The 72,089-nt window shown below is 40.9% G+C and overlaps 2 protein-coding genes across 2 annotated transcripts; both read right to left on the bottom strand.

The window, feature by feature from the left end:
- Nucleotides 1-12,934: 12,934 nt before the first annotated feature.
- LOC131226164 (peptide methionine sulfoxide reductase B5-like) lies at nt 12,935-30,112 on the bottom strand. The gene is made up of 3 exons (XM_058221886.1): nt 29,902-30,112; nt 14,749-14,905; nt 12,935-13,208 (listed from the first exon to the last, which is right to left on the bottom strand). Exons 1-3 carry the CDS (start codon nt 29,994-29,996, stop codon nt 13,062-13,064), a joined length of 399 nt encoding a protein of 132 aa, XP_058077869.1. The 5' UTR covers nt 29,997-30,112; the 3' UTR covers nt 12,935-13,061.
- Nucleotides 30,113-59,744: 29,632 nt separating this feature from the next.
- On the bottom strand, nt 59,745-61,728 carry LOC131226163 (S-adenosylmethionine decarboxylase proenzyme 4). Its single transcript, XM_058221884.1, has one exon. It carries the CDS (start codon nt 61,443-61,445, stop codon nt 60,432-60,434), a length of 1,014 nt encoding a protein of 337 aa, XP_058077867.1. The 5' UTR covers nt 61,446-61,728; the 3' UTR covers nt 59,745-60,431.
- Nucleotides 61,729-72,089: the final 10,361 nt, after the last annotated feature.

Here is a 72,089-nt window from a genome sequence, read left to right as displayed (position 1 = left end):
CGAAATCCAGTACAAATTCTACCATGTCCCACTCTCTCACCATGAGCGGGGCTGCGAATTCAAGCACCCTTTTGCGGCTTTGCGGCTTAGGGCGTCTGCCACCAAATTTGCCTTGCCAGGGTAATACGAGATGTGGAACTTAAAGTCCTTCAACGTCTCCATCCAGTGACGCTGTCTCATATTCTGATCATTCTGAGTGAAGATTATTTGAGGCTCTTATGATCGCAAAAGAGCTCAAACTTTTCACCATAGAGGTAATGTCTCCATATTTTTCAATACGAAAACTACTGCCGCAAGCTCGAGGTCATGTGTAAGGTAGTTCTCCTCATGTTTTCTTAACTACCGAGACGCATAAGCAATTGCCCTATCCTTTTGCATGAGCACGCAACCCAAGCCCACTCGAGAGGCGTCTGTATAGACAGTGTACTTGACCCCTTGCTCAAGCAGCACAAGCACAGGTGCCGACGTTAGTTTATCTTTCAACTCTTGAAAGGCTGCCTCCACCTTCTCATTCAAGGGAAATTTGAGATCCTTCCGTGTCAACTAGGATAGCGGCCGAGATATTTTTGAAAAGTCTTTAATGAATCTTCGATAGTAGCCGGCGAGACCGAGGAAACTTCTCACTTCCGTAATCGACTGTGGTTGCTTCCAATCTTGCACAGCTGGCACCTTGACGAGATCCATGGATATTCCTTCTTTGGACACTACATGTCCCAGAAATTTGACCTCCTCCTTTCAGAAGTCACATTTTCTGATTTGCGCAAATAGTTGATTTTTCTTAAGTGTTTCCAGGACTGCTGTTAAATGTTCTTCATACTCTTCACGGCTCTTTGAATAAATCAATATGTCGTCGATGAATACAATGACGTATCTGTATAAGAACGGCCTGAAGACTCTGTTCATGAGATCCATGAATACCGCTGGAGCATTGGTGAGCCCAAACGACATAACTTGGAACTCATAATGCCCAAAGCAAGTTCTGAAGGTCGTTTTCTGTATATCCTCGTCCCTGACTCGCAGCTGATGGTACCCTGATTGTAGATCAATTTTTTAGAAGTATTGAGCACCCCTCAGCTGGTCGAACAAGTCATCAATTCTGGGCAACGGATACTTGTTCCGAACCATCACTTAGTTCAATCTCCTATAATCTACACACAATCGTAATGAGCCATCCTTCTTCTTCACAAATAAGACCGGGACTCCCCAAGGTGAGACGCTGGATCGGATGAAGCCTGACTTTAGCAATTTGTTAATTTGAGACCTTAGCTCTTCCATCTCACATGAGGGCATGTGGTAAGTAGGCAAGGAAATGGGTGTGGCACCCGGAGTCAGATCGATCGTGAAGTCTATCTCACGTCGAGGGGGAAGTCCGGGTATGGCTTTGAATACATCGATGAAATCTTGGACTACGGGAGTGTATGTTGGTGAGGGTCCAACATAACCGTCCTCCAATGAAGCATAACACAAAATCCTACGATCGTGGCTAACCTGGATTGAGAATGTGAGGGAAGTGTCGTCGTCCTCGTATATTCTCACTATCAGAGTATCACAGTCAATCTCTGCCTTCATCATAGTCAACCAGTCCATGCCCAGGATGACGTCATAATGGAAGATCTTTGTCACCATTAACTCCATAAGCACCACCTTGCATCCCAAGTCAATGGGGTAGTCACAATACATCTTCGTTACTTCTGAGAAAGTACCGACGGTGACAATGATCTTTACTCCAACGAAGGGGGTAGGGTGCAGTCCTACATGCTTGACGGTTGTATGCGATATGAGAGAAGTAGTAGACCCGGTGTCCACCAAAAGAAATATGGGAGTACTTTGAATGTGGGTCGTCACCTCGAAGGCCGAAGGAGTGGGGATGACTGCATCCTGGCCCTCGGCCGCTAATGCATGTACTCGAGCCTGCTGTAGAAGGTTTGGGAGTTGTATGGGCTGTTGTGGCAGCCTAACTTGAGGTAGCGGTGGACGACGGAACTGCTGGCTAGGCCCCATCGTCCGTAGGGGTGGAATCTGCAATGATTGCTTTGGGGTCCGTTGTTGCGCTGGGGTGGCGTGAAGCCGAGGTCCCTCATCCTCGTGAAGCAATACGGCTCCGAGTGGCCAGTCCTCCTACAATAGCTGCACACCTGAGTAGATCGTGTAGAAGGGGCCGGTGTGGCAGCTAGTCGGGGCGGAGAGTTTGGACGCGGCCTTTTACCGGCAAAGGAAGAGGATGGTCCCTCCATTTTGTTTCGTGGCCCCAGCTGTGAACGGGTCCTTAAGACTCGCTCCTCATCCTGTTCCGCTCGTATGGACATCTCGATGAGCTCGGCATAGGTCCATGCCGCTCCTTAACCCTGCAGTGAATCGCCTCATCTTAATCACCTCGTTGGCGATCATTTCAGAAGTGTAGTACGACAACTCTATAAAAAGATTCTCGTATTGTGCTACGGTCATCCCCCCTTGTTGGAGGCAAAGGAATTCATTTTTCCTCTCATGTTAGTACATCTGAGGGAGGTACTTCTCAGTAAAGCAGCTCTCAATCGCCTCTCACGTCCACATGTGGTTCTTGGGAACGGATCAGAGGACACTCTCCCACCATAGGTCCGCCTATTTCTCGAAGAGGTATGAGAGGAACTCGACATTCTCCGCTTCAGAACAATGGAGAGGTCAAAGTAGCTTGATGACTCGGTTGAGCCAATATTCTACTTCCTCAGGGCAGTGGGTGCCGGCAAAAGTGGGCGGCCTATACCGTTGAAACCGCTCAAATAGATTGCTTATGTTGTTTGCGGGCACGGCTAAGCCCGGTTGCGGCATACCCATGTTATGGGTCATAGCTCCCATCATACTAGCCATCATTTGCTGCTGTTGTTGCATAAGAAACAACATCTAGCCCATTTGATCCATGGCTTGTAGCGGGGGAGGTGTGGGTGTCGTGGCTTACGATGGTGGCTCATTCGGGGCTGCCTCTTGGGTAGTACTACCCGTGTTCTGGGAGTCGATCGCCCCTTGGGGGCCTTGTTGATCATCGGGGATTTGGTCCCTCTCGACCAAGCCGCCATGAGGGAGGCGGACATAACGAGCTTCACTCCTAGGGGCATCTTTCCTGGAAAGAAGTTCCTTAGAGTGTTAATCATTAAAGCATCGTTTAAACACAAGCCACATACATACATACAAGACCTATGAGTTCCATCCAGAATTGATAAGTAACCATTCACACGATGCAATTTACAACAAGAAGATATTTCACGGTAATCCATACATCCATATTGATTTCAAAATGCCATTAGTATGGCCAGTTATATGTTACAGCATGAGTTACAAGCATTACTAGATAGGCTAAACGTAAAGGAAATATAATCTAATTAAGCAAGAGTCCTAAGCATCCGTCAGTATATGCAATTACTAGTCGTCAGTATGGTTGTGGTACTACTCATCTGAGTCGGGCGAAAGTGGAGGTGCTTCCTCCCCCTTGTTGCAGCAGATCAGGGTCTTTATGGCTCGGTATATCTTCTTGTTCCACTTGTCCTGCTTCACTTGGTTCTCCACGATCCTCGCTTGGTTCTCCTTGATCTTTACTACCTCGGCCTGGAGTGCATCCAAGCGCTCGCACATATCTGGGATTGTAATGGGCTTCCTACTGACTGCTCTGATTTCCTCAGCTCGTTCACCTCCCCCAGCTTCATCCTCATCTTCATTCTCATTCCCGTCCTCGTCACTCTCATCGCTTTCCTCTTCTTCTTCGCCAGCATCCCCGTATCGGTCGATGTAGGCCTGTTTTTGTTTGGGTCCCAATCCCATGAAGTTTAACATCTTATCCCCCAGGATTTCCATTGGCACGGGGTCCCTGTCTGATCCGCCTATCCCATACTGTCCGGCTATATAGCAGGCTAGACGACCAAATGGGAGAGCTACGTCCTTCCGTACCGCCCTTGCGGCCTTCACAATTTGGTAGAGCACGGTGCTAGGGGCGCACACATTTGCTCCTTGGCTCACCTGATACATGAACTCCACCATGTAGCGGGTGCACTCGGTGCTATTCAACCTCAGGTATATATTGTAGGTCGCAATGCGGTGAAGTACCCGATATTCGAGGGCCAAGGCTGTTGCGTACAGGCCGACATCCCGCATCCAGTGGGCAGCTCGGCCACACAAGAAACGAGTTCGTTCATCGCGGGCTTCTCTCGATTCGAGATTCGTTTCATCAATTTGTACCTCCCCCTGTGGCACTCCTAGTATTTCAGCAAAGTCCGCAACTCCGAGGTGGATCTCCTTGCCACGTACTATAATATCAAATCCAAGTGGCTTGAATTGAGGGTTTCTAATTCAAGTGTAAAACATCCTAGCCTGCCCCACATCGACCTGCTCGGTTACATAAAACATGGGGCCTCAATCCTTCTCTATAAGTTGGTTAAGTAGAGAGTTATTACCTAGCAGATGTTCCTCCATGGAGGCCTCGAAGGTGACTTGGCGTACGTGAAAATTTCTCAAATCTTCAACGAGCGTCTCATCTTTTTTAGGAATCGTTCCGCCTCTTGGATCGAGCTTCCGAACTTGTTTTCTCCTTTGGATCGGCTTTCTGCTTACTACGTCTTTCTCGGCTCAATCCCAGCTCGGTGGGAGTTGGTCTCTTCTTCCCCATGAGGGAAAGAATCACCGGAGTGGAAGAGATGGAGGAGAGTCCCTAGGGATGGTTTTGAGAATGGCTTGAGAATGGGTCTAGGATTGGATTTGGGGAGTCTATTCTTGGAAATGGTTTGAGAATGTATTGGAGAAGGAGTGGTTAAGAATGGGCTTGGGAAAAAAATGGATTAGAAGCGATTGTTGGATTTTTTTCATTTTTTTTTTGAAGTAATTTTGTGGGTTGGAAATGAATTTGAAAGGGGGTTAAAGTTGAAATGGATATGAGAGAGGTTTTTGGAATGAGTTTGGAAAGAGTTGAAGGTGGGTTGTGGAGTATGAGGGTAAGAAAGGGTTTAGGAAGATGGTTTAGAGAATGAATGTTTGAAATGGGTTTGGGGATGGATCTTAGAAATGGTGGGTTTTGAGATGGGTGTTAGAAATGTACTTTGAAATGGGTTTGGAGTTTGTTTTATGGATGGGTTTTGAAAGTGATGGAGTCGGATTTGAAAAATGGATTTGGGAAAGATGGGTTGGAGATGAGGAAGAGGAGATGGGTTAGGGGTTGAGTTGAGGGAGAAGGATTAAGGGAAGAAGAGACTTCTTGAAGAGAAGGGGAAATGGGATGGGGGTTGGGGGATTTGAGAGATGGAGGAGGTGTGTTTTGAGGTTTGGAGGGGAGGAGGTTTTCTCTCTAAGTTTGCTAGTAGGGTAATGAGAGAGAGGAGAAGGAGGGAGGCCTTAAGTGCACAAAGCAAGTGGGGCCCACCCCAATTTTGAACTAGCAAAGGGGACAAAGAAGGGTGGTCCGGCGGGGGCAACACGCTCCCCTGGACCCTTGGCGGAGGGCCACGCAGACAGCGGCGGGGGGTCACATGGCAACCGGGGGAGCCACGGCGGAGGGCCATGCAGGTTTTGGGGGGGGGGGACACCGATTCGGTGGGGGGCCACGTGGTCCACTGGAAGGCCACATGCCCTTCAGCGTTACCGGGCGTGGGTAAAGCTCCCCGGGAAGTGCCATGTATGATTTTGGGGTAGAAGAAGTCGATCTACGCAATAGGCCTAGTTGCATCGCGAGATTACTCCCGGTTAGCAGTCAAAATTTCAATTTATTCTCATTTTCACTTTCTTCTTTAAATTTTCATTTACCCTTGGATCGCTATCCTCGAATGGGTCGGAACTACCGAGTTTGGCCCGATACTTGCTCATTTGGTCTAGGTCAGTGGTTTTGACAGGCTAAAACTCATTTTCTGGCTCATTTCTATCAATGAGCCAATGTACTGTAAGACACTCGGACCCGATTCCTAGCGACTCTTCACTTTCTCTCTCCCCGATTCTAACTCCCTGGAAGTCTTACCTTCCATCTAAGAATTGTCGATCCAGGTGTTGGAATGGTTCCTATCATTTTAAGTTTCTGTTGCGTCTCCTATCGTTCTAGTATCGCTATTGTGTTTCCTCTCCTAAATCAGCGGACGCGTTAGTGAGTTCATGACCCATGGTCCAATTGATTCCAAACTATTGCTCTAATACCAACTTGTAACGCCCTGAAAATCGGAGGTCGTGCATACACTCGACTCCCGAGTTCCCGAAGGTCACTTATAACCGATTTTCATTAATATGCGTTTAATTAGGTTAAAATGCGCAGCCTTGAATTTCCTAGAACATGAGGCACAACCATACGTGTCTACTGAAATGAGAGAGATGAAGCATATATATACAGGTCCAAAATATACATGGGTCACATCAGGCGTTGCCCAACAAAATCATAAAAGAATAATGTCCAAAAGAATAAATCTGAGTCTACTACTCAGCGATCCAACGTCCCATCTACTAAGCCAACGAAGACCTGTTCATCAACTGGAAGTAAGAGAACTCGTCCTCCTCCGCGAGGCTCGCGTTGTCGGGCTTCTCATACTCTGCATCACCTGCATCTATAGGTGAGTCTGGTTGGTGTTTTAAAACACCGTCCCAGAGTAGGAGTGAGTGATTAACTCAGTGCGTGCTATTAATCTTAAGTTGTAACAGGCATCAATTACCTTATGAACTTAATGAAAAGCAATCATTCATAAATACCTAACTAATCTTATTAATGCATATGCATAATGGATGATATGATGCATGCCCTCACCACAACACTCCTCGAGTGAATCCATTTAACGATCGCGTATGACCAACACTCCCTCAGAGCGACCTCGACTGCCGAGTCGCCAACCTAACTAGTGCGATGTGATGATAATATTAGCTAAGTTCTTAGTTAATTCCATTCATCCAGCAGGTTGGGGAAACCGATACACCCCACGTATCAATACCCTGAACTGGTTGCGAGGCCAAGATCCCCCAATGTGTGAGGCGAAGACCTCGCAATCCTTAATCCCATCGGGTTCCCTATCCCCGACTTCAAGCACATGGGGAGTGCCAAAAAGAAGGGATCGCTCGCGGTCACTACGGGGAGGCGCATCAGCTCGGATACAATGTCCCATTACACCATGCCCAGCTCACGAGGCGGTGGATCGGTTTCAATTTAGTTATCGATGGGCTACAATGGTTGTAGGGTGTTCCAGGTTCTATACATATGTGAACAAATAGGGTTAACAAATAAGGTTAGTCAGTAAATAGGCTAGACCACATGAGTCAGGCAAGCACGTGACAGACGACATTGGGTACAAGCGACCCATTTAGTCTAACTACTGTCGCCCACACGCACTCGCCCAAATCCATGGGTTTAGCCTCAAGATAGTCCTACTAGCGGGACCACCTTCACTTTTCTCATTTTCCTGACCAACCCTAAGGTTGATGGTAATTTATAACATGCCACAAACATAGTTATTCTCTAATATAAGTGAAAACATGCGTCCATAACTTCCGACATAGAATCTCAATTTCTCTACCAAGCAAAGCAAATCATGAAGTGAACTAAAGGTGCAAGTGTATTGTCTGGGTTAGTGAAGAAGATAAGCATTTCATACATCATAGGAACACAAGTACAATGTTAATGAGTCATACATGCTATACAATACATCATATATGGATCAATAAGTCATGGGCATGCAACCATTAAATTCTTACCCCATCATACGAGAGGGAACAAACATGCTATAAGGAACATCACACACGAATCACAAGACATGAGCATACAACGTTAAATTCCTACCCAAACATAAGAGGAAACAAACATGCCACAACTACTCCATGTTAAATTTATAGAATCAAGGGTAAGGTGCTTCCTAAGTTTCTCTCTAGATCCTCCAAACACATTATCCAAGCATTCAAAATCATTAAACTCATAATGAAATTGGTGCTAGGCCACCTAAGTTTAATAGTCCACACCTTCGGATTGTTGAAGGCTTGGAAGACGACCTAGAAATGTGGATTTTTGGGGTCGAACGGCCGGAATCCCTAAAGCAAACATTTGTATATTAAAATCCCATGCAAATCCCTTATCAACATAAGGGTTTCAAGAAAAGGGATGAGGGATCTTACTTAGATGATCAACGGAACGATTCTTGTGGTTGTGGTGTAGGGTTTTCCTTTGGAGAAGGGATAGAGAGTTGCAAGATTGGGTTTCCTTGGCCCCACCTCGATCTAAGGCCCACCTTGCTCTTCTTCACTCTCTCTTTCTTCTCTCTTTACTCTCTTGCTCTCACTTCACTCCTTGATGGTTGTGGTAAAGGAGGGAGTTCTGAGAGGGCTAGGGTTTATTTCCTAAACTTGGGTCCTTTGGCCTTAAGTTTCAACAACTCCCCAAAATAGCCCTCTAGGACTCCCTATTAGTGTTGGGGCAGCCCTAACACCCCTTTGGCCACCAAATTTGGTGTGTAGGTGCCTTATGGCCCGATGAGGGATCATGCAGAGTGTGAGAACAAACGAATGAACAGATATGGGATTTGATCATACAGTTCCGACCTTTAAATGGCCCTGTGGGGTCCATTCCGGTTGTTGGGGCAGTTCTGGCGGCCCTCTAGCCATGAAATTTATAGGATAGGTGTCTCATGGCCCGATGAAGAGCCATGCAAAATTTGAGAACGATCAGATATGGGGTTTGATCGTACGGGTCCAATTTGCGATCAACGGTCACCGTTCCACGATCGGGTTCCAGAGTTTGTGGACAAGCGTACAAAAATACATTAGAACTTCACCGTAAATGTAGAAGAGATCCGACGGCTGGAAAGCCTGGAATCTTAGTTTTATTTACAAGTGTCAGATTCCAATTCTAGCCTTGGGTGGGTTGCATTTGGTAAGTGCCGCTAGAACGGCGCAGATGATAAAGTTCTGGGTGTCCACTGAGTCCGTGGTCCGCGAAGGACCCCAAGCCCAATGAGATCTACGGTTCCCTAAATTTTTAGATTTTTCTGACCTTCCTTGGTCACTGTATGGCCCGCACGGGCTGCTGTTAAGTGTAGACGACTATTTGGCTTAACGGCCCGTACTCGGTCCTGTCATAACTAGACTGGTCTACTTTAATGGGCTAATTCTAGGTTAATTTACTTGTGGTACCCCACCACGAGTAGTTTAAGTGAATGGTCCTTCTGCAAATCTTACGTGGACGCCCCATGACACTGTTCTGGTTGGACGGGACGTTACAGAAATATTCAAAAGCAAAAATATAAAGCAAGTACTAAATTATAATGATGGATGAAGAATGCAATTCAATCAACAAGTGAATAAATAAAGTGGATAAATCATCGGTGGCAGTTCGTGTGGGCGAAGCGGTTGTAGATGGTTGACGGTTATCTAAATCTAGACAGTCGAGGTTCACTTAAACCTAGATGGTTGAGAGATGGTCATAGTTTGGTCAATTGATTATGATCTGTTAAAATCACTAAAGACTTAGGAATTTGAAATCTAACGATGACGTCATGGATGAAGAGCTAAATTAATTCCAACTTATTGTAATAATTAGGGCTGAAAGTTGGAGGGGTTCAACCTGACCAACACATGACTGACCCGAAATTGGGTTGGGCTTGGGCAGAATGTATCGGGTTTGGTCTCGGGCTTGGGCCATACAAACACCAACCCGATAAAACTTGGTTTGAGCTTGGGTCAAAGTCTTGAGTTGCCCGACCCAACTCGAACCCGATCAATATATAAGTTCCTTATAAATTAATTATAATTGAGTGCAGATCATCTTTGTTGAAGGCCCAGAAAATTCCAATGCCGTCAGGTTTCATTGGTCCACATCAATTCCGATGACTCAAGGTAACAAGAAACACCAGATTTCTCTCTGCCAAATAGATTGCTTGATGCACAATACAACTTTTAAAGGAGTAGTTGACCTATATTTTAGCTTATTTGTTTTTTTTTTTTAAATGTTCTTTATGATAAATAACTTCATATATAATTAATAAAATTATAGGTATAAAAAATAAAACTTGTATGAAAATATAATAGACTAATGTAATAATGAAAATATTAGCATATATCTACCCGATCAAACCCGCTTGGATTGAGAATTCCCAACCCGAGGTTGGGTTGGGTTAGGGTTGAGATATGGGAACCTTGGGTTGGGCTAGGGTTGAGCGCCAACCTAACCCAACTCGCCCGACTTTTAGCCCTAGTAATAATGCATTGGATAAAAGTTGATGAAATTAAACTAAAGCTTCACTAATCAATCCAGACTTGTTGATGGTCAAAAGGCTAAACTGCATTAAACTAAGATAAACATCCGTGCAAGATGAAAAGCAAAGATAAGCATCCACATGGGACGAAAAGCTAAGATAACGATCATTGTGCGAGATAAAAGATTTGTTTGTTTGGATCAATGAAAGCTTGGAGTTATTCATTCTTTGTTGCTTTTATAAACTTAGATAGGAGATAGGCTTGTACTTGCTCTTCTTGACTTATGCGCTTAGTCATCTGATTAATAAGTTTTAACCGACTAATATTCTAATTTAGGACGAGGCTAGTGAACCCATAGGTTGCCATATATGTTTATGTTTTTAATTTCCGACGACTTTCCTTTATCACCACACTAGATGGGTTTTCGAATGCATATAGCCAATCATATCTAGCCGTGTGTCAGCATGCAACATCGCTTTAGTGTTGCATTGGTTTATACATGAAACTCCACACCTAAACTGTATTCGTCAACCAAGCCATGTTTTTATTATAAGAATGACTACCTCTATAGTTTTGATCGTATGGTAGAATTCCTTTATCTTTACAATCTCTCCGCCGCTATCATTTCTCATATTTTGTATGCGGGTACTGACACATGGTGGCATCCCATTCGTTAAATCTGTCTGTGGCTGGTTGAGTATAAACAAATACTATGTTGAACCACCATGAATGGTCCATGTAGTAAAACCCTCCCAGATGTAACAATCTTAGGCCTTTCAATAGGTGGCCAACAAAGAAACGGTTCAAAAGACGTCAAGCATGGATTGGATTTTTGTGCACCTACGGCGTATCATTGGGTAATTTTTTAGTATAGACCCGACCTACCACCTACCTTTTTTTATTCAATCCGAACAAAACCTACCTTACCAAAATTAGACGTCTACCTCTACGGATAAACCAATAAAGATGAAAATATCCCTACTTTTTCCAGCTGCTTTACCCCTTAATTTGAAAGACGAGTGTTGACTTCGGTTCGAAAGGCATGGTTTTCTACGATCGGGCCCCCCCTCCCACTAGTCCGGCTAGCTAGTGAGAGGTTCTTTCGGGCGAGAAGCAGGCCAGGCCCTACAGGCGGACATCTCCTGCAACGCAAGCTGCATTGTTCGCCACCACCCGAGAAGCAAAAGATTCGAGAGTCAAGGCGGAAAAAAAAAAAAAAAAGGCATAAGATAGAAGAGCCTACGGTGCTAACTTTTTCATCATTAAACCAGAGTGCGACCCTTGTGAATGCTGAAGATCTCCTTGACAGAGCAATCGTAACCTTTCAATTTGTGGGCCTCAAACAGATATGATCAAGAAGTGATAGATTGGGATAGGGGGGGGGGAACCCTGGACAATCTAAACCTTTCAACTTGTGGCCTTCAAATGTACAGTCAAGCAGTGAAATAGTACAGAGGTTGAAATTCAATGGAGATAAAACTAAGATTGGTATGGGATTATCTGCTTTGGGAGATTTCACAGGAGTGGCCCACGAAGAGTGGGGCCCAACAGACCAACGGCTTGGATCAATAATCCACCGCCCGATTATGCGCAAATGATATTATTCTTGTATGTAGTTCTTGCATCTTCCTTTTGAAGGTCATCTTCTCATATCACTGATGGAGGATTCAGATTGATGATTGGATCTCCTTGTAATTGATTTAGATTTCACATGTGTGGGCCATTGATCTGACGGTCACAATCTTTGAATCAAAATGAATGTCGATAGCGAGCGCATGATGGACGATCAAGATTAATTTCAATTTTCATTGAAATTAAAATGGATCCTTACCGTCGAAATCAACATCATTCCACACATGATTATCATCCAATCAAGAGATTTTGGAGTCACAGCCAATCAGAGGCGGGGTTCACTAATGCATGACCCAGACTGATGATTGGACTTTCTCTATACACAATATCCATAGTCGGTACGCTCGCAATTGATTAAATGATTTAAATGTGAGATAAACAAGATTCACGGTCTAAATCTACGGTTGTAATTTCTTAAAAATCAATTTGGACCATTCAAATGAATTCTTAGAATGTCCAACTGATGTTGAACTTTGGATCTGGCTCATCACCAGCTTGCCTAAAGAGAGAAAAGACTCATTTTACTTCAGCCACCAAGTTAGGCTGCGTTTGGGCGCTATTCAGTTGAATTGCAATAATTTATTTCCAAATTGCAATCACCTCTCTAGTAATCATATTCAAGTGGTGGGGTCCAAATCACAATCAAGTTACCAAATTGCATTCCCCTTAGTTGTTATGAATGCTAAAGAAGATTGCCATTTCAACATTTCCTCACCACCAAGCCGGGTTATCACAATTCATCTCAATAGTGCATCCAAACACAGACTTAAATAGTCATCTTGGTTATAGGAGCTTCGCTAGGCCGATGCATGTCCATGAGGGAGCCATCTACACTCCACCCATGTGACAAAGTGGGACACAGAGAAATCTAATCCATCCATCAGCCGGGTCCCACCAAGCAGACACCCTTGATCAAAACTCAGTCCTGTCAGTTGGGCTAGTTTAAGAAATAAACAGATGGCCAATAAACAGCGAAGTTTACTAAGCTATCCCTTTGTTTATAACATAGTGGACTGGCCTGATTTTGGGTACGAACAGACCCACACGATGGACGGCTTGGATCTCACCATGGGTACCGTGATGGTGCATGAGGTGGTGTTTAGATGGTTTTCCATCTACCAGTGTTTGTCTCAGCAGCTAGTAAACCAAGTTCTACAAGGATTTTCATGTCATACAAACAAGTTGTATCCAGAAATATATACTGGTATTGCTTACACAGGAAATGGAAACTGCGATGAACTCCATGGAGACGCAGGATGGATAGCTTAAGCAGGAGCGAATTTGATCGAAACGCTATTGACACAATGGCGTTCGTCGGTAGGTGTCTGAAATCCCTCACCTTTAAATACATGACCCAAGTGCCCACCGCAAGCCGTGCACGTGATTTCCGTCCTCCGTCCATCTGGATCCGGCTGGGAAAAAAATAAAAATAAAAAAAGACGAATCTTGTTAACAAGCAATAAACACTGATACCATGGTGGAGCACGACGATCCATACCCAAGTACATGTATCAATGTATTCTATAACGGTAACACTGGCCATAATGATCACCACCATTACCTTTACGATATGGGCTGTAACAGCTGTTATGGCTCCTATAACGGCCATTACAGTCTCTTTTTTTAATTGGAAAAAAAAAATAAAAATCCCCGAAAAACCTATATCGCCCCGTAATGGACCGGGCATAACGGCCGTTACAGGCATAAGGGGCTGTTACAACTTACGGGGGCTGTAATGGCTGCTACGGGTCATTTTTCCCATATCGTGCCATTACAGAATACTACGACAGTGTCAATAAGGATATGTGTACCTCAATACAAACCATCCAAATGGTAGGCCCCACATTAGATAGGGAGGCCTAAAATCACATTCATTAGACAATCCTAACCTTCGAGTATGCACACCAAACTATTTCTCATTTCAACCATCCATGTGATGTTAGCCAGACAGGTAGTTGGGATCATCAGTTTCTAGTATGATTTCCTTAAAGTTCCATCCACAATGGCTACAACAGAAACATATGGCTTTAAATGAGGCTCGAGTATGCGACATGCACAATGCTGGTGCGCGATGAGTACGGGATTATTATTAGGGATGCCATCGGGCTGGGCCCATGACAGTTCATGGTCATCTTGAGCACGAACCAAAAATAAAATGCCTGAGCCCAAGCCCCACTGGGCCCTAAAATGGGTCAAAGCTCGATACAATTAAATGTTTGTCAAGCCCAGCCAGACCAAACCAAAAAGGTTAATGACCTTGACCCAAGCCCAACTTGATAACTAATCAGACCTGAAATTTCAAATCCTTATCGACCCATTGTGCTTAGGAGTCTGCAAGACCCAACATGTTTGGGTCTGTCTTGAGTTTCATGACCCTTCTGACACCCTTACAAATATTAAATGGCCCCTAAATAAATGTAATGTGTGCACATAATCAAGAAACTAAGTTCCTGTTTGGTTGCCATGTAAACATTATTTCATCTCATTTTAGTTAACGGTAATCATGTATTACGAATCATAGTCTAGGATGCGTTTGCTTTCACCAAATATCATGAAATTTTATGATAACTCAGTTGAATTCAGTGCAAAATATTATGAAATTACAGGATATTTGGTGCAAGCAAATGCACCCTTAAATATGTTCAAGCTCATGGCTTAATGGTAGACTGTGTGTTTCAACATAGATCTCGTATTCAGTTCCAGCTTACCAATCAAAAGAAAAGAAAAGAAAAAAAAAAAAAACACCTGATCAAGGGTTCGACTACTCATAGGTGGTGAAATCCCACTATGGAGTAAGTGTGTGGGGAGTGTGTGCGTGTGTTAAAATAAATAAATAAATTATATATATATATATATATATATATAGTGAGTTGTCAAGATTATTTTAAGTGGCAACCAAACAGGGCCTAAGTGATAATAGAGAGAACTAAATCAAGCAATAAAGAAGCATACAGTGCGAGTTATGGTTCCAGGGAGACCCTCGAAGAAAGCAGGCCAGCCACAGCCTGAGTTGAATTTGGTACTGGATTTATAGAGTGGAGATCCACAGCCTGCGCAATTGTATATACCATCATCAAAGAACTTGTCATATTCCCCGGTGCCCCGTATCCTGCACGATAAGAGTGTTAGCTTCCCAAACAAGGTCTATTTCTGTAAAAAGAATTGCTTATAAGTCTCATATTTAATGATCAAGACAGTTGATCCGACAGTACCCACATTGATGGGAGATGTTGCAAAACCCAGATTGTAAGATCCTAACCCTTGGATCTCAGCCTATTTCAATTGAATGTGGACTATTGCAGGTTTTTTTTTTTAATCATCTATTTGTAAGCCAATTATAAGGATTGTGATGTTTTGAGCTGAGATTTTAGGGACACACCAGTCCACAGTGGGCCTCATCATATCAACAATCTGGATCACTGAACCATGTGCTCCACATGTATGGAACGCCATGCCTCGAATGTGCACGGACACTACATAGTATTGGTTTGGAAATCATAGATGAACCTATTTGTGATGATAGGTAGGACAAACCCCACAAACCATTGAGGGGTTTATCCAATGTTTTAAATAACTGTATTGGTCGGCATCTTGGCCAGGCCTAAAAACAATACAATATGGGGCATCTCGGACCGCATCAGACCCATATCGACCGAAATTTTGTTTGCCCAAAATATTTTGAAACATTAACAGGAACTTGGGAAAATAATGTGATATATATATATATATATATATATATATCACGTTTTTAACATGTATTCAATGGTGTAGCAGGCCAGCCTTTGATTTTTTATTTTTTTAAGGTAACAGAAATTATATTAAAAAGACGGGGAGGGATTACAAAAAGGGAAGACCTTCCCGCTGAGTTAGCGAGAAAAGGAACCTCCTAAAGAAAACAGATTACAATCTTTGATAAAGAGAAAATTATGGGCCCAATCTGCTAAATACTGCTGCACTTTCTGAAGAGAGAAATCCACAGAGTTTGAAATATTGTTGAAGCATCTCCCGTTTCTTTCTTCCCATACCAACCACCAAACCGCCATCAAGCAGATTTTCCAGATCTTGTTCCTTTGGATACCCAGATTGGGACCTAGCACAGCTTTGAAGAAATCTTCCGTAGAATAGGGAACGCACTAGGATAAATTAAAAAAGTTGAGGACTGAATTCCAGATATGAGAGAAGAAAAATCAGTCATGGTATCATAAACTAGGGCCCGTTATATTGAAATACAAGAAAAATGAAACACCAATAGCTTTCCCTTCTAAATTTTACCAAAATTGTCCATTCAGCTTCAAGAATATCACTCAAATATTGTGTTTTGATCCCCAAAATAAGCCTATATCTAGTAGGAAGTGACTCTTTAAGCTTCATTCATGGTTGAAATGTAGTAACAAGTGAAAAACGTAGAGAAAGGTATTAAAAAAAGAAAAAAAAAAAAAAAACAAAAAAAGAAATAAAGAAAAAGAAAAAGAAAAAGAAAAAAAAAAGAGAGAGAGAGAGAGAAGAAAGAAGAAGAAATGGGCACTTTATGGCCGTATCAGCCATATCAATGCCGGAGAGAGGGAGAGAGAGAGAGAGAGAGAGAGAGAGAGAGAGAGAGAGAGAGAGATATTAGGATTGACTTGTTGCCTTGTGGCATGTGAAGAAATTAATACTCCATATTTATGTCTACTATGCATAATGCGAGCCACTAGGGGCAAAAATTTTCATGCAAGTAGTTTTTCCAATGGCTATAACTTTGTATTAATACCCTCTCTCTCTCTAGTCCACAACTACAAGTGTAAGCGTGTTAAGTAACTCTCTCCCTCTCTCTCTTTCATTCTCTAATCTTTACAACTTACAAATGTACAAATAACAAGAAGAAAGCATCATGTCTTCTTCTTCCCAATCTTCTTCTTTGAAACCCAAGTCGAATGACCCAGGTTGGAAGTACAAGCACAATCATAATGCTACCGAAAAGACTCACATAGCATGTGACGTATGCAGCTTTGTAAGTGTCGGTGACATTGCACGGCACAAGCAACACCTTGTACATACGCCGGGATCAAATGCAAGAGCATGTCCCAATATTACTCCAGAAATCCGAAGGGAAATCATGGAGTATATGGATAAACAATTTAGAAAAAAAAAAACAGCCATACTTCGAGAGGAATTTATGAAACAAGAAACATATGAGAACATAAATGTGGTTGATGTACTTCATTCGTTGTTTATTTCATTTTATTTCTTTTAAACAAACTTGAAATATATAAAATTAGCTATCTAATCACTTAGGGAAGTTTCCCTTAATATCTTATATTTTTTATTTTATTTTTTCCTTTATTTTCATTTATATATATATATATATATAAAGAAGTATATATGGTCGCATGTGTATCGCATATGCGATTTGACAACATTGCATGTAGCCTACGCTACAATGTTAATTAGCAAATGCTACATCCTATGTAGCCTACATTAGACACTATGTAGCTTACACTACAAGTTGTTTTTCACTAAATATTAAAAATAATTAATGTTTTCAATGATTTGTTATATTTTTCCATTTCCAATAAAAATTAGTTAATGTTTTCAATGATTTTAGTAATCTTGTAAATTAGATCCATTGTTACTTCTCTATCTTTATACCTTAATCTTTGCTCTATTTTTCATATTATTCTAGTGATGCAGGACAATTAACCACTTGCTTTAAAAGCTCGAACCGTTAGAGTATGGTAAATTAATCCCTTTATCTCATAGCCCAGGCCCCACATCGCATGGGTTAGGACCTCGGCCGAACCCCCTTCGTGGTTCCCAAATCACATGGGCCGCCCACCCCGAATGTGTCCCCGCATCCCACGAGCTACCCCACTCGAGCCCGGTGTGAAATGCACATTAATCACCCCCGGTGAGGAGTCTCAAACATGAGACCTCCCCCGTGGGCCCCAAATCACATGAATCACCCACCCCGTGTGTCCCCGCATCCCACGGGCTACCCTACTCGAGCCCGGTATGAAAATGCCCCTGCATTATCTAGGATGTGTTTGGTTGATGAAATTTTATGATATTTGGTGCAACCTTAATTCAAAATCTAGATGTAGCATGTAACTTACTCGACAAGCTATGGAGCTTACGCCTCATGCGTCGGAGGGGTAAACACTACAAAACACTCTATTAGCTATTTAAAACACCGATCCTATTAAATCATATGTCTTCAAATATTGTCTTACTACCTCCATCCACATCCAATGAGCCTTCCTCTTGCCCTTTCAGAGCCTTTAACTCGAACCAAATCACTCTGAACCGGCGTAGTTCATGGTCTCCATTGCACATGGCCAAACCATCTAAGTCTACTTTCCCTCATCTTAAAATTATCGGTGCTACTCATAAGTTCCATCTAAATTAGGGCATGGTCCAAAAAATGAAGCAGATATAATTTTCATGTAGACCACACCATAGGAAACAATGATTATTGGCTATTAAAAATATTATGTGGGCCACGAAAGTTTTAGATCAAATAGATATTTGTTTTTCTTTCATCCAGGTTTGTTTGGCCTTATCAATAGGTTGGATAATCAACAAACTGTTTGCTGTGGTATGGTCCACCTGAAATTGCTTCTTCATTTATTGGACCACACTCTTAGTTAGGCTGGAAAAACAGATGAACGGCATGGATATACAATGCATGCATTAAGGTGGGCCCTATGGTCTGCGTCCCACTCACATTGATGTTCTAGGGTCGCTCCCAAGCCGGGCGCAGCTTTAATGGGTATGTATCCATTGAGGTGGGTGGAATCCCTAACCATGGGGCCCATTGTGATGCATGTGCCTTATATCAACTCCGTCTATTTGTTTTGAAAACTCATTTTAGGGCATGCTCCAAAAAAATAAGCAGATCTTAATAGTAGGTGGACCATAATATGGGAAACAGTGGTAATCGACCAATAAAATTTCTCATGGGCCATGAAAGTTTAGGATTTTGCTGATATTTGTGTGGTCTCTTCATCCACGTCTTTGTGACCATATCAATAGATTGGATGGAAAATAAACATTCCGGTGGACCCCATGAAGTTTTCAGTGGTGGTGATCTAATCACAATGGTTTGTTTCATGTGGTATGGTCCACTTAAGATTTGGTTCTTGTTCATTTTTCTGATCATGTCTTAAAAGGAGTTATCATATTTGATGGACGGTGTGGATATAAGGCACATACATCACAGTGGGCCCTACAGTTATGTAATGCAAATTTTTTGGTTTTTTTTTTTTTTTTTTTTTAAATTTCTAAATATGCAAATGTGTGTATTCAAGCTTGTCATGAAGTTTCACTGAAAAATTCCACCTTTTTCCTCATGTTATTCCTTATTTTTCTGAATTTCCTGTTATCAGCGATATTATCGGCGATAACGATATTATATTTTTATCTCTGGCCAGCGAAACTTGTAGCGACACCAACAACTCGAACACTGCTCCCTTGTAGACATTACCTGAATTCGTGCGTCTAATGGGTATGCATGGAAAGCCCATGCAAAATCATACCACCAAACAAAATCCCACGTGTGATAACTCTCAAAGTCCCATCATGGAGGTACTTCACAAGGGAGATCAACCCCATCCAAGGTGTTCCATAACGGTAACGATGGCCGTAACGGCCACCACCATTACCTTTACGATATAGGGCATAACGGCTGTTATGGCCCCGTAACAGTCGTTACAGTCTCACTTTTTAAAATTTTTTATTTATTGAAAAAAAAAAACCCCCCGAAAAACCTGTATCTGCCCCGTAATGTTGATTAAAAAGTATGAAAAACCTATATGTCCCATAATAGACTATTACGAGGCTATTATGGCCTTTATAGGGGATGTAACGTGCCGTTAACGGCAATTACAGGTCTTTTTTTTCCACAATGGCTGTTACAGCCATTACAACCCCGTAACGTGTAACAGTTGCCACCGTTACCTTTATGTAATGGCCATTACGGCCCCGTAACGGCACACCATGGCCCCATCATAATACATCGGCATGAAAGAATCTTACTCCAACAACTTTAAAATAAATTTATTTAAAAAAAAAAAAAAAAAGAGATGCCTTTGATGCTAAGCAGCTAAAGAGATGTCTTTGATGCCCCACAACACGAGGATACCATTCAACGCTAAATTACTAGAAGAAGATCAACTTCATCAACAGTTCTCAATGCATTAAATCAAGGAAAAACCCTATGTTGTTCCATGGGAACTCATCTAATATTGCCTTTGATGCCTGAAAGCTTTAAGAAGCAAAAGGGACAGTCCTTGATGTGCAATTATTGATGACTTACATCTGGATCCTCTTTCGTAAAGGTAGAAGGAAAAAAATAATAATAATAATAAAGAAAGAAAGAAGAAGAAGCTAATCTTCGCCGTTGCTTGTGTTAGTCTACACAGATTCGTGTGCCGCCTATAGTGTATACAGATTCATGTGCACCTGCAATGTACCATATATATGATAAGGTAATGTAGGGGCATTTTTACACCAGGCTCAAATGGGGTAGCCTGTGGGATGCAAGGACACACTCGGGGTGGGCGGCCCATGTGAGGTGGGTGGCTCGTGTGAGGCAGTACCCATGTGATTTAGGGCCCACGAGGGGGGTTCGGTCGAGTTCCTAACCCATGATATGTGGGGCCTAGGCTATGAGATAATGGGATTAATTCGTCATGCTCTAACAGTTCGAGCTTTTAGAACAAGTGGTTAATTGTTCTGCATCAAATTGGTATCAAAGCAGGAGGTCTCGTGTTCGAGACTTCTCACAGGGGGTGATTAATACAGGGGCATTTTCACACCGGGCTCGAGTGGGGTAGCCTGTGGGATGCGGGGACACACTCGAGGCGGGTGTCTCATGTGAGGCGGGCCCCACCCGTGTGAGGTGGGTGGCTTGTGTGAGGAGGTACCCATATGATTTGGGGCCCACAAGGGGGGTTCGGCCGAGTTCCTAACCCATGAAATGTGAGGCCCAGGCTATGAGATAAATGGATTGATTCGCCATGCTCTAACAGTTCGAGCTTTTAGAGCAAGTGGTTAATTGTCCTGCATCATTAGGTTTAGATTTCCCAATCAACTCTTATCTTCTCATCTCTTTTAGTTTTTTATGGTAAATAGTCTTACCTCCTTGCTAATCTCCTCTTCTACAAATAAAGAATTAAGGAGAAAGCAATGTTTGAAATATCGGTATCACTACAAGTTTCACTAGCCAAGTATATGAAAACAATATCAATATCACCAATAATATCGCCGATAACTATAAACGCAGGGAAATATCGGGGAAACATGGGGAAAACAATGGAATCAATGTTTTAAATATCGTTATCGCATAACGTATCCCACCATTGGGAAACGGATGCATATCGGTTATCGCATGGGATATATCAATTGTATTGTGTAATGTACCAATGTTGTTGGGAAACATAGGAACATTGGGAAATTTGTCGAATTTTTCAAGGAAACTTCGAAGATTGTTGAAAAAAACATCAATACACACTTAGAAATCAAAATATTACCAAAAAAAGTGCACATGATAGGGGTTTCCTTTCTATGGGGTCCTAATACATGCACTATCTAACTGAACTGATGCAAGTATATTTAAAGTCTATTCATATAATTTATAAACGTAAGAAGACATGTATGGAAACATAAGCAATACATTCAAAAGCAAAAGAAAAATCACTAGATCAGGTTACATGTTTGATTTTGTGTTTGAATACATAGATTGCAACTGATTGGCGAGAAATTGAGAAATTTCCATTTTTTCCAATTTTCCGTAACTTGCCCCATCTCCCCCAGATCTCGAAATCGAAGCTCCAAATCCATGATTTTCATGGAAAACATAAAGAATCATAGATTTGTAACCATTTGACACTGATTTAACGTGATTTACAGTTTTTTTAAAAGGATCAAAAATTGAAAATGTTCACCGGATCGAATAGGTGGGATATATCGGCACTACCTATGCATTTCATATCACACAAGTGGAATACAAGATATATTGTGGGATATATCGGCAGATATCGTCAATATTTAAAACACTAAGTGGAATTTTTCAATAAAGCTTCAGCATATGCTAAAAATACACATATTTGCATATTTAGAAATCAAAAAATTGCAAAAAGAATGCATACATTGTAAGTTTCCATTTAATGTGAGCCTCAAACCACGCGATGTCGTAAGAAGTCAATCCAACCATCCCATCGATCTCATCTATTCATCCAACTACCCATTTATCTATCCAACCTTCCATCCGAACATTCATCGATATTTTAGACTATCGAGAACACACGATATTTCGCTGAGAAATCATCGACAATTGGAAATGAAATGGAAGATTGTGGTCTTGATATCGCCCAAGTTGCAATAACAATAATATCAGGATATCACCATCATCGACAATTTGAACGCTGCATACAACCATGCACTGATAACAAAATTTTGAAATGGAAATTGTTTAGATAAGCAAATTTTTGGCAATATCAATATATTGGCGATATTATTAAAATATCACTGATGTAATGGCGATACAAGCGACACCTAGAATTTACACAATCGAAATAAACACATTATCGATTTGGCAATACAAGCGATGCCTGGAATTTACATAGTTGGAAATATTGGCAATATCGATTTGGCAATACAAGCCACACCTGGAATTTACATAGTAAAAAATATTGGCAATAATGATCCATTTGCAATACTTAGCAATATATCATTGATACTTGGAATTTGTGATATTATCAATGTTATTAGTATCACTACCGTTGTTATGGATATCACCGAGCCAGAGATACGGACAATATCAGAGATATTTCGATAATGTCGAGGATGCTCTGAATAATGGGAGAGAGGGAGGATATGAAATATCTCTCTCGTGTTCTCTTCCCTCTTTCTCATCTCATTCTTCTCTCTTTTCCATCTGGTTTACATATGATATTGATCCAATCATTTTCCTCTTCCAAGCATTTTTCTTCTTTCCCCTTTCCATCCTCTATAGAGAACCTTAATTTTGAAAGCCAATAAATTTTTTTTTCTTTTCTTTTCCATCTATAATAAGGTGAAAGCGAGATAATTCTTCCATCACCATCCTACATATGCAACTATAATGCATTGTTGATCCGTCCGAAAGATATTTTCCATCGGTCATTCTATCTGGATTATGGAAGGAGGAATTGTAGCTTCTTTAACTACAAATCTCACCAGAAAAGCCTCTTGATTTCACCAAAATCATCTTTCGGCTGGTTTGTAGGATCCAAAACAGTCGCACATCACCAGAAACCTCGTTGGAACTTGATTCCATTAATGGAGCTTCAACAAGAACTACCCAACATCGTCAAATATTCCTAGAAATCCTCTTCACAAAGTCGGAACCCCATTATGGCAATAGATCTAGCCCACAACCTTCTTGACACTATCGGATATGTAAATAGTCACATCCGCGATCAATGAAAACCTCAACAAGCCCCTCCACACAAGAAAGATCCATAGAACCCTTAATAGTTGCCAGAAACCACCAAGAGCACCTCCACAATCGCCGGAAACATCCAGGGGCACCTCCACAGTCACCAGAAACATCCAGGGGCCCCTCCACAATTGTTAGCTTCTCGTCTGGAGCCTCATATGTCGTTGGAAATTCCTTGTGGACCATTTATTGGTGTTTGACTTATGGCACGTGTCTATGTCCACCGTTGGATATGCTACTTGGGCCATTTGGACCATTAACTAGTGCTAGATAAACCCCCATGGACCATTAACTAGTGCTAGATCTAACACGTAGACTATTGTCAGGCCTCAGAAAGGTTCTATCCTCTTTTTTTAATACCTATTATCATCTCTAAAATTTCTATCTAAATGAAAGATAATAAACAAACTCATATTCTATCCAGACAAATGGATAACCCTAGTCCTAAGATAACTACAATCAACCAGATGGCACAAATTATTTGGAGTGGTCCCAAGCAGCTCAAGTGTATATTAAAGCACAAAAAAGACTAGGATAAATTATAGGAAATAAGAAACAACACAACCATGATGATCCCACTTATGATGAATGGGAAAGTGAAAACTGGCTTATGATGTCTTGGTTATTAAATTCTATGTAACCTAACATTAGTCATGGTCTCTATCTCTTGAAAACCACAAAAGATGTATGAGCTGAAGTAGCAAATTTGTACTCACACAGAGATTAAAAATCTCAACCATAGAAGAGTACTTTGCCAACTTGAACAAAAAAGGGGAGGAATTGGATAATTGTCAAATAGCTATTCTAGAATTGGATGAAAAATCAAATCAAACAACTTAAAATCTTTAAGTTTCTCGATGGTCTTCATTCAAACTTCGAACCTCAATGTATACAAATCCTTGGAAGGGAATCTCTTCCCACCCTCAAATTTGTATATAACTACGTACGAAGAAAGGCTAGATGACGGAATCTCCCAAGCCAGCCTTCCAAAATGATCAGCCTTGACTACAAACTCTAAAAGTACTGAGAGGCAAGGAACTGGATAAAGAAACATCGACAAAGATAAGCTCTGGCGCGCACACTGTGGAAAAAGACATCTAAAAAATATTGTTGGGTACTTCATCTTAAGCTTTAGCCAAAGGACATCAAAACAAAGTCTTCTGCTAATGTGAACATTATTGACGAACCTTCAGGCCATAATAACCAAGAACCAAGGGACGAAACCATCAATGAGCTACAAAATAAGTGGCAGCTCTCGAAGCATCCATTTCCACTACTAACCAAATAACACAATCAGGTACCTTTGCAACTGCAAATCACGTCTCTCGAACATCCTAGATCATGAATTCAAGGCATCTGGCCACATTATGAGTACGAACAATAGATATACTCTGTACTCTCCTATCGCAAGTAATATTAGATCGATCGATGGTTCCCTTGTCTTCACCGAAGCCACATCAACAGTGTGCCTTAAGAGCATCAGTATCAAGCTCGACATAAATGACATCCGTGAGCCAGTTTGAGAGAGAATGTTAGTGTACACAGATTCACGTGCACCTACGGTGTACCATATATAGGATTAGGGTTAGATTTTATCTTCTCATCTCTTTTAGTTCCTATTGTAAACAATATTCTCTCCTTGTTAATCTTCTCTTCTATGAATAAAGCATTAAGGAGAGAGGGAGCATGTGAAAGATCTCTCACGTTTTCCTCTCTTTCTCATCTCACTCCTCTCTCTTTTCCATTCAATTTATGGTATGCAATGTCCATGCTCGCGCAAACAATCTTACAACCCTTGACACCAAGCATTTTTTGTTGATCTTACATAGCAGCTGCATATGACAATGACCAAGATCTCTAGGCCATTCAAAGTGTTCAACTCACCTCATATCAGCTCTCAGGCCATTTGAGGACATTCTAGAGGTTCAAAAGCATGCCAAGGATTTCCATGCAGCAAGTTCACAACTTAAAGAAGGAAAGAAAAAAAAAGAAGAAGAAATCAAGTTCCCAAAGAACTAGGGTGATAGAACAAAGCCTACGAATAGACCATATGGCTCAAGGTGCATCGCAAACAACACCCAGGGTGCGACACATCCCCTGCAACAGCCTTGACACACATTCTATGATAAGTAGTTGTAAGTTGTAACCGTCACCTACAAAATAGACAATGTGCAAGAAGCGATCCTTGTCACTTTGAACTACCTTCAACGCCTATTGGAAGGGGGTGAGGATTCATTAAAAATGCATCAACAGCCACTAAGGAGCTGAAACTCTGTTGCAACACATTTCCGATTCCGAAGCCGCCATCCACGACACGAGCGTGCAACAGTCCACGGCATTTCACATTCTCTAGTTTCGTTACATTGTAGTTCAATAGGCTAGGAAAAGTCCAAGATATAAAGTCACCGCATAGGCTGAGATTTACATGTCTCAGAGCAAGTAAGCGAAAAAGTGTTAGGAAAAATAGATTTAAGATTTTAAGAAAATTAATTTTCTTAGTTTGTGATTTTCTCATTTGTTTCTAGTGTTGAGTTTTGTCCCACATTGGAAAGGAGCTTAGAATTCTAAACCTTTATATTAGAACCATCCACTTGTTATTTTTATTGGGAAACAAGAGTGTGCCATGGGTGCAACCTCGCACGCGCATGGGGGGTCACAGTTGTGGTGAGGCACAACATGGTGTGATGTGGTGCGTCTTCGATTAGATACCTTTTGTTTTTTCTGCATGAGTAATGTCACCCTCATGCACATGTGGACAGAGAGTTGCTATGCATTGACACAATATTTAATAAGTTAGCATGCATCGACATGCATTTATCGTATCGTCCGCAAGCGTCTAAAGCCCAACGGTCATATGTTGTTTCTCTATAAATACAACTCATTTTACTAGAGTTTAGTACTAGAAAATATATCATTCTTTTCTCATTTTCTCTCTCTGAGTTTTCTCTTCAATCCTTCTTTGGGCAAACTAGAATGAGCAAGCTTGGGTTCGTGTGGTCTACATCTCGCGTGCACTTGATTGAAGCCGTTCATCATAAAGAATAGTTGTTATATCCCAAGGGTAGAGTTGTTGAGACCCAGTGCATCAAGGTTCTTTTTTCCTTCTGGGAGTAAATCTGTCTTTAAGACGTCGATTATAACATGCCTCAGCTCTCCAGATTACTTCTGTTTTATTTCTTCTTTGTTATAGTGGGATTTTCTGCTATATTTCTTTATTACAACCAACAATCCCCTACAATTTAAAAAATAGGAAAACGGTGATGATAGACAAGAAAAAGACCAATTGGGAAAACTAGTAAAATGAAGTGCATCAGCAAATGTAACTTAAAGATTTAAACATTGTCTAGTTTAAATATGTCTAGTTTGTCGAGTGGTAGTAACATGGAGTTTTGAACTAACCCCCACAAAAACCAATCCAAACATATCACACGCACCACATTTCGGAGCAACTTGCATCTCTTGAGTTAGCACATTATGGCCATGTGCTTTATCCCTGTTTCATGAGCGCTCTAGAGAATGCCCTAATTCTCATAGGAAGCGGCCTCACCTCCATACTCATATAGGTGAGTCCACTAAGGATGTACTTACAGCTACACATCCCACTATATCACAGCTATGGAATTCATTAAGGACATAATCTAACCTTCCTCGTTACAGGTCATTACACTACCACATCATAGGAATGGGGTTCCCAATTCATACATATGCAATGCCAATATACAATCATTCGAGGCAACTTGCTGTTATCCATTGAACCTAGTTCTTGATGTTTCCAATCATATAGGTTGGGTTCCCATTGCCAATGATTTATCTAAGTGGGACTCAACCCCATTCCCTTCGATGTACTCATCACTAACTCTTTGGTTAGTGCTTTAGTTAGTGGATCAGCTAGATTCTCTTTAAACCTCACAAAGTCAATTGCAAATATCCAATTTTGGATTAATTGTTTGACTAAGTTATGTCTTGAACGTAAATGTCTGGACTTTCCATCATAAGTTCTATCATTCACCTTAGCAACAGCGGCTTGGCTATCACAATGCAACACAATTGCTGCCACTGGTTTACCCTAAATGAGTACATTTGAAAGCAGATTTTTCAACCTCTACTTCTTCAAAACAATTGCAAGAGCAATAAACTTAAACTCTATCGTGGACCAAGAGATGCAAGTTTGCTTCTTTGACTTCCATGATACGGTAGCTCCTCCAAGGGTGAACACGTAACCATTCGTGGGCTTGGATTCCAAAGAATCTAATATCCAATTTACATTATTATATGCCTCTAGTATAACTAGATATCTAGTATACGTAAGATCATAACTTTACGTCTTTTTCAGGTATCTTAAAACTCTATTTATGGCATTCCAGTGATCTTCTCCAGGATTACTAGTGTATCTACTCGGCTTACCAATTGCATATGCAATATTAAGTCTAATACAGTTCATTAAATGCATTAAATGGCCAAAAATACTAGAGTACTCAAGTTGTGATACACTATCACCCTCATTTTTACACAATTTTACATGAGGATCAGAAGGAGTGCTTACAATCTGGAAGATTATATTTTCTTAGGATTTTGTCAAAATAGTGTGATTGAGATAAAGTGATTCCATTGGAATCTTTTACTATTTTGATTCCAAAAATCATATCAACTTCTCCCAAGTCCTTTATGTCAAATTGTGAACTTAAGAATGACTTAGTTTCATTCACATGTCATTGCTTTGGAGCTTGCTTAAGGCCATAAAGAGATTTAACTAATTTGTACACCTTATTTTCATGACTATTTATCACAAACCCCTCGGGTTGGTCCATATAAATCTCTTCTTCTAATTCTCTATTTAAAAATGTGGTTTTCACATCACAAGATTGTGAATGGAAGCAATAGCTATCAATACTTGTATAGTGGTAATTTTAGTAACTAGTGAATATGTGTCAAAGAAGCCAGTACCTTTCTTTTTCTTATGCCCCTTAGCCACAAGCCTAGCCTTGAATTCCTTAACAGATAGTAATCATTATTCCATTTAGATAGTTTGAAGGATGCCGCTGGTTCATTCACCTCAAAAGATGGGGCAAAGTCTTTGATAACATAGGTCAATTTGAGAGTCGTGAGATGAAACTCTATCTTCTGCTGCCATCTCTTAAAATTCTTCCCATCAAAGATCTTGATTTTGGGATTTTCATAAATGATTGTAATAGAAATCAAATTTTTTAAAGAAAAAACCTATCTTTAAATTGTTGGTTGTGATAAAGAAATATAGCAGAAAATCTGCATATAATAAAGAATAAATAAAACGGAAGTAATCTCGAGATTTGAGGCACACTGCAGTTGTTGTCTTAAAGACAAATTTGCTCTCACAAGGAAAAACCTCGATGCACTGGGTCTCAGCAACTCTGTCCCTAGGATACAATAGCTCTTATATATAATGAACGGCTTTGATCAGGCGCATACAATATCTAGGCCATACAAACCCAAGCTTGCTTATGCTAGTTTGCCTAAAGAAGGATTCAAGAGAAAACCCAGAGAAAAAGAGAACGAGAAAAGAATGATAGATTTTCTAGTACTGAACTTTGTAAAAATGAGTTGTACTTATAGAGAAACAATATATAACTGTTGCGCTCTAAACGCATGCGGACATGCAATAAAAGCAAATCAGCGCATGCCAGCTCATTAAATATTGTGTAGGTTCATGGTGGCTCTCTGTCCATATGTACATGAGAATAACATTACTCATGTAGGAAAAAAAGGTGTCCGATCACACTGCACCGTGCCACGACCACGACTGTGGCCCCTGCACGTGTGTGAGGTTGCACCCATCGCATACTCTTGGTTCCCAATACAAATAGCAAGTGGAGAATTCTAATATAAAGGTTTAGAATTCTAAGCTCCTTTCCGGTGTCAGACAAAACTCAACACTAGAAACCTAGGAGAAAATCACAAACCAAGAAAATTAATTTTCCTAAAATTTTAAATATAGTTTTTCCTACCATAGAACCACTAAATGAAAGTTGTACACATCGTAATTACATCCTTTCACAATAATAAAAAATCGTTCCTTTGCACATTCTCAACCCAAAACGAGTGCGTACACATCATCATGGTTGTACTTGCACAAAGTATCAGGCAAAGTAGTAAAGGATTTGAGTGCAGGAACAGGGAAGCGTCGATTTCAAAATGTTAACAAGTATAAGCAGTTAGGAAAGGGAGAACAAGTTCAAAACAATATTCAAAATATGGGGAAAGAGACTTGGTTATGAAGAATTGTTCTATCAGTTTTACGAATTTTATTTGATAAACAGTTTCAGCTCATTTTGCGTAGACAAACAAAATGATAATTTGGCATCACCCAAACAGGCCCTTAGACATGAACTTATCAAATGGGTATAGCCCAAAATCTCCAAAATGTCAAAATTCCATTGAAACACTCGCTGTTATCAATTTTACAATTCAGAAAAAGAGAATAATAACAAACACCTTATAATCAAGGGCAATTATCAAATGAGAACATCAATATCCTAAATCACATGAATTCGGCAAATGGGTCTATTGAATTCCGATCAGCAAACATCCAAATCAACCCAAAAACAAAAGAAACCCATTAAAAATCTCAGATTAAAAACAAAGTAGTTTGTTTTTTTCCTCATCGATCTTACTCTGTTCCTTTCTCCCTCAGAATCCGAAACTGCTCCGGAGAAAGGATCGCCTTCCATTCTTCCTCTGACTTCGGAATTGGATGAGATGAAGCCATAATGAAAAAAGGAAAACCCCCACAAAAAGTCAATTGCAGAGATAGGGTTTTGACGAAGATTTCAATCGGATTTTGCAGATATAGTTGTCTGTATTAGAGAGAGTAGAGATTCTCAAGAGGAATGAATGTGGATGGATATTTGGCCAAGGGGATTTATTTGTTACTCTGGTAGAGTACACGGCTTGATACACAGGCACTCAAATATCTTACACGTAACACATTAATCCACTATTATTAGTTACATTCCACGGATCAGATTCGTTTAAAAATTCTAGCCACTTATTCGTGGATACTTGTTTGTTGAAATATGACCGTTGGAATTTTTTTCCATTTTCAACCGTCCAATAAATGTCCACTAATCAGATAGTTAAAAAATTCAAAACAGCCTTTTTTTTTTTTCTGTTCATGACATATTTAAACTGGAAAATATAATTTGGATGATTTTATTTTAATTATTTATATCAATTCATGCAATTACTAAGTGCCTGTGTATCACACACGCTCTGTATGAGTATCCAAGTTCTTTGGAGACCAAACCACCAAGGGGCAGGGGTGTACACGAACCGAGCTATCTCGGTTAGCTCGCCCGACTCGACTCGGTCATAGCTGAGTTCGAGCTAAGTTTGAGCAAGCCCCAGCTTGAGTCAACTTGGATCGAATCCAGCTTAAATCGAACTCGAACCAATTCAGTGACTCAAATACTTTGCCATTGATGTTGCTCACCAACTGTTTGAAAAGATGATTTAGCGAAATGTGCCTGTTGGCAAAGAAGGTATATACATGAAACAAATACCCTTTTTCTCTTTATTTTTTTATTATTATTATTATTTATATTGCTTAAAAGGTGTTTGATAAAATACCTATAAAATCATTACCTATGTTTGTAAAGTACTAAGATTTTGAAATTACAGTTCAGGTGTTTGTGGAAAATGCCTCAATGGCGAACTCAACTCGATCTTGGCTCGAATTCGGCCCGAGTTGCTGACCGAACCGAGCCAAGGTGGCCAGTCAAGCTAAAAGACCGAGCCGAGCCGAGTTCAAGTTGAGGTCAGCCAGTGGTTGAGCTTGAGTCGATCTGAGGCAGTTCGACTCAATGTACACCCCTACCAAGGAGACTGACTGTGGTGGGTAACCATCTATCCACAACACATGAGGCAGGATCAAATATTAATCTAAACCGTCCATCTAATTTTTTGCACTGATTGTTAAAATTACATTAAACTATACATCCATCAGATGATCTTATCCGTCTCATAGGTTTCCTTAAATCTGACAGTAATAAACAAAAGTAGCTTTTTTAATGGGTTGACTAAATGTCAGAGGATTAGGTGCGCCCCGGCCGCACTCAAGATGGTGCAGCCCTTACCTTGGGGCCCAACTTGATCTATTTATTCTATATTCACACCGTCCATTCGTTTTTCAAGATTATTTTACTACATAAGCCGAAAAAGAAAGAGGAAGAAATCCAATACAATTCTCTTATGGAGCGTGCAGTAGGAAAGATTGGTCATTGAACGGTCTATAATTAAAAACTTCCTAGGACCCACCATAATATTTATTTGCCATCCAACCTGTTGATAATGTCATAGAAACCTAGATGAAGGGAAAAAGTAAATATCAGGTTGATCCAAAACTTTTGTGGTCCATTAATGGACAATCACCTCTGTTTCCTATGGTATGGTCCACTTGAGAATTAGATCTACTTCCCCTTTTTTACCTCATGCCTTAAAATGATCTCTACATATGAATGGACGGCCCGGATATAGAATACATACATCAAGGTGAGCCTCACGGTAGTGGACGCACTGTCTTGGGTGAGGGCGGGCCACACCTAATCCGCTCTCGCCTAATAATTGCAATTTTTAAAATAGGCCATCCGTGATATGTATCACTAGATTAGCGGCTCTTACATCCAGATCCATAGCTTAAGTGGTAGACTGAGTGAAAGATACCTCGTTTCAACGCTAAGGTCTTGGTATCGGTCCCCTGGTGGGGGTGGCTAACAGCTTAACAGTGAAGTGTGAACTAACAGTGGGTGACTAACAAGCTAATAAAAAATAAAAAAAAATTAGCGGCTCTGATTGACGCATTACTCTGCCACTTTTACTGTAGAGATCTTGCTCTACCATGCCCCCAATTCAACATCCTCACCCCTATTTCTGATATCTTGGCCCTGTTTGGACAGAAGGGATTATGTGCGGCCATTACTGTGGTACCTACCTCGATGCATGTATTCTATATCCACTCCGTTCATCCGTTTTGCCATATTAATTTAGGGCGTGTTTGGGCGGGCACTGGATATGGTATTAGATGACATTAGGAGGGTTATTGCGTGCCATCCCATCCTGTCTGCTGTTTGGAATGGTAGAATGTATTTCATCTACCGCGCCCTTATAAACACCACCCAAGTCTGAGACGGATTCTGCCAATCCCAAGATGTGAGTTTTCACCGCTATGTGGGGCCCACCAAGATATCAATGAGATATCCACTCCCTCCATCATTTTCACCGGCCTACATTCAGCCATAAACCTGTTTTGAGGCAGATATAAAACAATGAGTGGGGCACACCACAAGAAGCAGTGGAGATGCAAACCCATCCATTTGTGACGGTCCAAACACGCTGCTATATATCCCATGGGCTATCCCAAGCCCAAGCGATCAACAGACAAACACTGACACCACCATCATTACCTTAAACTCCATTCCATTTGTCCTAATCCCATGGGATCGGTTCGGCCAAACAGGCCCTTAAAGCATGAGCTATAACATGAGGCATATCTAATTCTTGGGTGGATCATACTATAAGAAACAGTGGCGGTGGATCATTAATGGGTCACACAATTTTTGAATCAAGCTGAATTTTTTTTCCCTTCATCCAAGTTTACGTGACATTACTATAAGTTAAATGGCAAATAAACATGACACCGAGCCTTAGGAAGTTTTTAATGGTAGGCAGTAGGCCATTCAATCTCCACAATTTCCTATAATAGATACACCTATGATTTGGATTATTATTATTATTATTATTATTTTGGGTTGATGCCCTAAAATAATAGGGAAAACATATTAAACAATATGAATATAGAATAAATACATCAAGGTAGAGGCATACACTAGTCGAACCGAGTCGAGCTAGGCACAGCTTAACTCGGTTCGACCACTATTTGACCCCAGCTCGAACTCGGCCCAGCTCGGTCCTTGAGCTGATTGGCCAGCTCGACTCAATTCAACTAGTAGCTCGGGCTAATTCGAGCCGAGTTTGAGCTAAGATCGAGCCAAGTTCGCCTGTGCAGCAATTTCACAAACACATGGAGTGCACCTTCAATTTCTAATGGTATGTAAAACAAAAGTAACGGTTTCCAGGTATTTCATCAAATAGTCAGTAGGAAACATCAAAATTAAGATACAAGGGTATTTGTTTCATATCCATACCTCGGGAACCAGATTCACAAAATTTCTGGAAGCCAAATCCGGTGCTGGCAGCCTCCGTAGTACCCTATTCTCAGCTCCCAACTTTCAACTCCCATGCACAAAGTTCCAATCCCAGGATCCTAAAAGGAGTATTTGAACCAACAATCCAATACTGAAACACTTAGATCCTCAAACACGTCCCCACTAGCTCACTGAGTTGTTGGAATCGTCGAATGGCTACACGGGACTCATCAGTGCGATGATTAAACCGCAGACTAGTTTCGTCCTGAGACGTTTAATGTGAAGATTTGTGAACAACATTAGGCATGGAGGATTTGTGCGAGTGAGGCCCGCGTGCATTGCACGGCCCACCTCGGATCATGCCAAAATTGTAACTTCTAATCTATGGGTCAAAATGGAGCATGCTGCGTGGTATTGGAATCGTAACGCCCGTGCGATCGCTAGGGTACAAGTCTTAGGGTTATTGTAATACAAAAATAGAGTAACAATCAAAACTCATAGATTTGGTCCGATGGAAACATGCTGGCATTAAAAACAAGACATACAGAGAGTTAATTAGGGTACAGGTCTTACAACTCTACCCTCCTAACAAAAAACTTCGTCGTCGAAATTTCTCCACAGCCAAACCTTGGACAGGACGCTCTTACCAGGGTACTATGTTCAAAATTTCTATGTTCACAAATGGGAATGCTAATTTTTTTTACTAAGTTGCAATGGAAACTTAGGGTGTGTTTCTAAATTTCCAAGATTGAGATTCTAATCACTCTAAGTTCACAAACAGTCATATAGTGTAACACCCCGTACTTTCCAGTACTCGGGTGTTACCGTATAACCAGGATTTAGGATAAATGCAAACCTAGCTTAGTGAACATTCACGTGCATCCTAGTTTAAATCTGACCGTCGAAAGTGATCCCCATCCATATATTAAACCACCTAGTAGTCAAATAATATATGCTAAGTATATTATCTTATCTATTTATTATATTATAAATTTTAGACAAACATGGATCAAAAGATTATAGATGTATCTTGATATATTACTTATCATATAGAAGTATATGAAAATATATTATAACAAGAGTAATATATATATTTAATGTACTTAAAATATTATGAAAATAATATTATATTGACTAAACATAATTTTACAATATATAATTGAATTATAAATATTAATGTAGTATTGAATATTTTTATAAACATGTATACCAAAAATTATTAGATATATGAATAAAATTTTATATTATTTAACAATATGATTTTAAATAGGATATTGTGCAATTTTCAATTCATATATATATATGTGTGTGTGTGTGTGTGTGTGTGTGTGTGTGTGTGTGTGTGTAATATGAGACTGTATATTATGAATTATATATTAATAAATAGGTGATCAATGGCATGCATATAGTACTATGCTAATATTAAGATTTTATTTTTTTCATGTGTATGAGATTTTAATTATTGTAATTATAAGTAATGAATGGTAGTAATAAAAAAATTATATTAATATTAGTATCGGTTAGTAACATAGGATGAAAACCTTACAATGGCCCCTTGGACCTTTTCAACCAATGACGTTCAATTTTAGGGTGATCCGACCATGGGATCGTCGTAACCGACACTTAAAGATCTTGATTTGGGGTATGGCCCACTGAAGATTTAGGTTAGCCCCATTCTTGAGATCATGGCCTTATATGAGTGAACGAACCGATTGAACGGCGTGGATTGACTAAAAACTTCATGGTGGGCCCCACATTTGTGTGCATGTGCACCGGTGCTAAAGCACCTGACGTGCACGGGACCTTCAGCCCGGTCAAAATGGTGCTGACCCGCCATTTCCTTAAATGAGAGAGATTCCTCTCTCTCCCTTTGTTTTTCACAGTGGACGGACGCCATCCGTTTAGGACGTGTTGTGGCTCACCCCGAGGGATCATCTCAATGATTAGGACCGTTCATCATGGCCAGAAGATGACCCTAAACAAACCCTAGGTGGCCTCGCCTGTTAAAGTACACTTTCATGCACATAAGAACCGACCCAAACGAAGCCTATAAACACAATGTTTCCAGAAATGAAAACTGTCTCCCCTGTTGCCAGCTCGGCGATCCGAGTGAAGAGGATTCCTCTTATCCCAGACGTCCGTTTGAGGACATCTCAACCGTCCAAACTCGGTTTCCACCTCAGCAAGGAAAAACACGACCAGTTTTCATTCCTTCCCACGGTTTTGAGAAAACCGAATGGCAGTATTCAATCCGTGCCATCCAGTCCTCATCCAACGACCCTGAGAGAGCTCAGGGCTCGATTTAAGTCGAAAATATGGAGTTGCGATGGGTCTCTCTCACGCCCTTGCCGCAGCTCGTCAACCAGTCATTTCCCTTCTCCATTAGAACCCACCACCCGGATGTTCCCCAAGCTTCAAAAAAGCTCATCCTCAAGCTTCCTAGAGCTCATATGAATCGTCCCATGCTGTCGGAATGGAGAAAGAAGCATCGGGTTGGGATCCACCATTGCTGCCCGGCCTCCTTCCTTGTTGAAGATGCTCCAAACCCTATCGGTGCATTGGTTCGGGTCGAGCTCGGTCGTCCATCGATTCTGCTGGACCTGTAGCGAATGGAAGAGAAGAGAAAGAAAGGAGAAGAAAGAAGTGAGTCAGAGAGAGCAGGATCTGCTGGAGCCGCTCAACTCAGGCCAACTGCAGGACGAGTTGGGTCCGATTCAGGCCAGAAATAGGGCATGTTTGGGACTGGCTCGAGTGCTGCTAGCTTTCAGGAGAGCTGAGAGAGGGAGGATGGAAAGGAGAGGAGAAGAATGGAGAGAGAGGATGTGCGGGTGGGGGCTGTCTGCACCTGCCGTCGAGTTGCGGCCATGCTTAGTCCGAGCTAGATTGAGTTGGGTCCGAGCTAGGTTGGGTCTGATCAAATCCAGACCGTTCTTCTGGTTGAAGTAGTGAGGAGAAGAAATAGAAGAGAGATAGGGAAGGAGAATCGAGAAGGAGAGAGAGGAAGGGTTGTTGCATCGTTGCATCAGCTTGGAGCGGGCCGAGTCACGGTCACGACTCAGGCCAAAAACGCCCCAAGCCATGCTGAGTTCGGCCTGAGTTGGGTTCTGATTTAGTCCAGGAACTCTGATGAGTGTATAAGCCTAAGGAAGAGAAAAGAAAAACAGAAAGAAGAAGAAGAAAGGAGGAAGATGTTACCTTCTTCATTAGTTCTGTCGAGTCAACCTGCTGACTCGTTAGGGACTCAATCCAACCTGGGACGCTGCTGATTTGGTCCAGGAAAAGGAGAAAGAGAAGGAAAGAGATAAAGGGAGAGGTCAAATTAGAGCGACTCGCTGCCGAGTCGACTCGGCTAAAACTCGCCGAGTCTAATCGTGTCAACTCACTCAGATCTGGCTCAAGTTAGGTAAGCCATCCTATCCAATCATATTCGCTATTGTTATTACTGTCATCAATGGTAATTCTAATTATTAATTTCCATCCTAATGATTTTTATTATCAAGTTAGCTAATATACATCATAACACTAAGGGCAATAATGATTTTGTAATTAGTAAGTTTATATGGCAATTAATGGTACACCAAACTGGAAGGATCTCGATTTACAATCCTTAATACTATTATCATGGTAAATTTTATTATAGACATGATTAGCCACTAATAGTTACTCATATTAGTTAGTATAGATAAAACCATAACTTTCGTTATTGTGATTTTACTCACCATTCTTAGATATCGTTATTGGTAGTAGAAGTATACTGATTTCCACTATTATAATGATTATTATTGCCACAATTAACTAATAGTAATTTTATCATTAATATTAATAATTATACTATAGTTATAAACTATCATGATAATTAATTTTACATGAACTAACATTCAAATCCTAAAATCTAAGTTTAAGACTAAACCCTAAGATAAAAATCCTAATCCTACATTAAGACCCTAAGATAAATAATCCAAACCCTAGGTTATAATCTCAACCATGAATAGTGTGTAGAACTCGATCTAACCATGTAATTTCCTAATTCATGATAGGACTCGATTATAAGGGACCACACGTCCCCTAACCATGCTGGTAGGCGATCCAACTATAAGGTGATGATTCTTCCCCTTGAGCTTTCCATCTTCTCATTAGCTTAAGTTATAGTTTTTATTAAGAATTATAATTGGTATCTCTCTCTTATAATCACATGTGTTAGCTAGTGGAAATTAAATTGATATATTGCCTGCTTAATGTTCACCCCGTATGTTTGTTCATGCTTGTGGACTATTTGTGTATTGCTTATGAACTTTAAACTGGTACGTTAGTAGGAAACCCCCACCTATAAATGTACACCCATACTTGGGATGTAACCCGACTGGTTGTGATTAAAATGGACCTTCGACTTAGTGGTTATTGAGTGGTGGTCTAAATGGATCATTGATGCGGGCCTACCATCCAGGGTTTTTGTGTCTAATAGTTTTCAAGGATGGTCTTTTATCGCATGGTTTTGATACTCGCTTTATAAGGCCTATTTTGATAATTGCCCTATGTGGCTTGTTTGATATCGCCCTATGTGGCTTTGTTCTGGTATTTTTCCTATATGGGTTCGATGTTTTATACCGTGCAACCATGCGATGGTAAGCCCCATATACTGTAATATGATTGGCTACTAGTCGATGAGTTTCCATTAAACATCCTAAGATGGTAGCCTCATGAGCCGGAGATGGTGGTAATGGGACACTATGCCCAAGCTGTCGGCCTACGTTGGGCCATGTGCTCCCTGTAGTAACCGTGAGCTTATGTAAAAATGACTGATTGCAATTGGACTAATAACGGGCTGACAAATCATACACGCATAGCATACTACGATGGCTTGGATCATTATGCCCATACGATTACGCCGCGTGTTGCGCTAATGACCAGCCAATCGATTTATGATGATGACTTGGATCACTCATGCCCATACAATTACGCCATGTGTTGCGCTGATGACCAGTAACATCCTTGGGTGACGACCCAATTGCCTATCTGGATGTTTTTCCTGGGGCACCGACTGTTCGGATGATTTACCCGGGTCGATGATTTCATTCATGCATCCATGTACCTAATAAGACTGCATTTACTCTGTTTTGGTTGTCTGGATGTTTTATACTATTTCTTACCTAATGCAGCGGTGTGTAATCTTGAGAAAAATTCACACTGAGTTGGCCACTCATCCATCAAATATACAACCGTACAAGTAATTCATGTAGCTTAAGTAATATGCTTGTTCAGACTTGATGAGGAGTAGGGTACGATCGCCAGGGATGCATGACTGTATTTGTTTGGAGGAGCTACGTGATCTCGCGGCTTATGTTTATATGCTTTCTGTTATTCTTCATGTATTAAATTCTTATAAATCTTGTACTTATTAAATTCAGAGACATTGGTTTGTATAAGTCATTATGGGCAGCTTCTTGTAAATTTGAATGATAATGAAATTTTTCTTTATGTCGATTTATCCACACTACGCTCATTTGCTTACTCTGATGAAGGAAAAAAAAAATGTACACTCGAATTTGCCATCCTTCAAAGCTAACACTCGGGTTTTTGGGACACGGGTCATATACTCGGGTCCTGAAAAGTCGGGGTGTTACATATAGTGAAGGATAATTATTTTAAGACCATTAGCAGATATATGATGTTATCCTTAGGTATTCCCAAGTTATGCTCTGATATCAACTTCTGTCACGCCCCAAACTCAGGATCTAGACTCACAAAATTTCTGGTCGCCGAATCCGATGCTAACAGCCTTCGTAGTACCCCATTTTCAGCTCCTATCTCTCAGGCGCTAGGTTTCGATCCTGGGATCTTATAAGGAAGATTTGAACCAACAATCCAATACTGAAACACTTAGATCCTTAAACATGTCCCCACTAGCTCACTGAGCTATTAGAATCATCGAATGACTACTTGGGACTCATCAGTGCGGTGATTAAACAACAGACTAGTTTCATCCTAAGACATCAATTTAACGTGAAGATTTGTGAACGACGTTAAGCATGGAGAATTTGTGTAAGTGGGGCCCCCGTGCATTACTTGGCCCACCTCGGATTATGCCAAAATTGTAACTTCTAATTTATGGGTCAAAATGGAGCGTACCGCGTGGTGTTGGAATCGTAACGCCCGTGCGGTCGTTAGGGTACAAGTCTCGGGTTATTGCGATACAAAAATAGGGTAACGATCAAAACTCATAGATTCGGTCAGATGGAAACATGCCGGCATCGAAAACGAAACATACAGAAGGTTAATTAGGGTATGAGTCTTATATGTAGGCCATTCAACCTCCACAATTTCGTATAATAGATACACCTATGATTTGGTTTTTTTTTTTAATTTTGGGCTGATGCCCTAAAATAATAGGGAAAATAGATTAAACAATGTGAATATAGAATAAATACATCAGGGTAGAGGTGTACACTAGTTGAACTGAGTCGAGCTAGGCATAGCTTAACTCGGCTTGGCCACTAGTTGACCCCAGCTCAAACACGGCTCGGCTCAGCTCGGTCCTCAAGCCTGATTGGCCATCTCGGCTCGATTCGACTAACAACTCGGGCTAATTCGAGCTGAGTTCGAGCCAAGTTCACCCATGTGGTATTTTTACAAACACGTGGAGTGCACCTTCAATTTCTCACGGTATGTAAAATAGAAGCAACAGTTTCTGGGTATTTCATCAAACAGTCAGTAAGCAATGTCAAAATCAAGATACAAGGGTATTTGTTTCATATCCATACCTTTCTCGCCATCAACTGGCACTTCGTTGAATCATTTCATCAAACACTTGGTGTGCAACATCAATATTAAAATAACCAAGTCATCGAACAAATTCGATCCGAGTTCGATTGGAGTTGGGTTTCAATCCGAGTCAAGTCGAGCTCGTTTCAAAAAAATTTCGAGCTCAAAAAATCAGCTTGGCTCGGCTTGAACTCAGTTTCAAACCAAGTCTTTTTTTTTGGGTTAGGTTGTTAGTTGTAACACCACGGGTTTTCAGGGGCCGTGTAGGAACTCGGCCTCCAAATTCTCAGGTGTCGCTTATATCCTAATTATGGTGATTTGTATATAAATCAGTTTAAATGATCAATAAAGGAATTGGCTGGAACATAAACCACAACCACAACTAATCTACTGAAATAAATGCGACTAAGAAATACAAGTCTATAGGAATATCAAACGGGTCACACAAGGCGTCGCCCGATAAAATTTATATAAGAAATGCCCAAAAAAAATGGTGCGCTGGATCCCTGTTCAACAACCCATAAATAACCCACACAGTCTACGGTGATCCACTCTTAAGTTGGAAGTAGGAAAGCTCTTTTTCCCTATCCATGCTCACCTCGCTCTGCTCGTCGAGCTCCGCCTCACCTGCATCTAGTAAATGGTCTGGTTGGTGTTTTAAAATACTGTCCCAAAGTGGGATGAGTAGCTAACTCAGTGGGTGCCACTAGCCATAAGTTACATCAAATAACAATTCCATGATGAATTTAATGAAAAACACACATTCATAAATCACTACCTGGTCTTTGTTAATGCATATGCATGAGTTGTGTATGATGCATGACCTCACCCACAACACTCCTTGAGTGACTTCGTCTCACGGTCGCGTATGACCAACACTCCCTCATTGCGACCTCAACTGCCGAGTCACCAAATCCTATCTAATGTGATGCATGAATAATGTTAGCCGAGTGTTTAGTTAATTCCGTTCATCTAACAGGTTGGGAAAACTTATACACCCCGACGATATCAATGCCTTCATCCATTTGCGAGGCCCAGACCCCTCAATGCGCGAGGCTAGGACACCGCGATCCTTGATCTCATCGGGGTCCCCACCCTTGATTGCAAGCACGTGGGGAGTGCTAGAAACCGGGATCTCTCACCATCACTACGGGGAGGCTCGTCACCCCAGCGTAGGCCGACAGCTCAGACACAATGTCCCATTCCACCATGCTCGGCTCACGAGACTGTGGATCAATTTTCAGCTGTTGTCAGTGGGTGTCAGTGGGCAGGGGTGTTCCAGGTTCCAAACAGGTGTGAGCAAATATGGTTAACAAGCATGGTTAGTCAGCCAGTGGACTAGACTGCTCAAGTTTAGGCGAGCATGTAACGCACGACATCGGGTGTAAGCAACCCATGTAGTCCCACTACTATCGCTCATTCGTGTCTGCCCAAATCAGTCAGTCTGGTATAACGTCTCGAAAAAATCCATACAAAGACTCGAGTACTACCTAAAGCAGAAATCACTAAGGATCAAATCCTTTAGAAATTAGACAAAAATTAACTAAATACTAAACTAAGTTAATCGACGAATTAGCTCGAATCACTTTCAATACGAACTGTAAGACCTGAAACTAGTAGAATCGCTAACTCTACATTACCTAAAAACCTAGGATCAATCTCAAAACCCAGTTGTTCTCGGGAGCATTTCGAAACTTCGTATCGGACCTGGACCGCGCGTCGAAAGTCCGCTTGACGCGAAACTATACGGTTATGACCGCCTTACTGGGCTTGACAATCATCTCAAAAATCAAGTCCAAATAGTATTCAGAAACGCACAACTTGAGCCCAGAGCGAAGTGTGTGAGAAACGTGAATATCTTTAGAAAACAGACTCAAATTTAAGTGAATTGGGTCATTCGCTTGCAGGCCAAATTTAAGATTTTAGACCATTAGATTTTGACCCAACTACACTCTTGGATCAGGAAAACTTCCCAACACATGTCAATGTACTTGTGACCCTGATCGAGTGTCAATAGTCATTGAATTGAAACTGGTCCTCCGCGGTCGATCTACAAACCTAATCGGACTGAAAACTTAACCTGGCGTAGATCAATTGTCAGGAAAATTTCTCTGGACCATATGCAGGAAATGGACCTCCGGATGAGCTCCGTTGGCCAGAAACAACCACCCTTTGGTTATATCCTAAGTATACCATGGCCTTGGGGCCATTGGCATTAGTTCTGGACCTATATAAGGGCCTTAACCTACCCCTCTCTTATTTCATACGATTTTTCAAAACCCTAAGAGAGAAGAGAGAAAAGAGAAGGAGAAAGTGAGGAGAAGTGAGAGAGTGAGAGATAGTTGCTGGGATTCAATCCTACCGCTCCACGTGCCAAATCATCCTGCCTACATCGCTATACCGGTGATTTCGATTCCATTTTTGGGTAAGAAATCAAAACCCTAATCTGTTTTAGGTGTCTAAGTAGATGAATCAGCGAAATAACTAACCTATTTCGTGATTCAGGTAGCTGTTGTGCCGTAGACGAAGGCATAGTGCTCGAATTGAGTTCGATACAAGTTTACTGACGGAAGGTGTGGACTATAAACATTTAGGTTATAGTTTTCAAGGCTTTCAATGTCAATAATGATTTATGACTGACTCGATTGCTATCACATATGCTTAGATGCGATGTTTTTCGTGCATTACATATATATATGTGGACTATGTTGAAATTAATGCATTCCATGTGTTTGTTGAAATGTTTGTATGAATATAAAATTATGATTTGTGCTTGCCATGGTTGTTGCTTAAGAATACATGATTTTTGTACGTGTGGCATCTCCCTTGTGAAAAGATTTGATATAATATATGTTTTAACTAATTTATTACATGTATGTGATATGTGTAGTCTAAGTGTTTGATGAAATGCCTAAATGAGAAAATGCTTGCTGAAATGTATTTAGTTAGGGTTTTGAGATATGATTCTCAATCCCCTTATCTATAGTTACAATTTCCTTTATATAACTTATCTTACTACTATGTGTCTTATGGATGAAATGCTTATGTATAATAACATGTGCACTACGTGTTTGTTGAAATGCTCAAATGAGATTTATATTTAGATTGGCTATCACATGCTGTCTTGGACTATCACATGTGAATGTTATTGTTTTGGAATGTGATTGGGGCTACAATGTAGTCCAGGTAATCGGTAATGATTCCCGAATCAGTGGCCGAGGTCGTTCCGCCATTTAAGACACGTTCAATGAATCCGAGTCGTACGTTGTTGTCAACAGTGGTTAGGCCACGCGGAGTGCTTACGCGCTCTATGTTGATTAAGTCGATGTGTGCTCGTACCAGTCGAGCTTGTCAAGTAACTCGATTGACTTAATGTATGTTCACAAAGTATGGACGCTATTGCTTGAATCTAAGGTACCAACTTACCAGTGAAAAGCCCATTTAACCTTGATACCACGATCCGCTAAGACTCATGAGCCGGGCATGGTGGTATGGGACACCATGGTCGAGCTATTGGCCTACGCTGGGGTGACGAGCCTCCCTGTAGTGACCAGTGAGCAAACCAAACTCGTGGGCCGAATACGGTGGTATGAGACACTATATTCGAGCTATCGACTTACGATTAGGTGACGAGCCTCTCGTAGTGACCTTGAGTATACATTAGGACTGCGCTAAGGTGACAAGTCTTTCCGTGGTGACCTCGAGTATAAACTAGGCCTGCACTGAGGTAACGAGCCTCTCCGTAGCGACCTGGAACTGCCTATTATATGTGATTAACTAGGATTGACGACCCTAGATGAATCATCGTTTGGATCAATGATATAAAGGGAGGTGTCTTAGCTTCTCAAACCTGCTGTATGAATAGGTCTAATTAAGAACTTGGCTAATCACATACATGCACCGCATTACATGTGCATTTGGCGTTGAAGTTGAGCACAGTGGGAGTGTTGCATGCCGCAATCGTGAGATGATGTCGCGGAGGGAGTGCAAGTAAGGGCATACATCAATAATACATATCATCCTTATATTAACCAGAGTATTTAGGAATGCTAATTGTATTGCTTTATCATTACTGCTTGACTGAATTGATAACATGTTAACATTTGCCTTATAGCTCCACTGAATTGATCACTCACTCCTACTCTGGGACGGTATTTTAAAACACCAACCAGACTCTATATGTAGTTTCATGTGACGGTGAGGCTTACGAGTTGGAGCTTAACTTTTACGACGACGAGGAGGAGTTCTGTAAGTGTAATGGTTATATTTTACCTTGATTGTCAAAATTTATAGTGCCAAAATCACAATCTATGTCTTGTGTAGCACATTAATATATCTATTCAAGGCAATGCATCACATGTACAAAGACAATGCTTCAAGTCAAGAACAATGATCTACTTCAAGTAATGCAAGGTCAAGTACATTGTTCTCTTCTCTAAAGCTTCAGAGTTTCAAAGCTACGAGATCTTATTCAAGACAAAAGGTGAAATACAACTCAAGAACTACAAGTTCAAGGTTTCAAAGATCTCAAGCTTAAGCTTCATCATGTGTCGAGATCTCAAGTCTCATGAACTTCAAAGATCATCCATCATCTGAAGAAATGAAGGTTCAATGTCCATACTTCACATTTAAGGTATGAATGCCTTAAATTGACCTTAGGGTAGGTCATTTTGTATACATAATTCAAATTGAATCATTTTATAAGTGTTTGGTATGTTCTTAGACTAGTCCTGGACTCTGTTCAACTAGTCCTAGAATTGGCTCGACCAGTCCTAAGTTGTTACAAATTTTTGAAATTTTATGGTTGAGCTACGACCAGTCCTAGAGTTTGTTCGACCGGTCGTGTGAACAGTGCACGACTCATTCACGACCAGTCCAGCAGCTACGACTTAAACTCTAGCAACTATTCCTAGCTCCTCATGACCAGTCATGGGCAGGTCATGACCGGTCGTGGAGGACTCACGACCAGCCGTGAAACAGTTTTATCTAATCGCGCTTAAAATTTCAAAATGCTGTTGGTCCTACGACCAGTTGTAGTGTCCACAGGATCAGTCGAAAATGCGATTTCTTCAACTATAAATAGAGCACGATTTTCAGAGTTTGATATCTAATTCAAGTATAATCAAGGCATCACTTTGAGAGATAAGTTTGTGTTCTTTTTAAACCACATTGTGCATATTTAATATTCTCTTTTGTTAGCTTTTTATATTTGATTTTGTTTCTGCATTCTAATTTGATTTGAAAGAGGAATTGTAATATTCCACTTCTTGGAATCAAAATCAAATAGAGCTAGCCCAACTTGATTTAATTTAAAATCAATTAGAATTTAGAACCATTTCAAAGTGAGTATTGGACATTGAACTTCTCTATTCGAACTTCTACTCTGATTTGGTTTTTTCAGGTTGCCACAAAAGAAGAAATCCAGGTATTTTACATTTATGTAAATCTTCTATGTTTTTGGTTTCTTTGAGATTAAGCCAGAAAAATCTCTAAGTGTTGGTTATTTAAGGAGAGCCAGAAAACTTAGAGTGTAGGGTTTTTAAATTGTGTAAGCCCATTTGAAAGACACAATTGTGAGGGTTTTAGATGAACCTGAGAAAAACCTATTTTCATAATGAACGCTAATATCCCCCGTGTGAGGATATTAGGAGTGGAGTAGCAAGCTGTGCGGCTTAACAGTTGGTGTACACACAAGCGAACCACTATAACTCTTTGTGTTTTGTGGATGTGTGATTTATTTTCTATATCTTTAATTATTCAAGTTCGTGGGATGTATGTGTGTATGTAAATGTTGTAATATTTATATTTTAAGCATTGTGGGGAATATTGTAATAGTTTAGACTTTCATTTCTTACTATTTCCTTTCATTCCTCTTCAGTTTGAGATATTGATACTTAAACCGTTCTAGTAAGGTTGTCCTTCCATAAACCCTTAGTTTTTATGGTGTAAGGTTGTCCTTAGAACAACATTTGTATCAACCTCTCAAGACTTGAATTTTGAGGTTGCTTTACTTTTCTGTATTGTGAATTGCTTAAAATGTTATCTTTCCTTTATCATTTAAATTTTGCTATTATCATTTTAATTTGGCATAGTCCTATTCACTCCCCTCTAGGATTCATAGCTAGGCCTTTTCAAGTTCTCCTACCTGCAACTCTCTAGCGAGTCTATGTAAACCTGGAGTTGTGCCACCGGGGCTACAGGGATATGGATTACTTGACATTACACTTTATCATTTTGTAAGTTTTAGAATTATACATGTAATTATTTAACCTGGTGACATTCATACTCTGGGGACTTACAATCACTTATATGCTTTATATACTTATCATAATCTTCTGCTTCCATAATCTAATTGTCTCTGGAGTATGATTTGTTGTTTTGGTATAATCTTATTCATGTTTAATACACTAATACAGACAATATTTAATCATCATTATCTATGTTGCATAAGTGATGCGTTGGGACTCGGGAGTTGACTGTCTGTTTGACTCTCGATTTTCAGGTCGTTACATCTGGTCACAGGGCAGTCCAACCAACAAGTCCACCCTAACAAATCTCAATTCCTGACTAACCTAGAGAATGAGTTGTATTCAATATCACTTCAACAATTAAGAGGTCATTTTCTAGCACAAGTGAAATCATGCGCACAATACATCGAGCATGAAGTTTCAGGTTGTTAATATAAATGCAACTACTCTTAATAGCATGAGTTAGACGTGTGTGTGTGGTGTTGGATTACCAAAGAGACCAAGGACAACACACCACTCACAGTACAAGAATACAACAAGAAATAGTACAATCATACATATTATAGGAAAAATCATGCAAGAATCAAATATGAGATGATTATGCAACACCAATTTCATACTCAAACATGTTGAAAACCAAACAAATAGCAACTTATCGTTATATGGATGTTGGTGGACCTAATATGTAGGTTTCTAGCTAGGTTTTTCTCAAATCACTCATGCACATCACTCTAGCATTCAAAATCATTAAATTTATCCTAAAATTGGTACTTGGCCACCTAGGGATAATGGTTCGCACCTTGTGATGAACCGCTTGATTCATGGTGCCCGTAGAGTTAGGATGTTAGGAAATCATCGTTGAAATGCCTAAATAAGCATACAATCTTGTAAGAATTAGAAGGAATTAAACACAATACCTAAACTTATAAACATAATTCAATACTTACCTTCAATCGTTGCCGAATCGACACCAATGAAGGACAATGTTGCTATAGAGGATATGAGAGGGTGAAAGTGCACAAACCCTCATACTTCCAAGCTCTCCCTCTCTCTTTCTCCTCTTTCTCTTCTCCCTTTCTTCCTTTCTTTCTTCTAGTATAAATTCGTATGGGGAGAGGGGTGCCCAAATGAAACCCTTATATAGTGCCAGATTTTGTGTAAATGGCCCAAGGGCTAGGTTTTTACTATACTAGCCCTATGAGAGGGTCTTTCTAACCTCTAGAGCCCACTATGGGGCGTACATATTTATATACACCGTAGGATAGTTAACCTTAATGATGATCTATGTATGGACATGATCGGCCCACCATTTGGATGTGTCGATCGACAGATATGATTAGAAGTCTGTTCAACGGTCACCCATGGTCGATCGGGGCCGCGGCTATACGGATATGAGTAAGGAAATATCCTTACTCCACGTGTGAAGTTTGGTTGTAAACCGACGGTCCGAATTCCTCAACTTTACATAAGAGTGAACGACCCAATTCACTTAAGTTTCAGCTTCTTCCTTTAGGGTATTTGCACTTCTCATGCACTCGTCCTTTGGCTCAAGTTGAGCGGTTCTGAACAGTATCCAAGTTCGACTCCCGCGATGGACATCGAGTCCAGTAAGATGGACATTATTCTATAGTTTTAGAACTAGTGGCCCACCAACGAGCGATCTAGAGCTTATTCAAAAAATCGGGGCATTTCTGCAATGAATTAGGTATTGAGATTTCTCGTGGGTAATGATTAGGGTTTGAATTTACTATGTTCATAGTGTGACCTATTTATAACTAGTGAAAGTGGATATTTGGTCATGATTACTTTAAACCGTCAGTTTTAGGCTAAAAGAGTAACGGGGTTGATTTGGTCTATTAATCAAGATTCGGGCCTTATCCGACTCGGCTTCGGTTAGATCTTTAATTTAGTTATGATTTTCTTGATTAGTTAGCAATGGGTCGATTTGATTTGGGTCCTATGTAAGTAAATCATGGGGCTAAACTTAATGTTCAAGTGATCGGGTGGATTCGTTGGCTTCCTACGATTGATTAATCGGACTTGTGCAGTTCTTTACTGGTACCATCTGTGTATAAACTAACATTGAGTACTAATTATCAGTAAGTAATATTATAAGTTAATTAAAAAAATTTATGGATTTTTGAAAATCCAAAACAGCAAAAATCCAGGACCTTACAATCTACCCCCCTTAAAAATAATTTTGTCCAAGTAAAGATTTTATTATTTCATTTTTCTAAGTTTTATTGATTTCAAGTTTATATGCGTGGTAGAGTGTATATTATCTATGCTAGTCTGACTCATTTTAGTCTACCCCCCTTAAAACTTTTTCACCCTGATGGTTTACTACAATTTATTTATCTATCTATTTATTTTTAAAGATTTGGATTCATGACGACGATTTCCCTCTATCTAGAGTAAAAATATTTATTTTTAAGGTTCGACCCACACGAAGAGACGGTTGTAGTGGGCTTGAACCTGATACGTCGATCATATACCTGACCAGGGTAGAAGGCTCATTGTACCACTTCTTCGTCCCGGTGGATCCTGGTCTTCTGCTCGGTCAAAACAGTGAGTCCATTGGTAGTCGCCCAGGATTGAGAATTAGGTCAAGCCGCGAATGCTCGCAAGTGTATATTTCCGTAATTCCGTAGTCCGATCAATCTAAATGTTTAGGGAATGTCCATCGTCGAAAAGTTCAAATCTCTTATTTATAAGGTCGTCCTTTGGGTCTTGGTCGAAGAGAGTTCTCATTTTAATTCTTATCTAAATTAGTGATTTAAATCTCCCCACGGTGCCTATGGTCAAACGATTATCCTAATAAGGCTTCCTATGGCCTAAACATGTTTCTGTATATTGTCATCTTGATCTTATGAGCATGGGTTATGAGCAAATCACACTTCGGTTCGTTGATTTCGGAAAAAAGGAAGAATCAAAAGTTTTAAAATATCTCAGAGATTTGGAGGGCTGATGACGCTAAGAATGATGTAAAAAGGGAAGGAAAAAAAAGTTTTAGAAACTCATAATGTTTTAGTGAAGTTCGCATCGAATACGAACTTACAAGGTCTTAAGTAATGAAATTCAATCCTTCTAAGGAGTTGTAATCTAACCATGCTAGAAACTACTTGGAATATAAAAATATACTAAAAATAATCTGATTTAATCATACAAGACGATTCTTGGCATGATTAGAAGCAATTTCTAAAAAGATTTAAAGCTCTAAAACTCTAATATATAAAGGATACGTCCGGTTCACTGGCAATTTGAAGTTGTAGAAATGTTGTAATCCCTGAAATTTGGGGATTGTTTCTCTTTTTGACCGAACTTCAAGATTTGATCTCCCTCTTGGATCGACGTCATGCTTGCTTTGCCGTTCCTGGCTCGGCTCGCTTCCTCAGAAGTCAATCTTTTCTTTCTCATGAGGGAAAGGATCACCGGGATGGAAAAGAAGGAGGCAATGGTTGCAAGGAAGAGCATCTTCCTTGGCTAGAGGTGAATTGGATGTGAGGAAGGGATTTTGAGAAGGGGCTTAAGATTAAGTTTTAGGAAAGGGTTTGAGGATTGACCTTTAGAAATGAGTTTTGGGAATGAGTTTTGGAAGTGGGTTTGATAATGGGTTTTAAGAATGGACTTAGAGATAGGTTTTGGAAATGGTTTTGGGAATGACCATTGGGAATGATGGAGTGAAATGAATAGAAAGAAAGGGATAGTGGAGTGGGTTTTGGAAATAGTTTTAAGAATAAACTTTGGAAATGAGGAAATGAAATGAATAGAGAGAGAGATAGTGTGAAGGAAAGGAAGATGGGAGATTGAGATATGGGTTTTTAGGAGAGATGGAATGAAATGATTTGAAGGTGGATGTTGTTGGATGGGTTTTTGAGAATGGGTTTGAGATTTGGAGAGGGAGAGGGTTTCTTTAGAGGTTTTGGGAGGGTTAGTAGTGAAATGAGAGAGAATAAAGAACCGAAAGTTCTAGGATTTTTCAGAGGTTTGAAGGAATGGTGACCTTAGAAAGGTCGCGGGAATGAAAAGAGGAAGAACATTATCTCTTCAATGTGGTATGAATCTTGATTCCATAAGAAAATAAGAAAACTTATAATATTTTAGTGAAGTCTGTATCGAATATGAACTTAGAAAGTATTAAACAATCAAACCCAACCCTAGTTAAGAGTCGTAGTTTAACCGTACTAGAAACTATTTGAAGAAGAAAAATATACTAAAAATAATCTAATTTAATCATATAAGACCATTTCTATCATGGTTAGAAGTAATTTCTAAAAAGAACAAAAATACTAAAACTCTAATATGAAAAAAAATACACTTGGTTCATTGGCAACTCGAGGTTGCAGAAAGTTTTGGTTTCAACCCATCTATTGTTCATAACATCTTTGTCACATTTAGTTACTAAATTATTTTTATAATAATTTTTTTTAGTAATCCATAATTAATTTAACATTTATCTCATAAAATTTCAGTTCATTTTAAGCTCTAGAAAAATTATAAAAATTCCTGGAAGTAACGGTTGTCCAAAACCAATGAATTTGTATGATTCCAAAATGTCTCTATTTCGTCTCTATTTCTTGTAAGGTTTCTTATATTTTTGGTAACTGAATTATTTTTAAATTTTTTATAATGTTTCATAATTAAGTTTAAAATCATCTCACAAAATTTCATATCATTTGGAGTTATAAATAAATTATTAAAATTCTAGGAGCAACAACTGTCCGAAATTAATAATTTTTGAATAGTTGGAAAAACATCTTAAGTTTAATTATATTATAGTTTTTATTTTATTTTATTCTTATTTGTATATAAAACTAGATTCATCAATCTTCAATATTTCTTTTGAATCACCTAAATTGGAGTTGTAACGAAAGAGATATGAATTTTTGAAGTCGACCCAAAATTGCAGGAAATTTCGGCGGGGCAACGCCGAAACCGGCTCCCCGGGCAGTGGCCACGCCGGCTGGGCGGGGTCCCGCGGACACCCAGATAGTTGGGCGGGGTTGTGTGGACGGGCAGGGTCCCGTCAGCTCAGTGTTTCCTCGGCGGGGTCCACTTGAATTGTGGTTTCCCAAGTGCGGGTAAGGCCCCCCAGGAGGTGACATATATGAATTGGGGGTAGGAGAAGCCGATCTACGCAGTGGGCCTAGTCATTTCATGAGATTTCTCCCGGTTAGTAGCCAAAATTCAATTTATCTACATTTTCACTATTTTCGATAAATTTTTGTTCATCCGTAAATGTCTATCCCCAAACGGGTCCGAACTATCAAGTTTGGCCCAGTGTTCGCTCATTTAGTCTAGGACGATGGTTTCGACCGTTTAATCGTTCAGTTACAGGCTTGTTCCTCTCAATGGGTTGAGGTACTGTAAGACTTTCAGACCCATTTCCTACCGTCACTACCCTCTCTCACTCCCCAATCCTAACTCCTTGGAAGTCTTACCTTCTGTTTAAGATGATTGGTTTAGGGCCTCGGGTGGTTCCTAGCATTTCTGTATCTCTATTACGTTTTCTCTCAAGTCAGTGGACACGTTAGTGAGTTCATGGTCCACGTCGCAGTCTAAGTCTTTCTATTCGTAAATCCTAACGTTTTAGTCTTTGGATTTGCTAAATGGTATAATCCCGGGATCATATAAATGTCTCTAAGTTCGATCGCTCCTTCCTAAGTCAGCGAATCCGTCATGTCAAGTTCATAATCCACAGCCTAATTTAATCCAAATCATTGCTTTGATACCATCTGTAATACCCCAGATTTTTAAGGGCCGTGTAGGAAATTGGTCTCCAAATTTTCAAGTGTCGCTTATATCCTAATTATAGTGATTTGTACATAAATCAGTTTAAATGAGCAATAAATGAATCGGATTGAACATAAACCACAATCACAACTAATCTACTGAAATAAATGCGACTAAGAAATACAAGTTTATAGGAATATCAAATGGGTTGTACAAGGCGTCCCTCGATAAATTTTATATAAGAAATGCCCAAAAGAAATGGTACGCTAGATTCCTGCTCAACAACTCATTAACAACCCGCACAGTCTACGGTGCTCCACCAATAAGCTGGAAGTAGGAAAGCTCCTCTTCCCTATCCATACTCACCTCGCTCGGCTCGTCGAGCTCCACTTCACCTGCATCTAGTAAAGGGTCTGGTTGGTGTTTTAAAACACCGTCCCAGAGTGGGAATGAGTAGCTAACTTAGTGGGTGCCATCAGCCATAAGTTACATCAAATAACAATTCCATGATGAATTTAATGAAAAACACACATTCATAAATCACTATCTTGTCTTTGTTAATGCATATGCATGAGTTGTATATGATGCATAACCTCACCCACAACACTCCCCCAAGCGACTTCATCTCACGAGTCACGTATGACCAACACTCTCTCATTGCGACCTGAATTGCCGAGTCGCCAAATTTTAGCTAATGTGATGCATGAATAATGTTAGCCGAGTATTTAGTTAATTCCGTTCATCCAACAGGTTGGGAAAACTTATACACCCCGATGATATCAATGCCCTCATCCACTTGCGAGGCCCAGACCCCTCAACGCGCGAGGCCAGGACCCCGCGATCCTTGATCCCATAAGGGTCCCCACCCCCGATTGCAAGCACGTGCAGAGTGCTAAAAAGTGGGATCGCTCACGGTCATTATGGGGAGACTCGTCACCCCAGCGTAGGCCGACAGCTTGGATATAGTGTCTCATTCCACCATGCCTGGCTCGCAAGACTGGATCGATTTTCAGCTGTTGTCAGTGGGCGTTAGTGGGCGAGGGGTGTTTCAGGTTCCAAACAAGCGTTAGCAAATATGGTTAACAAGTATGGTTGGTCAGTCGGTGGAGTAGACTGCTCAAGTTTAGGCGAGCACGTAACGTACGACATTGGGTGCAAGCAACCCATGTAGTTCCACTACTGTCGCCCATTCGTGTCCGCCCAAATTAGTCAGTCTGGTCATAGGGCAGTCTAACCAACGGGTCCACCCTAACAATTCTCAGTTCCTGACCAACCTAGAGAATGAGTTGTATTCAATATCACTTCAACAATTAAGAGTTCATTTTCTAGCACAAGTGAAATCATGCGCACAATACATCGAGCATGAAGTTTCAGGTTGTTAATATAAATGCAACTACTCTTAATAGCATAAGTTAGACGTGTGTGTGTGTGGTGTTGGATTACCAAAGAGACCAAGGACAACACACCACTCACAGTACAAGAATACAACAAGAAATAGTACAATCATACATATTATAGGAAAAATCATGCAAGAATCAAATATGAGATGATTATGCAACACCAATTTCATACTCAAACATGTTGAAAACCAAACAAATAGCAACTTATCGTTATATGGATGTTGGTGGACCTAATATGTAGGTTTCTAACTAGGTTTTTCCCAAGTTACTCGTGCACATCACTCTAGCATTCAAAATCATTAAATTTATCCTAAAATTGGTACTTGGCCACCTACAGATAATGGTCTGCACTTTGTAACGAACCGCTCGATTCACGGTGCCCGTAGGGTTAGGGTGTTAGGAAATCATCGTTGAAATACCTAAATAATCATACAAGCTTGTAAGAATTGGAAGAAATTAAACACAAGACCTAAACGTACAAACATAGCTCAATACTTACCTTCAATCGTCGTCGAATCAACACCAATGAAGGACGATGTTGCTATAGAGGATATGAGAGGGTGAAGGTGCACAAACCCTCATGCTTCCAAGCTCTCCCTCTCTCTTTCTCGTCTTTCTCTTCTCCCTTTCTCCCGGGGTGCCCAAATGAAACCCTTATATAGTGCCAGATTTGGTGTAAATGGCCTCAAGGGCTAGGTTTTTACTATACTAGCCCTATGAGAGGGTCTTTCTAACCTCTAGAGTCCACTATGGGCCATACATATTAATATACACCATAAGATAGTTAGCCCTAACGATGATCTATGTATGGACATGATCGACCCACCATTTGGATGCGTCAATCGACATATATGATTAGAAGTCTGTTCAACGGTCACCCATAGTCGATCGGGGCCGTGACTATACGGATATGAGCATGAAAATATCCTTACTCCACATGTGAAGTTTGGTCGTAAACCGACGGTCCGAATTCCTCAACTTTACATAAGAGTGGATGACCCAATTCACTTAAGTTTCAGCTTCTTCTTTTAGGTATTTGCACTTCTCATGCGCTCATCCTTTTGCTCAAGTTGAGCGGTTCTGGACAGTACCTAGGTCCAAATCCTGCGATGGAGATCGAGCCCAGTAAGACGGACATTATTCTATAGTTTTGGAACTAGTGGCCCACTAACGAGCAGTCTAGAGCTTATTCAGAAAATCAGGGCATTTCTAGAATGAATTAGGTATTGAGATTTCTCGTGAGAAATGATTAGGGTTTGGATTTACTATATTCATAGTATGACCTATTTATATCTAGTGAAAGTAGAGATTTGGTCATGATTACTCTAAACCGTCAGTTTTAGGCTAAAAGAGTAACGGGGTTGATTTAGTCTATTAGTCAAGATCCGAGCATTATCTGACTCGGCTTCGGTTAGATCTTTAATTTAATTATGATTTTCTTGATTAGTTAGTGATGGGTCGATTTGATTTGGGTCCTATGTAAGTAAATCATAGGGCTAAACTTGATGTTCAAGTGATCGGGTGGATTCGTTGGCTTTTTACGGTTGATTAATCGGACTTGTGCGGTTCTTTACTGGTACCACCCGTGTATAAACTAACATTGAGTGTTAATTGTCAGTAAGTAATATTATAAGTTAATTAAATTTTTTTTAAAGATTTTTGAAAATTCAAAACAGTGAAAATTCAGGACGTTACATTAGTACACACCCATGTAAGTACACATGCCGTGTTAGCCACCCCCACTAGGGATAGATACCAAGACCTCAAGTGTCGAAATGAGGTATCTCCACTCAGTCTACCAGTTGAGTTATGAATTTGGGTGTAGTTTCAAACCAAGTCAAATCAAGCTTTTTCAAGTCGAGTCGAGCAAGCTAGCTGAGCTAACTCGGTTCGTGTGCAGCTCTACATCAAGGTGAGCCCCACGGTGAGGGCCTCACCATCTTGGGTGAGGTTTGGCCCGCACCTAACCCATTCCTGTTAGGAAAGGTAGGGCTCACTGACATGACATCCACTACTAAACTCAAGCTGGTGTCAAAGCTTTGTGGGCCCCATGATGATGTATGTGTTTTATTCACACTGCATATCCATTTTTCCAGCTCATTTAAGTGCATGATCTCATTAAATTATGCATATCTAAATTTATAGTGGACCAAACCACATCAAATGATAGAGATTGAACTTCTACCATTTAAAACTTCCCAGCGCCCGCTAACATGCTGGTAAGGTCACACAGACCTCAATAAAGGGAACATGCAAATATCATTTTCATCAAAAACTCATGGAGCCATTGAAATGTTTTTAAAATGAATGGAGGACATGGATAAAACACATACATCATGGTAGGGCCCAGAAAGCTTTGACACCGACCTAGCCGGCTGGTGTCGGGATCACAAGCCAAACTGGGTTAGTCTATTTTACCACAAACAAGTGTGGGCCCACCTGATGAAGGGATCAGATTAGATGAGGCCTGGCCTCATCCAAGACGGCACAACCCTTACCTTGGAGCCCACCTAAATGCTTGTATTCTGTATCTACACTGTTCATCCGTTTTGCCAGATTGTTTCAATGCATCACAAAATTACAACAGATCTAATTCTCATTTTGGCTCATATCCTAAAATCATATGGAAAAATGCAGGTGGACGGCATGGATACAAAATAAATACATCAACGTGGGCCCCACGGTAAGGGCCGTACCGTATTGGGTGAGGCTTAGTGCATGTTCACAATACACGCACTAGGCCCGGATAAACGGCCCGGCCCAGTTCAAAACGGGCCTAAGACCACCGCGGGTCCGCGCCGTTAACAGCGCCGCCGTCCACTGATGGAGAATGATAATTGGATAATCTAGATCTTGCACACGCGTGGTCCTGCGATTTCAGAGTTCTCACAAGTGGGTACCATGCTTCGTAAATCCAGACCGTTGATCTGTTATGTTCCACCATGGATGGGGGCTGGCTGAAAATCTCCTCAATAGGGTAGTTTGAAACCTTCCAATTTGTGGCCTGCAAATAGACGGTTGAGAAGAGAAATACACTAATGGTCCACATTCGCTTCTCAAAATGAGAAGAAATCTAAATATTAGTCGCTAGGATCACACCCACACATATGGTACAACAGAACACCGGTCTGGACCACCAAATTCTTGGACCCATTTGTAAAAAATAAAAGGCCAAAATTAGCGGCTGCGATCTTCCGATCCATGAGATTTCTTTTGGGGCATGGTCTGTCGAGCAGGGGCCAATAGACCTGTGGTTTGGATCAGTGAACCACGTGGCCCATCTATACAAAGTGAAAATTAGAATATTGGGCCCCTGGCGATTTTTGTCTCATCGTCAGCCCACAATGGCCGACCTTCAACTAACTGATCACGATCCATGGACCCCACATGCAAATCATTTAAGTTCGTGAACGGACGATAGACGTCCGATAGAGGTCGAATAGCATGACACACCACGCCTACACATGTACGTTGAATATGGACAGTTGGTCTCTTTTTTTTTTTCTTTTTTTTCTCTGACCGTCCATTTTATCTCAAACAAATGTGGGCCCGACTGATGGATTAGTGTCGTTTAGTGCATGTGCTTAATGGACACACCAGACCCGATCAGTAGGCCCGATTAGAGGTGGGCCGGATCTGACCGGACTAGTCGGATCTGCCTTGATCGAACCGGTCGGATCCGATCCGACCCAAACCGAAAGCTATGGTCGGGTCGGATCGAGTAGATCCACTTAGATCCGACCACAAAACGAGTCAAGTTTGGGTTGGTAGCCAATTCAATCCCATTCGATTCGGATTCAGGTACTATAAAGTATCTTTTTACTCTCTTTTTTTTACCTTTTCTCTTCTTTTCTACCCAAACCCTAAATCTCTAACCTTACCCAGCGTTGCACTGATCTCGATTCGAATCCAGGCCACTCAACAGCCCAGCAACCCATCTTCACCGTTCATCCTCTTCCATTAATTAGATATACTCCATTTATTTTATTTTTTATTTTTTTCTATGTATTTTCGAACTCGATCGTGCTTCTTGCATATCAATCCGAATTCAAGCCTCTCTCTCTCTCTCTTACATTCTCTCTCTTGGATGTTGAAAAATAAAGATTCAAACACTTATTATTTAATTGAATGTATGTAAATATATTTTAATTAATTTTATTTCTCTCAAACATATTTTAAAATATATGTAACATTAGTTACTTAAGAATTTAGGAAAATTACCTTTAATTTCTTATTTTTTACAATTTTTGGAATTTTTTCATATATATTTTTATTAACTTTTAAAATTTTTTAAAAATAAAAAATAAAACAGAAGAATTGATTTGAACGGTACTTACTCGTTTTCCTGGCTGAGGCGCAATCAGTTCTGGTCAGGCCAGCAAGGAAACAAATCGGATCGAGTCAGCTCCGGTGAACTCGGTTGTGGATTGAATCAAGTTCGGGTCAAGTACTTGAAAAGTCCAATTGAGTTGAGTTGGACCAATCCGGTCGGACACGATACCTCTAGGTTGGATTGGGCCGATCCAACCCTTTGCCCGGCCTGTACAGTCCGCCGCCATGGATAAGGATAAATGGATGATCCAGGTCTTGCACACACCTGCATGCTGGCATGTGCTCTGCCAAGGCAAAGTTCTCACAAGTGGGCCCCATGCTTCGTCAATCCAGACGGTTGATCCACTGTGTTCCACCATGGGAGGGAGAGTGACCAAAAATCTACTCAATAGGGAAATTTGAAACCTTCCAATTTGTAGCCTGAAAATAGACGGTTGAGAGGAGAAATGTAATAACAGTCCACATTCTCTTCTCAAATTGAGAAAAATAAAAATACTAGTAGCTAGGATCACATCCACACATGTAACGCCACAGAACACCGGTCTGGACCACCAAATTCCCGGGCCCACTTGTAAAAAATGAAAGCCAAAATTAGCGGCTGTGATCTTCCAATCCATGAGATTTTTTTAGGACATGATCTATCAAGCTGGGGCCCAACAGACCTGTGGTTTAGATCACTGTACAAAATGAAAATTTTAATATCGTGCATCAGGAGACTTTTGGTGCAGAGTCCACTGACAGTGGCCCACCATCATCTAACTGATCAGATCCATGGGCCCCACCTGCAAAATCGGCTCGAGGAGAGTATAGACGTATCCGGTCCAGCTGAGGATCATACAAGTTCGTTCACCGACGAAGAGGGCGTACACGGCTACGAAGGAGTTGCATCCGCAGGTTTTCAGTTCTGATAACTGGGGCACATGGATCAATAATCCATACCGTTGATCTGTTTTTCCACCTTGTACGGACCATCCCCACCAAAATATCCCAGATCAATTGTCCTGTCAGCTAATCATGGGACGTTTTTCAGTTGAACGTGCTATACTCGACCGTCTATTTATAGGACACAAATCTAAACGGTTGGGATTCTCCTTCCAGTGAGAATATTACAGCATGGCCCATCAACCGTACGAGACAAATGATCAATGATCTGGATTACTGGACCACTGACCTTAGCTTCCACATTTAAAACTCGAGTACACCGTACACAGCCTTTGAAGGTTTCAAATGGACGGTTGAAGTTCAAACTAGCCGTCAGTGCAAATCCAACAAAGAAATCTCCGTCATCCAATAAAATCTATCGGATTTTGAGTCAATGGCCTACTTACTGTGGGCCCCACCATTTGGGTTGTTTAACTTGAGTTGGGTTTGTGCCACGTGTAAAATTCTCAGAGCGCATTAGCATGCGGAGCAGAAAAAAACAAAAATGGCTATCCGCAATGGTACTATGGTGCTCGAAAAGGATACCCACGTTTCACCCAAGTGGGGCCCATCGTTCAGTGGTCTGTTTGGTCCCTACTTTCGATGGACCATACCCCAAAAATCTCCAAAAATATGAAAATCAAAATCCCCGCCGTTCAATTTTCTGGTGTGTGAATAGATGGTTAAGAAGATAAATGCAGCTACGGTCCACAATCAACTAAGAAAAAAAAGAAGAAAAGGGCCCAATGAGCGGCCAGGATCTTCCAACTGAAAGGAAGGCCTGTCAACAGCCCTTTGGAACCCAGCTTCTCCTTTCAAACAATCCTAACCATCCATTTACCCAGCTATTGAAACCAATCTACGTCAATCCGACCATCAAAATCGTTACCCATCACGTATGGACCATAAATCCTTAAAAAAATAAAATTAAATAAAAAGATTTAATGATCCAACCATCAACTTTCCCTCATTCAATCTGAACAACCATTACATGCTTTCAACCATCCATTTAGCGAACACCCATTCAACGAATAGAATCGCACGATGAAATTTCAAAAAAAAAAAAAAAAAAACATCCAAGCTCCATCCAAAATAAGCCCAGATATTTAGACGGTTTGGATTGAGCTAAGGATACCACATGTAAAAAATATATAAATGAGAAAAAAGTGTACTTTTGCTTTTTTTTTAAAAAAAAGAAAAAAATAAAAAAGGAAGGAAGCAAAACAACCCTCCAACATCCTCAATTCCCCACTAGAGACATTCCTCAAAAATCAGGCGTGACACACCAAAGTGGGGTACACCATCATAATAATCCCCACCCATGGATACATCCAATCCCATCCATCCTCGTTTCAACCAACATCATCATAACCATCCATTATCATCTCCACATCATCCTCATCTCACCCAAAATTTCCTTCAACTACTTTCATCTCTCCCTGACAAACATACCTATGGCCCCCATCTTTTTTTTTTCTTTTCTTTTTTTTTCATGTTAGGTGTTTGGATTGCAAGTTGCAATTACAACATCCCCCACCAAACAAAAAAAAAAAAAAAAAACAAAAACATAACGTGTACCTCATCCCTACCTTTATCCCATACTCCTCCACTACTTCCGGCGAGCTGTAAACGTCTGAAACGTAACAATTCCAGCCGCAGCCGGAAACTCTTCCACCCTCCGGCTCCGAATTTCCAACCCAAGCGGCTTAAGCGCTCCCGCCACCCTCGAACACACGTCAGCAACACCAGCATTCTGCCCCATACACATCGACACCGACATAGTCCCCGGCCGGAAAACACGCGCCACCTTCTTCAACGCCTCCATCACATCACTATCCACCGACACCACACACTCAAAACTCGCGTAGCTATACCCATCCTCGGGTGTAACATGTATCGTTGAATAGTGGGCCCCATCAATCCCATTCATCGAATAACCACACGGGTCGAATGCATAATCACACACGAGCGCAGTCGGGTTTATATCTCCGATACCCGTTAAAGCAGTCATCTCTTTCCCAGCAACATCACCTGAATTCCCATCTCCACGGCGGCGGAAGAAGCGGCGAGCGAGGACTCCATCAAGCTGAGTCATGCAAACTTCCATGGTGAAGATGTTGGGGAGGTGGTCCACCATGTGATGATGATCACTAGCTGTATAAACATGCCATGAATGGCAAGCTTTTGAAGGGAGAATGCAGACTTTCTTATAACAAAGACTACTAGGCAAGTACTCTTCCAAATACAGAACTTCCTCTCTAAAGCTTGTATGAGGGAATGGTTGTGCTTTTGGGAAGATGAAGCTGCCTCTAGTATATCTACAGCCACACAATCCAAGGCCCAGCTGAAAAGCATGGGAGAGTAGAGAAGGGATGGATTTAAGTAGTTGGGTAGTCCCACATGTTTTGATTATGATCTTTGTGGGGTAGATGAAGAGGCTGGATTCTGATAAGACGTAAGCGTCGAAGCAACGGTTGCCTACGGCGGAGACGACGCTGCATTGGACGGCGTCGAGGATTTGTCGTATGGAGACGAAATCGATGCGGCGGAGACCCATCGGATCGTCGCCGTAGAAATGGAGTTCGAGGCGTTTTTCGAAGCCTTCGAAACCGGAGATGGCCATGGATGGATGGTTGAGATTGGAAATGAGTTTGTGTAGTAGGAGGGTGTATGGAGATAGAATGTGGGGATGGTATACACGTAAGAAGTGTGCATGGGAGGGAAGAGAGTGAGAGCTTTATAGAGAGAAGAGAGAGAGAGAGAAGAGAGAGAGGAGAAGGCATGCGTGTGAGGCAACCAAGAATAATGATTGTAGGCATAATGAAGAGGATGATGATTATATTTGTGAGATCTTCTTCAGACAGGAACGGGCAACGGAATTTCAGCCCACGCGTATTGTAGTGGGAATGGCAAAATTGTAAATACATAGACTATTCGTTTAAATAAATAAATAAATATATTTATTTTGATTTTATTTAAAATGAGGGAAATGGGTTGTGGGTTTTTCCTGAGACCTGTTTAGAGTTTTGTTTGTGTGACCCACTAAGGTGTGGGTGTATTACATGTGACCCAAAGCATAGGTGGGTCATGGTGTGGCCCACTGTGGAAATCTTTTTGGATTTTGTGGGGTCCACTTTTTTTTTTTTTTTTAAATTGTAGTTGATGTCCAATCCATTCACAAGATGAGATTCATTAGGATGGAAATTCATGCCGTTTCAAAACTTGGGTGAGCCTGACCATATTATTTTAGAGATTTTTGGCATGGTTTTGGATGGTGTAGATTACTTGAGTTTTGGGTTGTCCTGATCTTTGGGTTTAAGGGAAATGTGAGGGGCGGCGCATGATAGAAGGAGGTTTCATTTTTACGTAACACGAGTTCATTCGTAAAATGATCCCTACGAGGATGAATCCACAGCCCAAGAGTTAGACCATTCCAAAACTCGAGTGGCCCACACATGGGAATTTAGAGGTCTTTGCATGATTTTACATGGTGTGGTCCATATGAATTTTGGATCGTCCAAACTTTTGGACGCAAAGGACAACATAATGGGTTCCACATGATGAATGGAGAGGATGTGATTCAAACATCATGGTAGGGCCCACACACAAAGTTGTAGAATGAGATTATTTTATTATCTCTCTTTTTTTAGGCAAAAAATAAAAAATAAAAAATTCTTTAACACCAATGTATCTAAAGGACAAAATGTCATGACCTAAATTTCGGATACTTGGTGTATACTTTGGACCCGAGATCTATGTCATGGCTTGTACGCTAAATGTAAACTATTTGATATACGTATAAAAATTCACCTAGCTAGTATTACTAATATAGATCTAAATTCCATTCATACGCAAACACGTCTCATGAATAAGAAATCAACTATCAATATCAATCATCAATTATTAATATAGCTAAGGACCCTCCAACTCGGGGTCTTATGCGATAAAATAAAATTTATCCAACAATTTAAAAGAAATAATTAATTATCCAAGAATATCAAATAGAATTAAAATGATACTCATGGCTAGTCTAAGTGTAAGACCCGTGTCCTAGTTCGTACCATTCCGTTAGCTTCCGCGGTCCTTCCGATCAAATTTCGGCAACCTTCGCACCATATTCGACGTTTGCGCGCGATCCTAAGCCAGGTCCCGCACACCGACGTCGGCTCGATCCGAAACTTATATCATAGCGACCGCGTCGTCGCCGCGGTTCCAACGCCGCGACTCGCGTATCGAACCGATACCCAGGCTAGAAGATGTCGGTCTGCATTTATTCCGAAGAAATGTCACGCGTTACGAATCTCGAAGAAATCTCTACAATAAGTCTCATCAATCAACCATAAATGTATCCCTTACCCCAAGTACAACCACCCCACTCCTCCTTTTTCCATAAGTCAAACCTCTCTCTCCCTCACCATCCTTCTTTTACCCATTTTTCAAACCAACCCATACTTCATTAATTACACCCATCACCCTCACCCATCCATATCACTCCCATTATCTCTTTCTCTCTCTCATTTCTCAAATCAAGCAACTCAAGCCTCACATGTCCAAGCCTCTCCAACTCTTCCCAAAATCCAAGTGTGGCCCACTGTAACGCCCTGAAATTCGGGGGTCGAGCATAACCCAGCTCCCGAGTTCCAAAACATCACTTATGCAACATAATTAATGAATGATGTATGTTGACTGTATTAGCACATAAACATGGGATAGATTAAGCCAAAACGCAGATATGATTCAGGGATAAGTGAATAAAGCAAGCGGAAGACTTATAGTAAAATATGTGTACAAGTGTAAGTCCCTGAATTACATATACAACCAGATCGTGTAAAAGTATTATTTATCAAAATTATAAGTACAAGTTACATCATTTCAGTTCCCAAAATAGTAATCCCATAGATCCCGCGCAATGCATCGAGGCTCGCTGTAACCCGTCTCGAAAATCGCATATAGGAGAAGGCACTGCTGCCATCCAGCCTCCTCGCCTCGACGCCGCATCCACATCTCGCAACATCGTGGCCTAAGATGAGTCCGGTGGGTGTGTAACACCGCCTGAAACGTGGGAGTGAGTGATCAACTCGGTGGAACAATAAGGCACGGGTTAACATGTTATCGCTCAATCAAACAAGAATGATAAAGCATAACACTTAAATAAAGCCTAATTACTCTTATTAATGCAGGTATGAATGCAATATGATGCGTGCCCTAACACGTACACCCTCAGCGTCTTCATCTTACGTTACGCATGACATCGCCTCAAAGTGCGCCACATCTACAAAGCACATGCAAATGCGGTGCATGGTTATGATTACCAAGTTGTTATTAGTCCATTTCACACAACAGGATTGGGAAGCTAAGATACCTTCCTCATATCACCATCCAAACAGTGATCCATACTGGGGTCGTCAATCCTAGATATCGCATACGATCATATAGTTGAGGTCGTAGCAAAGGGCTCGTCACCAATCAATGCACGCCTTTCATGCCTTTACTACCACAGATCGGCTCGTCACCTCCTTGCGGTATCCAGGTATGCTCGAGGTCACTACAAAGGGCTCGTCACCAATCAATGTAGGCCGACAGCACGAATATAGTGTCCCATACCACCATAATCGGCTCACGAGTTAAGTTGCTCATTGGTCACTACGGGGAGGCTCGTCACCCCAGCGTAGGCCGACAGCTCGGCCATAGTGTCCCATATACTACCATGTCCGACTCATGAGTCTTAGTGGATCACATACCATGGTTATTAGGATTTCACTGGTAAGTTCGGTACCCTAGATTCAAGCAGTAGCGTCCATACATGGTTAACATACACTGGACAATCGGGTTATTTGATGAACTCGACTAGCACGAGCGCACGTTGAATTGAACGACATGGAGTGCGCAAACACTCCGCGTGGTCGAACCACTGCCGACAACTCTAATACGACTCGGGTTCATCTAATGCGTCTCACGTGGCGAAAGCAATCTCAACCACGACCATAGGGTCAATTACCGATTTCCTGGACTAAGGCATAGTCCCAAACATCCTACACTACGACAGATATTCATATGGAATGTAAAACAATAATGGATCAACAACTCAAATCATGTTACATACACATCTGAAGAATAATCAACTTAATATAAATGTAAGCATAGGAATGCTTGAATTTAAATAACTTGAAATGTAACTTGCATAAAGGAAATCATGCGCATCAATAGGAGTATTGAGAATCACTTCTCAACGCCCACAATTAGTGTAATCAGTTACACTTAGATCATTCATGCATTTCTACAAACACTTAGCATACATGGAACAACATACATGACGCATGTTGAAATACGTGCACTTAGACAATTCCTTTTCCCAAGGAGTTGTCATACATGCATCTAGCATACATACATGACCAATAATCATGGCAAACACAAGTGCGTATTTTATACGTATACGGTACTTTATAAATACACTTAAAATACACAAATCTCAATATAGCACATGCATATCAGGAAAGCAATGTAAACATAACATTTGACATGTGAAATCTCATCCATAACAAGAATAAATCACTAACTGGGATTGAAAGCCTTGAAAACCATAACCTATACACTTAAAGTCCGCACCTTAAGCAAAGAAAGAACCGCCGAACTGATTTAGACGAGTTGTCTTCGACAACGGCGCAAGAATACCCTAAAATAAGGATAGAAATGAGATACAATAACACCAAGTCTAGTCTAAGCTCTAACACAGGTTAGGGTTAGGTTAACTTACCCCAAAAGAACTCAGAATCGCCAAAGGAACGATTCAAAGTGAAGATTCAAAGGTGAAGAAGAACAAGGAAGAATCAAGGTGATTCACCAACCAATCTCTCTCACTAACTCTCTCTTTTCCACTCTCTCTCCAAGCTAGGGTTAGAGAAAATTCGTATGGAAATGAGAGCTAGGGTTTAAGGACTATATATAGACCTTAAAATGATGGAAATAACCCCAGGGTCAAGGTATACTTAGGTTATAACCAAAGTACGCCTTTCTCGATCCAACGAAGCACTTGTGGGCCTATAACCACGAAAGGCTCGGACTTAAGCTCACCGACCCTGGATCTAGGTCAGGCTAGTTTTCGTTCTGCTCTTCAGATCAGCCGTGGCGGACCACACTCAATTCAACGGTCACGGAATCTCGATCAAGTCCACAAGCACTAGGATATGCCTGGGCCAACCATCCTGATCAGAGGGTGAAATTGGGTCAGAATCCAACGGTCAGATAGCTTAAAATCGTCGCGCAAGCGACACGACTCAGATTTCATAAAAAGCTTATTAAATTCCAACCGTTCTCACACTCTTCACTCCGAGCTCAACCAAATCGACCCAGAACATCAGATCGACTTGATTTTTGAGGTGAAGACCAAGCCCAACTCAGTGACCGCAACAGCCTAAGATCATCGCTATCGGACTTTCGACGCGCGGTCTAGGTCCGATCCAGATCTTCCAAAAATTCCCCAGAACAACTGGATTTAGCGATGGATCCCAGATTTCAGAGTAACGTAGCGCTCACTAATCTGCACGTTTAGAGCCATGCAGATACAATTTAAAGTGATTGATGCGAATTTCACAAGCAATCAAGTAAAGCACTAATTACCCCAAAAACAACTACTTAAGGAAAGATAAGCACAAAAATTCCAAGGTCGCTACACCCACCCTCTCATCTCTCATCCACACCATCAATCTTCCATCAACCTCCATCAAAAGGCAAGCTAAGGAGCATTGGAGTCTAAGGGACCAAGAAGAAGGAAGATAAGGTGGGTGATCTACCATTGTTTTTAATTTTAAGGCTCACTCGTTGTGGGACCCACTTGATGTATGTGTTGTATCAATGGAGGGCCCATAGTGGCGGGGTCCCTCCTCTCTATTACCGTATATCTCTCTCTCTGTCTCTGTCTCTGTCTCTCTCTCTCTCTCTCTCTCTCTCTCTCTCTCTCTCTCTTTCCTCTCCTTAGAATGAAGTGGGCCCCACCAAATCATGTTAAATCCACTATATTCATCAACAGTGAGGCCCACCACATTTTAGGCAAAATCCACCATCCGATGGGAAGTCCTACATGTATATATATATATATATATATATATATATATATATATATATATATATATATATATACACACACAATATATTATATTATGCTTATATATATAAATATACATATATATATATATATATAGTTGGTGGGCCACGTCCACGTGGGACCCACCACAATGCATGTGTTTATCCATGCCGTCCAGCGTCCTGGGACGCTGGACGGGCGTGGCCTGCATGGAGTGTGTATACTGACAGGGCCGTGTACAAAAAAAAGGGGGCCTTTTTGCAGTGGGCTGTCCACGCAGGTCCCACCTTGATGTATGTATACAATCCAAGCCATCCATCCTCTTCCCCAAATCATTTCAGGCGTTGAACCGAAAAATGAGGTTGATCTAGTTTCCTGGCAGGGCATGGTATAGGAAACAATGTTCCTACCTTTGATTTACTCCCTAATGCTCCTGTATATTAAAAATAGCCCAATATTGAACTCTATGGGATTGTATCGAGCTGCAGGGACCAATGGCTGGGATGGATCCGTCTGAGGTGGGCCCCACCTATTAAAAACCATCGAATTAATGGTTTTCAAAAAAAAAAATAAAGTTTAGGCAGCAGCAAGCGCTACTACCACTGTCAGAGACGCCAGCGGGCGGGCGGACGGGCTGGATCCACGTCCAGCCATGGGCCCCACCATGATGTGTGTTTTGCACATCCACACCATCCATTCGTTGGCCCCCCTCCCTGGCGGTGGGCCATCCGAAAATCAGCCACATCCAAAGCTCAAGTGGCCCACTACAGAGGAAACAGTGGGATTAAACATTTGCCATTGAAACCTTTTTGGGCCACAGAAGTTCTGGATCAAAATGAAATTTATTTTTCCACTTCACCTGGGTCCCAGTGACCTCATGAACGGTTTAGATGGCAGATGAATATCACGGTGGGCCCCAGGTTTGGGTGGCCTCATCAACAGTTTGAATGGCAAATGAATATTACCAACTGTGGGCCCTGGTCCACGTGACCTTATAAACACATTAGATGACAGATAAATATCACGGTGGGCCCAAGGTCCACGTGACCTCATGAACAGGTTATATGGTAAACAAACATCACTGTGGGCCCTACCCCCCCTGGTCCACGTGACCTTATGAACAGTTCGATGGCAAATAAATAGTACAGTGGACCTTGGTCCACGTGACCTTATCAATAGGTTGGGTGAGAAATAAACATCACTGTGGCCCCCAGGTTTGAGTGACCTTATCAATGGGCTGGATGGAATATAAACATTATGGTGGGCCCCATATGAGACCCACTAAGGCATGAATCGTAATCTACACTTTTCTTTCGTGTGGGCCCCACCATAAGGTGTGTATTTCATCTATGCCAACCATCCTTTCCATCCCACATAGGACCCACCATGATGCATGTGTTTCATCCAAGCCGTCCAATCATTTGGGGAATTATTTTTAAGGCCATGTGACGAGGCCCATCTTGACATATTTGTGGGCTGTTCATTAAGGCCCACTTTGAATTGTATAAGGCTCATTGTTGAGGCTCATCTTGATGTATTAGTGGTCCTTGATGAGGCCCACCTTGATATGTATATGTGAGACCCATGTATGAGGCCCATTTGATGTACTGGAGGTCCATGGGTCAAGGCCCAATAGGACGTACATAAGGCCCGTTGTAGTGTAATTCCACCACGGTATATGTGTTGATTTTAGTGGACTTTACCTTGGGAGCAATGATGGTTTGACGTCCACATTGAATGGATAATGTTGGTTAAATGTCCGCATTATAACTCTTCTTAAGGCTCACTGATAGGCCCATATTTGTGGTAAGTAGGCCGTCTAGGCCCATCTCCGTTATACACAGAGCCCATCTCTTTATACATGTTTAGTATAAATCTATGATTCATGATCATTCGCATCATATGTATGCCTGATGTGAGGAGTGACCGATCATAGCATATGCCTTCGGGCGGACTGTTTATGGGCTCCCTGATAGGCGGAGTTGCCCCATATAAGTGCATGGTGCATGCAGGACTGTTGCATGATTGATAGTGTGACTCATGCACTTGCATTTGTGTGATTGTAGTTACTGTATGCCCTAGCGACATCAGGGCCATAGCCTCCACAGACACATCGTGGATGGTAGGATTGGATACTGAAAATATTTGGTTCTAGCATACGGGTGCCATAGATGTCCCTGGGTGAAAATCCCTAAACCCGATGGTACCAGAGGATGACTCTAACGTCGAGACCGAGTGGATACACGAACGGGCGAGGGCCGTATACCAGTAGGCCGCGTCTCCCACTGTGTCGTGGTCGATTGGAAAGGGGTGTGACCTTACCCGCCTGAGTGAGGGGGCAATTTCTAGGTTGAGTTTGACCAGCTTAAGGAATCGGTCCGCTATCGACGAGCCGGGCCCAATATTGGCAGGCGGATAGTGAGGTCTCTTCCACCCTCCCAGTTATGCGTCCGGATAGGGGCAGCAAGCTGGCGTAGAGTGTACTTGACCCCGATGATTATTCATACTGAGAACCGCACTGATTTGATGCTCTAGTGAGGAGCTGCATTGATATGTGGATGAGGATTGACATGCTTGACTTGCATTTTGCATCGCATGGCCTTGATGTGGCCGATCGCATTTATGTTTTGCACCGTATGGCCTTGGTACGGCTAATTGCATACATATATTCATCAGCATAATTCTGCATTTCTCTGACCTTGTATACGGTTGCCTACGGCGGAGACGACGCTGCATTGGACGGCGTCGAGGATTTGTCGTATGGAGACGAAATCGATGCGGCGGAGACCCATCGGATCGTCGCCGTAGAAATGGAGTTCGAGGCGTTTTTCGAAGCCTTCGAAACCGGAGATGGCCATGGATGGATGGTTGAGATTGGAAATGAGTTTGTGTAGTAGGAGGGTGTATGGAGATAGAATGTGGGGATGGTATACACGTAAGAAGTGTGCATGGGAGGGAAGAGAGTGAGAGCTTTATAGAGAGAAGAGAGAGAGAGAGAGAAGAGAGAGAGGAGAAGGCATGCGTGTGAGGCAACCAAGAATAATGATTGTAGGCATAATGAAGAGGATGATGATTATATTTGTGAGATCTTCTTCAGACAGGAACGGGCAACGGAATTTCAGCCCACGCGTATTGTAGTGGGAATGGCGAAATTGTAAATACATAGACTATTCGTTTAAATAAATAAATAAATATATTTATTTTGATTTTATTTAAAATGAGGGAAATGGGTTGTGGGTTTTTCCCTGAGACCTGTTTAGAGTTTTGTTTGTGTGACCCACTAAGGTGTGGGTGTATTACATGTGACCCAAAGCATAGGTGGGTCATGGTGTGGCCCACTATGGAAAACTTTTTGGATTTTGTGGGGTCCACTTTTCTTTTTTATTTTATTTTTTATTTATTTTTTAAATTCTAGTTGATGTTGAATCCATTCACAAGATGAGATTTAGGATGGAAATTCAGGCCGTTTCAAAACTTGGGTGAGCCTGACCATATTATTTTAGAGATTTTTGGCATGGTTTTGGATGGTGTGGGTTACTTGAGTTTTGGGTTGTCCCGATCTTTGGGTTTAAGGGAAATGTGAGGGGTGGCGTATCGAGTTCATTCGTAAAATGATCCCTACGAGGATGAATCTACGGCTAGACCATTCCAAAACCCGTGTGGCCCACACATGGGATTTTAGAGGTCTTTGCATGATTTTACATGGTGTGGTCCATATGAATTTTGGATCGTCCAAACTTTTGGCCGCAAAGGACAACATAATGGGTTCCACATGATGAATGGAGAGGATGTGATTCAAACATCATGGTAGGGCCCACACGCAAAGTTGTAGAACGAGATTATTTTATTATCTCTCGTTTTTTAGGCAAAAAATAAAATAAAATAAATTCTTTAACACCAATATATCTAAAGGACAAAATTTCATGACCTAAATTTCAGATACTTGGTGTATACTTTGGACTTGAGATCTATGTCATGACTTGTATACTAAATGTACTTAAACTATTTCATATACGTACAAAAATTCACTTAGCTAGTACTACTAATATAGATCTAAATTCCATTAATATACAAACACGTCTCATGAATAAGAAATCAACTATCAATATCAATCACCAATTATTAATATAGCTAAAAACCCTCCAATTCGGGGTCTTATGTAATAAAATAAAATTTATCCAACAATTAAAAAAAATAATTAATCATCTAGGAACATCAAATAGAATTAAAATGATACTCATAGCTAGTCTAAGTGTAAGACCCGTGTCCTAGTTCGTACCATTCCGTTAGCTTCCGCGGTCCTTCCGATCAAATTCCGGCAACCTTCGCACCTGTACAGTTTTACATCAATACAAATTAAGTTGTTCAGGCCTAGTGAGAAGTCCCGACATGGTTCTTCACATCAAATTAGAATAGAATAACAACAATCATATACAATATAAGTTCAGAAAGAAAATCCAAATGTTATGCAACGCATGAATACAAGTGGGAATCCATCCACTTGCTTGAGTTGGAAACCCATAAGCCCACATCTGCCCCTTAATAGGCTTCTACCATTTGGTAGGCATAAGGAAGGCCCGCATCTACTTTTTAAGTAAGCTTCCACTAGTATAGTTGACTTCTGATAATGATTCTATTAGATATACCATTTAGGGAGGTCCCCCATGAATTCAACACATGTTATGCATGCAAATGATAGATGTACAAGCATATCAAGTAGTCGTGAATCATGCATTGTATAAATAATTTCGATTTTCATATTTGAATCAATATAGTTTCATACTATCCAGTGATATCAGTATATCTTTTAATTCATATCCAATTAGTAATTCAACATTATGTTGCATCAATACACTAAATCAAATAATTGATTATACTAACACATTACTCAAACCATATCATTATTACTATATTAATACAAAAATCACACATACATCTAAATCAAGTAAGAGTACATGTCAACTATATTAGGGTAAGTACATAACATATCAAACAATCCATTTATTTTAACTTAATGGATGGGAAACACATCGGGATCACTTACGTTTATGTGGTAGAGATAATTCCGTAAACCAATGGTTTGATTTGAATTAGAATCCCCTAAAATCACATAGATGAAAATTATTTTCTAATCTAACTAGTTCACATGGTGGGGCCCACCTTTTTTAATTTAAATATATTTAAGAT

The sequence above is a fragment of the Magnolia sinica genome, chromosome 14 (assembly GCF_029962835.1).
Source record: "Magnolia sinica isolate HGM2019 chromosome 14, MsV1, whole genome shotgun sequence".
Classification (NCBI taxonomy): Eukaryota; Viridiplantae; Streptophyta; class Magnoliopsida; order Magnoliales; family Magnoliaceae; genus Magnolia; species Magnolia sinica.
Note: the sequence above shows the minus strand (reverse complement) of the source record. Positions and strands in the feature narration are given on the sequence as shown.

What these genes read in the sequence shown, in the direction of transcription:
- LOC131226163 (XM_058221884.1), bottom strand. Translation starts at nt 61,445, where the DNA reads ATGGCCATCTCCGGTTTCGAAGGCTTCGAAAAACGCCTCGAACTCCAT.
- LOC131226164 (XM_058221886.1), bottom strand. Translation starts at nt 29,996, where the DNA reads ATGGCTTCATCTCATCCAATTCCGAAGTCAGAGGAAGAATGGAAGGCG. An exon ending in CTGAGGGAGAAAGGAACAGA is followed by an intron (nt 14,906 to 29,901) that starts GTAAGATCGATG and finishes CTTATCGTGCAG; the next exon opens with GATACGGGGCACCGGGGAAT. An exon ending in CTGGAACCATAACTCGCACT is followed by an intron (nt 13,209 to 14,748) that starts GTATGCTTCTTT and finishes TTTTTTTCCCAG; the next exon opens with CCGGATCCAGATGGACGGAG.